The sequence below is a fragment of the Coffea arabica genome, chromosome 10e, assembly GCF_036785885.1.
Source record: "Coffea arabica cultivar ET-39 chromosome 10e, Coffea Arabica ET-39 HiFi, whole genome shotgun sequence".
In the NCBI taxonomy this organism is placed as follows: Eukaryota; Viridiplantae; Streptophyta; class Magnoliopsida; order Gentianales; family Rubiaceae; genus Coffea; species Coffea arabica.
Window position 1 is genome coordinate 9,210,709 of NC_092328.1, and position 71,392 is coordinate 9,282,100.

General features: G+C 34.2%; 6 protein-coding genes and 1 long non-coding RNA gene across 8 annotated transcripts in view; 3 read left to right on the forward strand and 4 right to left on the reverse strand.

The window, feature by feature from the left end:
* Positions 1-419: 419 nt before the first annotated feature.
* Positions 420-4,118, reverse strand: LOC113711787 (uncharacterized). Of its 2 annotated transcripts, none has more exons than XR_011822042.1 (3): positions 3,714-4,118; positions 1,093-3,528; positions 420-775 (listed from the first exon to the last, which is right to left on the reverse strand). XR_011822042.1 is itself a non-coding variant. In XM_027234990.2 (3 exons), exons 1-3 carry the CDS (start codon positions 3,784-3,786, stop codon positions 680-682), a joined length of 285 nt encoding a protein of 94 aa, XP_027090791.2. In that variant the 5' UTR covers positions 3,787-4,076; the 3' UTR covers positions 420-679. The 2 variants fall into 2 exon arrangements, 1 of the variants encoding a protein (XP_027090791.2); XM_027234990.2 differs by having other exon boundaries at positions 3,413-3,528; positions 3,714-4,076.
* A 5,973-nt stretch (positions 4,119-10,091) lies between these two features.
* On the forward strand, positions 10,092-12,635 carry LOC140015402 (uncharacterized). The gene is made up of 3 exons (XR_011822053.1): positions 10,092-10,285; positions 11,645-11,703; positions 12,444-12,635. It is a non-coding gene; the product is annotated as an uncharacterized lncRNA (long non-coding RNA).
* A 474-nt stretch (positions 12,636-13,109) lies between these two features.
* On the forward strand, positions 13,110-15,985 carry LOC113712169 (GDSL esterase/lipase At1g33811). Its single transcript, XM_027235458.2, has 5 exons — positions 13,110-13,381; positions 13,773-13,897; positions 14,167-14,415; positions 15,052-15,310; positions 15,695-15,985. Exons 1-5 carry the CDS (start codon positions 13,129-13,131, stop codon positions 15,916-15,918), a joined length of 1,110 nt encoding a protein of 369 aa, XP_027091259.1. The 5' UTR covers positions 13,110-13,128; the 3' UTR covers positions 15,919-15,985.
* A 2,033-nt stretch (positions 15,986-18,018) lies between these two features.
* Positions 18,019-20,690, reverse strand: LOC113712106 (GDSL esterase/lipase At1g71691). Its single transcript, XM_027235394.2, has 5 exons — positions 20,253-20,690; positions 19,243-19,364; positions 18,877-19,116; positions 18,540-18,789; positions 18,019-18,401 (listed from the first exon to the last, which is right to left on the reverse strand). The coding sequence occupies exons 1-5, from the start codon at positions 20,536-20,538 to the stop codon at positions 18,181-18,183; spliced, it is 1,119 nt and encodes a 372-aa protein (XP_027091195.1). The 5' UTR covers positions 20,539-20,690; the 3' UTR covers positions 18,019-18,180.
* A 3,587-nt stretch (positions 20,691-24,277) lies between these two features.
* On the reverse strand, positions 24,278-38,434 carry LOC113713076 (suppressor of mec-8 and unc-52 protein homolog 1). Its single transcript, XM_027236794.2, has 16 exons — positions 38,275-38,434; positions 35,766-35,976; positions 34,636-34,788; positions 33,345-33,393; positions 32,654-32,737; positions 31,829-31,932; positions 30,722-30,808; positions 30,596-30,649; positions 29,242-29,337; positions 28,241-28,368; positions 27,948-28,074; positions 27,796-27,855; positions 27,511-27,618; positions 26,670-26,770; positions 24,858-24,909; positions 24,278-24,672 (listed from the first exon to the last, which is right to left on the reverse strand). Exons 1-16 carry the CDS (start codon positions 38,304-38,306, stop codon positions 24,574-24,576), a joined length of 1,545 nt encoding a protein of 514 aa, XP_027092595.1. The 5' UTR covers positions 38,307-38,434; the 3' UTR covers positions 24,278-24,573.
* A 4,772-nt stretch (positions 38,435-43,206) lies between these two features.
* Positions 43,207-49,285, reverse strand: LOC113711994 (agamous-like MADS-box protein AGL12). The gene is made up of 7 exons (XM_027235261.2): positions 48,792-49,285; positions 48,251-48,335; positions 46,913-46,974; positions 45,937-46,036; positions 45,788-45,829; positions 43,629-43,670; positions 43,207-43,540 (listed from the first exon to the last, which is right to left on the reverse strand). The coding sequence occupies exons 1-7, from the start codon at positions 48,971-48,973 to the stop codon at positions 43,436-43,438; spliced, it is 618 nt and encodes a 205-aa protein (XP_027091062.1). The 5' UTR covers positions 48,974-49,285; the 3' UTR covers positions 43,207-43,435.
* A 17,712-nt stretch (positions 49,286-66,997) lies between these two features.
* Positions 66,998-71,392, forward strand: part of LOC113712989 (uncharacterized) — a 4,888-nt gene continuing 493 nt past the window's right edge. The window contains exons 1-3 of the mRNA XM_027236678.2: positions 66,998-67,610; positions 69,161-69,789; positions 70,073-70,588. Coding sequence (XP_027092479.1) covers positions 67,322-67,610; positions 69,161-69,789; positions 70,073-70,588 — 1,434 coding nt within the window. The 5' untranslated portion in view covers positions 66,998-67,321. The remainder of the gene's footprint in view (positions 67,611-69,160; positions 69,790-70,072; positions 70,589-71,392) is intronic.

Below are 71,392 nucleotides of genomic sequence, written 5' to 3' on the forward strand. Positions count from 1 at the left end.
CTCCTCACGGATTTGCTCCCTCTGCGACCTCTCCTCCCCAGTTTCCTCCTCCCTCGGATCTCTCAGATCTAGCCTTTTGAGCCAACTCAAGCAACTCTTTCTCCCTCATAGCTTTTCGTCTTTCATCTTCTTCTCGTTTTGAATCTTTGCCTTCATTATAAGTTCCTCTCTGCACTTATCTTCTGCAACACAGAAAGCCTCATGTAACTGGTTATGAACAGGATTGATGTGAAGATCCTCCAGCCGTGTACCCTCAGCTGCAGACGCTTATCGAGAGCAATTACATGACCGTATTTAGAATTTTTGCAGTTTGAAATACAAGATGGGGCTTTCCAATCTTGACAGTCAATAGACGAGGGGGAGACCTCAAAACTGGGACAGGTCGAAAACTGGATAGTTTCGGAATCCACACAGTTACATTGGCTTAATTATTCCTCTCAATATCATTATGGCTTTCAAATGATACATAGGGTAGAGATTGAAAAATGGCAAAATCCCACAAAAGCTTATTCAACAAAACATTTTCTGGTAAACTCTGCCAGAAAAAGCAGCTGCAATTACTTAACAATCGTTTTGTTTGCGGGATTGGTACAAACAATATGACACAGGCATTGGCTACTCGCTGGTCTGGCATCACTGCATGAACATTTTTGAGGCATTGCACTTGCTGGAAACCGTCTTATTGCTTCATCAAAACATCTGGGATTCCCTTCATATCCACATACAGCTTTAACTGGGAGACCGAAAGTTGTTGGGCAAAGCTTGGGTTGTTGGCCTGAAATGGAAGAATAAAACACAAATCCAAGATAGTTAAAATATTAGTTCATATACAAGAAATATTTGAGGATATATATGTTATTAATCTTCTTGTTGACACACCTCACTAACTGTTTGGTCTTCGAAAGAAATAAAAAAAAAAAAAATTGGTGAGGAATTCCACTGATTAATAAAGAAATGAGCATTATAACAACTTCGATCCCTCAGTGTAATATTTGAAAAAAAAAAAAAAGGTAATGAATGTAAGCCGATGAGAAATGGAAGATAACAAGGGTGGCTGATAAATAAAACACCACTTAGGTTTCTAGTTCTCACCTAGAGAAGGGGCCACAAAGAGACTCAAGAGAAGAGACACAAAAAGAAGGGGAAACACAATTGAGTTCTTCATGCTTCTTGTTTGGACTTTGCACTGAATTAGCTTTTCAATTGATCTGAACTAGTCAATGCTCACTAGTAGTTGTGTCACCTTTTTATAGTGCTAATTAAGTGCTAACACGGTGCATGAGAGATAGTTGAACTAGAGGTATGCGATTAGAGATTATTTATAAGCAATAATGCTCCTCAACATATTAGGAGTTAATTACTTACCATACCTATGAAATAAAAAAGATTTTTTCCCCCATTAGGGCCTTTTGGAATGCCTAATTTACGCTTATTTACTATTTAAACATTTTGTTGTGCTCCATTGCACTTAGATAACCTTTTTGGATTTAATTTCACATGGCAAGTGATATTGTGAGAGCAATTATCATCATTTTACTCAAATGCCAAGATTATTCTCAATCAATCAATCAATCCTATAAATGTTCACTCAAATGCCAAGATTATTCTCAATCAATCAATCAATCCTATACATGGTCAGTGATTTTTCTAGGGTCTATTATGCATTATTTACTTCTCTTTTCTCACTCTAAGTAAGTAATTTTTGTTAGGCTATTATTTTCACCTCTCTGTGTCTCTCTCTCGCACATACACATTAATTTATCTATTATTTTTATAATTAAATAGAGTAGTGTTCGTCTTAATCTTTTCTTGTATTTCTATGTACTCTTGCCTTTTTTTTTTATACAATTCTAATGCATTTATTTATTTGCAAATAGAACTTGATTTAACTCTAACAAATTTTAGTTTAAAATGATTACTATTATGATGTCATTGTATCTCAATACTTTAGCATGTATTTTTCTTTGAATTCTGCTTGTTTGTCATGCCTTTGAATAGCTAATACTATTAAACCCTTTATCATCATCTTCTTTTATACTAGTCATGTAAGTCTTGACTTTTATCAAATATTCATATTTATCATTTCAACATTGATCTCCATCAAGTATTCATATTTTCTAATAATTAGATGAAAATAAGTTTAAATTACATTACATTGTATATCTCGTGAATATTGAAGGAAATGTAAGGCTATTTTTTTGGGATTATTTTCATCCCAAACTATTATTTATTTTGTGTTAAATTATATTTTGTTCGAAAAAAAGATGCTTCTGAGTAAAATTACAAAAAAAAAATACAAGAACAATTAGAATTAGTATATGAGAAATTATTAAAGCCAAAATCAATTTAGTATATCATGAAAATACTTGATAAATTAATGTGTGCATGCATGTGTGTGTGTGTGTGAGAGAGAGAGAGAGAGAGATGGTGGGAAAAAACTTCAAGAGAAGAAGAGAAGTAACTAGTACATAATGGATCTAGGAAAATCAAGAAGAATATATGGAGATGACAGATTCAGGATAATCTTGACATTTGAGGAAAATAACCTTGACATATGAGAAAAATTCACTTTGATAGGAATATTATTGCCCTCAAAGTTCTATTTGCCTTTATGATTAAAATATTAATTTTCCTTTCATGTAGATAAAGAAATATTAATGTTAGCGTAAATAACTCCGTTAACTTGAATATGTTTCTTACAAAACCAGAAAAAATATATGCATTACATTAGCTCTATTTGCTAAAAAAAATAAATTAAATTTCGGGTAGCGTTCTCAATTCCTTTGGTTTATTCAAGTTTCGTGCCAAATAATCGTCGGTTGAGGAGAACGGAAAGCTTAACCATTCTAACAAATGCAGGATAGATCCATCGAATCGAATGCTGGAATATGATAAAAACGGAAAAAATTATATCCTAATTGTTGAACACTGGTTGTTGAAACTTGATTGGACTATATATGCTCCAGGGACTTCTAAAACGGCCCTAATCCAATCCTCTCCAGAAAGCCTTTTCATGTTTTAGAGCCATATATCACAGATAGTCAGCTTGCACCCCAAAAAAAAAAATCTCACCATATTCAAACTAAAAGTGTTTCAAGCATATGAGATTACACATCCACAGATTTAGGTTTCTTTTGTACTGTTGAGGTTATGATGAATCCACAATCATGCTGGTTTAATTATTCCTCTCAAAATATTATTATGGCACCCAAACGGTACACAGGGTAGAGATAGAAAAATTACAAAAATCCCACAAAATCTTATTCAGCAAAGAATTTTCTCGTAGAATCTGCCAGAAAAAGCAATTACATAAGTTAAAAAACGCTTAGTTTGTGGGATTGGTACAAATAATGGAACACTGGCACTGGCTACTTGCAGGTCTAGCATCACTGCATGAACATTTTTGAGGCACCTGACTTGCTGCAAACCGTTTTAGTGCTTCATCAATACACCTGAAATCCCCATCACTTCCACATGCACCTTTAACTGGTAAAGGGAAAGTAACAGGGCAGAGCTTGGGTTGTTGGCCTGAAATGGAAGAAGAAAACACAAAATCAAGATAATTGAAATTAACGTAGTACTTACAAGAACTTTCATAGTGTAACATTTGACCGGGAAAAAAAAGTAATGAATGTCATAATATGGGCAATGAGAATGAAAGATAGGGTGGCTGATAAATAGAACATCATTTTTTTTTTTTATCAAGTTCTCACCTAGAGAAGGGGTAAGGAGACTCAACAAAAGAGTCACAGAGAGAAGGGGAAGCACAATTGAGTGAATCTTCATGCTTCTTCTGGTTTGGATCTTGTACTGAATTAGTTTTTCACTCCATTTGAATCTCTCGATGCTCCCTTGAAGCTTTGGCACCTTTTTATAGCATGAGCACTGGAGTATGGAGACAATTGGACCACAGTAAAGCAATCATTACAGAATATTTAGGAGCAATACTGCTCCTTAGAATATAAATTAGAAGTAAATTACTTAGCCCAGTGCCTATGAACTAAAAAGATTTTTTCTCCAATAGCGCATATGAAAGTACTATTTGAGTGAAAATCCTCATACTTATCGTCCCTCCATTATATTTAGATGCTTCTTGGATTTAACTTGACATTTCCAAGAGTTACACTTGATGCCACTTTTAATATGGGCGCCCGTCAGGCAAACGGGAACATCTAGATTAGTTTTGAGCTAGAAATTATATTTAAAATTCACTATCTACCAAACCTTCTACGTTATAGTTGACAGGTGTCGGTCTGTGTAATAATAAATTTCTACTTACAAAAATATATGATCGAGTATAATGACAAGTAGGGTCGTTTCCATAGGAATTAGGGAAAAATTTGTTTCTTTCCGAATAAAAAAAACTAATTGGGGGGGGGGGGAGGGGGTTTTGGAAAAATAAAGCTAAAATAATCAATGCAAATAAAAATAATTAAATTGAAGAAAATTAAATTTAAATCAATAATAAACAAGCTGTAGCCAATGAAATAATTTCGAAAATGGTTCATGCAACTGCTCATCAATGCAATAATTATTTCATCTACTCGTTAATAAACAAGTTATAGTTGTTAAACACGCGATGACAACCAGATTTTCCTTACCGTCACGATAGTTAAGGTACGTCCGTTAACTACTTCTCTAACCAAGATACAATCCTAGGTACGTCTGTAAAATTTAATTTCTTAATTGCATTAGAAACTAGAAAAAGTTATGTTCTAATCAACAAACACACTACCAGGGTTTATTTAAATTAGAAGATATATTTTTTAAACATAAAATCAATCATGCTAGTCGCCACTAACACCAACCAATCAAACAATTACGCATTTGATTGATTAATATGACAGTAGATTATTAGTTTAATTCAAATATCGGACCCGTGATATTTAAATAACAAAATAATCATAAGAAGTTAAATCATAAAACGTACAAATATTAACAAATAAAAATAATTAAATCTCATAATTGTAGTTGAACCAAATCCTTCATTATCCCTTGATTGGAAAAGAATTTAGTTGCACATCATGACAAAAAGTTGCGTAAACATCTGACAAAGCTCTTCGCTCGGTTTTGCTTCGCGCTAAAAGCGGAAAATCACTAGTTTCTCTGGACCGAAACAAAAGTCTTTACAGTCACGACAACCAAGAATCCCTGCTACTCACGTTTTTCCTTTTCCTAATCTATTACTACTACTACTAATTCAAATTTCCCACGGAAGAAATATTTCCCTAATTGAACAAAAGGTAAGCTCTTTGCTTCCTAATACAAAACGGAAAGCCAATTATCTTGGAAAAAGGAACATGCTTCTAAGGTCTTCAATGTGAATTGAAAAACTGTCACGCGCTCGGATCGCGATCTCTTGGGACTTGAGGCTAGACTTAAAGCGCGGCCACACGGAATAAGCCAAGAATCATCGTTAATTTGCTTTTTAACTCTTTTTCTTGTCATATTCCTGAAATTAGTACCGATTGTCAAATATAAGTAGAATCCATCCAATTATGTAATATTTGGCAAATATTGAGGGAAAATATTCACAAATTAAATAGCAATTATGCATCCTATCAATAGTTTTAACAATGGTAGTTACCTTATTATGCATCCTATCAATATTTGGCAAATAACAATGGTAAATTTATGTTGCTATACAAGTTGCCTATGTTAGACTTCTAAGAATATAGTGTAAATCTACTTCTTACTAAATCAAAACAAATTGTGTATGTAGTTTCATTAAGACGTATGGGACAAATTGTCGTATACTATGTCAGTATTATAGACTTTGTTGAAAATATTCACAAACTAATCTAGTTGATTTCTCAGAACTATGTATTTCTTTTCTCATCTTTTATCATATTTTCTCAGTCATTCTTACAAAGAAAATGTTACGATATATTGTTCATTTACAACCAATATGCATGTGTTAGACACAATTTGAATACGAATCTAAAGTGGCATCACCTATCATATGGTCATCTGCGACATGAAATTTCTTCAGAATTTTTGGTTGAGCTTGTGTTACTCTCCTAGCAACTCTGCTAAACCCGTAGACTTGAAAAGAGCATTTATCTCATCTCATGCTTCCCGAGTAAATTTTTAGATTGTAGATATATATCCTGCGATTGTTCCTTCCAGAATTTTTTTTTTTGGAGAAATGTTCCTTCCAGAATTGAAATGAGCATCATAATAACTCTAGTTGTGACAGCATATAACCTGCGAAGTCTTTTACCAAAGTATCATATGAAAAGTAATTGCTTTCACACATGCAATACATGAGAACAGGATGATGTCAATTGTCCAACTAGGGAATGGGTGGCTGCGGCTGAGTTGTGTGCGGTTGTTTACTATTCTTGTAGTTCTCAAAAAATTTTGTTTTTGTATATCAAATGAAAAAGTATTACATATAATGTAACATGCATCCAATCTTGTGACTAACATAATAATGGAATCATCAGGTTCGTCCCAACGAGTAGGGAGGGGAGCTTTGGGAGTTTTTCATGCTATCAAGTTTAAGTTTTCATATGAGTTTTAGTCCTAAAAATTAAGAATCGAAAAAGTATGAAAAGGATTCGAATTTTGAGTTTGGTAGTAAGAATTGAGAGACTGTGGGAGGGATAAAATGATATATACAGAAGAAAATAAAATAATCACGTGACATTTGCACCGAACCATAACACGTCCTATCCGTTGATGCAATTAACATATAATTGGTGTAAGCAATTGAATACTTTTCCATTAGTTGCTGAAGTTAAGTAAAACATTGGTAGATGTACAAAGTGAAATGTATTCACAAAAATTAGGGCAGAGCTAATACAAGTTAGTTCAATTGGTAAAAACAGTGTATTAGCTGATATACAACAGTCATTATAAAAACAGTTTGTATTAGCTGTGCTTATAGATGATATATAAGAATCGCTATAAGCGACTTATGATTTACAGAGCATTTCTTGACCTATTGCATACACTTAAATTTTTCTTCTTACCCAAAAAAAAAAGAAGGGCAGGTAAAGTATACTGTCCCTACTTGGCACATAACATGTATGGTAATGTATAAAACCAAGAATGGAGGGGCTAAATCTACTCCCCATGTATTCATTGGACAACGTAGCTTCATCTATTAAATTTATTTGATTCCTCTTATATACAGTTCCAAATAACTTATATTGACAAAGCAACAAAAAAATGCAAAAAAATGTTTCCATTTAGAAGAGAATATTTTCAAACATTTTACAAGTACTTAAGAATGTTAATTTTTAATTTAAAGTTTAATTTGGCAATTGATTTTTAATTTAAAGTTTAATTTGGCAATTGAGATTTTCAATTACAAATGAGCACGTAAATAGCAATGTCTCTGCATTTCAAGTCTCTAAAATTAAAATCTCAATAGTTTCAAGATGGAACATACAATCATAATAACCTTTTCATATAAATATCTATCATTTGATTCCAGCAATTCCGATGTATGCCTGAGAAGCCAAAGCATAGCTACTACACGTTGGAAAAGACAATTTTACAACGTTAAAATCTTGACTTTGACAACACAAACTTCTTGTTGAACAAGACTCTTTTTTTTTTTTCTTAAGGATTAAATAAGACAGTTTGGAATTTTATCACGCATGTGGGCTTTAGATTGGCAGGTTGGCATTGTCTAGAAAGAATATTTCGATACTTCTTAAAAGTTTGGGCTGTTATAAGATTCTAGAATGGTTTAGTAAAAGTAGACTTTCTATCTCAATTTTTCAGAAAATGGAATTTTCTAACTGATTCACTGCTGTTAAGGCACCTAAATGAAATCGCATTTGAATTGCCAGATAAATACAAACATTCACATCTATTTAGAGGTGGCAATTTGTCCCAAGTCCCAATGGGTTACCCATGCCCATGGGGACTTTGGGCGGGTTGGGTATTGGAATTTGATATTGGGTTTAAAATGGGACAAATTCCAATTATATCCATTAATTGATGGGAAATTTTGGAAAATACTTGGGTACCCATTGGGCTCAAATAGCAAGGGTTCCGTTTGGATTAGCTGTTTTTGGGGATGTTTTTGAAATATTTTATTGTAACAGTGTCTATGAAAAAATTTTACTATAATTTTTTTAAAATATTTGATATACTAATGTGGATGGGATGTTTTTTGAGTTATTGTATATTACTGTAACATTGTATTTGAAAATTTTATTTTTTGAAAAAATAGCAAATCCAAACAGAGTCTTAGATTCAAAAATTATCTTTAACAATTTTTATAGTCATACTAGCGAATATAATCTAGCAGTCTTCCTAATTATTATCCACAAGAATTTCCAATATTTCAGTCAGTTTAGACCTGTCATTCTTGGACAATGATGAGAATAAATATTCAACACCCTAAGTGCCTTGGCCATCTTAATATATGTTGGAATATGGCTGTATATCTATCTTTTCCTTTATTTGTTAATCCAAATTTTGGTGGGAATCCTGAATATAAAGCACTTGTATGTTTATTTAATAAAACTAAAAGAAATTTAATAAATAAAAAATATTAAAGTTATATAAAAAATAAAAAATGAATTAAAGGAAAAAAATATGTAGAAAATAGATTTGGGTATTGGGCGGGATCAATCTAAACCCATCCCAAAGTGATCCCGCCCAAGTTAGTCCCAAAACACATATGGGTAAGGTTGGGCCTAAACCCATATGATTCGGTTCCATCTCAAATCCAAGCAAATCTCGCGCATCCCGCCCATTTTGCCACCTCTACATCTATTATACCCTTGAATTGAAACAATTTTTTCAAATTAACCACTCTATATATTCTAACAAATTAATACTTAAATCCCCTCCCATCGAGTGCTTAATGGATACCCATGAACAAAACAATTGGCCCGTCATGAGACTAATTTGATTAAGATATATAGCAATATCGCAAACCCTGTAATTAATCTACAAAATTACTCGTATTGTTGTACACTCTTTAATTATTAATTATATTTTATTAGCTACTTTTAGCGTTATTTAATCTCTTACCCTTGAATTAAGGCATATCCACCCCTATGTTATAGCTAGACACACATACACATACTGCTATAAATTAAGAATTTCATAGACAGTAATAATTTGGATCTGTCATCCGTGTAACAATTAAAGCAAACAATTAATTCACTATAAGAAAGTTGAAGAACGAAATTATTGCTCACTTTCTTTCTTTTTTATTTTTTGGTGAAATAATTAATTTTTGTAGGCCTCTAGACAACTTTGTATGTACAAGTTCAAGAACTTCACGAGATGATAAGGCAGATAAATGGATCAACTTTTTAAAGAGAAATGTAACATCCCGAATATTAGGAGGTTGTTTGTGAAGAAAATATTAAAGTGTATTTCTTTGGGTTGATTTAAAACCTTATTTTGGTTTAAAAGACTAGAAACCCTAATATTGTAGCCAAAAACCCTAGTTTACTTGTGACTAACCGGTTTTCCTAAATGTCTCATATTTTAATTGAAACCCTAATTTTAATTACTGGAATTGGAAAATTCCTCACGTTTTCTTAAAAATTTCTTTTTATTTGAAGATTATCATTTATTAAAGCCCTACTATCCAATTATTCCATGATAAGTGTAATTAAACCTAGAAAATAAGGTTTTACGCTTTGGTTTCAAGTTTGGAGTAAAATTAGGGTTTTCGCGATTTTTCGCCGGATGAATTTTCGGTACAGAGTAAGGATTAAATTTGGAGATTAAAAGTGACTTTTAAGTGAAAAATAATATGTGAGTAGTAGCAGTAATATAAGGTTAGTGAATGGGAAGTAAAAACCCTAGTACGTGAGTTTTTAAGAAAAACGGCGCGAACCGGCGGGTCCCGCGCACTACCGTTTGAACGCACCACTGGACCACCACTTTCTTGCACCACAAGCTTATTGATATTTGAGCCAAAATATCTTCTTATATTACAGCTAAGGGGACCGAAATTTGTGGCTTATAAGTAAGGGGAAGAAAGAGAAAAATTAGTGGCTAAGAATTGTCCAAGTGTTAGCCAAATTGTGGTCTTAATTAACTCTAACCTTCTTACTCCTTATAAGACAAAAATCAGCTTCATTTCTCTTCATTTTCTGCTGCCAAGAGCCGAGAGAGAGAGAGAGTAAGAATAAGAGAGGAAAAACAAAACTCTTCTCCATTTCTTCTTCAATCCACCAACAAAGTGAGAAATCAAACAAAAGAAACCGATTAATCTTGTCTTTGAGTGGTTAGTTAGTGTTTGGTGGTGAAAGTTTGGAAAAGGAAAGCTTGGGGCTGCTTTTAGAGACTTCTAACCAAGGTAAGAGAACTCATCTCTCTAAGTTTTGCTTTTGATTTTGTTAAATTAAGTTAGTAGTTTGATTATAGTGGTGGAATCATGGATGATTAGCATGATTTAGAGGTTTTCCCCAATTTATTTGATGAACTAGGGGTTCTGATTTTCTGCTCAATGTGATGTATGATGTGTAAATGTTGCAATTAAGGTTATATAAGGTTGTTTAGTGGTGATTAGAACCAGAAATTTGAGGAAATTACACTTAGAGCTAAACATTCCAGATTTCTGGAAAATTTCCCAAGCATTCTGTCCGAAATTGTATCTATATGTTAGAGGCTGATTTGGCCTTTGGTCAAAGAAGGAAAGTTGTATAGAATGGCATTTTATAGGTGCCTGTAAAATTTCAGCTCAATCGGAGCAACGGAGGTCGTGAAAAGTCCAAAATACCCCTACTGTTTTAAGAATTTCCCAGCAGTCCGTTTCTTCAGTTCAGTCCAGTTTATCACGATTTTTGACCAGGATCCATTCTGATTTAGCTCTGGGCCGAAACTTGAAAGTTGTAGTGTTCTGAAGTAGCTTTAAAATACCTCAAAGAACACCTGATTCGGACTTGTGTACACTGAGTTATGACCATTACAGTGTTCTGCGTTTAAGCTGCCGGTGAATTGGTTTCTGGTTTAGTAATTGGCGAATTTGACCAAGTTACATTAGAAACTGGACTTAGTGATATTCATGAACATTGTAGCCCTGAGTCTTAGCTTCGAAACGGCATAGGTTTCGCCTTAATCCGATTAGCGTAACTTCGGATAAGTTATTTCCGCTTTTATACGTCAAATCTGTCTTTCGGCTATATGGAATTTCTGTTCTTGCTATTGATGCGAATCTTATTATTATGATATTGTGAGCCTATGGAACGGCTCTTGACCTGAATTGCTTATATGTATGATGTTGGGTTGTGTTTGAGAAAAACAATGAAGCCTAAATGGCTGGAAAATTAGGTAAACACAAAGGGCATGCTGCCCAAATTTACGCTCGAGGACTATATAAATACACTTGCGACTTGGGTCGAGTTGATATGAATAGTACTTGAACCATCTAGGGTACTTGAGTCTTCTTGTTCGAGGTATATAAGTAAGGACTTGGCCGAACTTGTACCCTTGAGAAATGAAATAATGATTGCTCAAAATACGTTTTCCCTTGTACTTTCGACTCGCATGACCATTTCAAGTATAAATGTTACAAAGTTTTATCATTTAAAAAGTGAGCGAGTATCTCACGAGTATTCTCCAAGTGAATTTCAATTTCTTGATTCTTATTGAACGAAACGTCTAAGTTTCGAACTCTAGTCATGTTTCAAAGTTCTCAAATTGAGTTTTATCGCAGATTTGGACTCCGAACTCGGAGTATAACCTGAAAGTGACCAGTAGCACTATATCTTTTGGGTGAGTGCTTTCAAATACCGAATTGAACTTGATACTTGAACTTGATACGTGACCAATCTGATTACATGTTATATACGTGAATTGTAAAGGCAAGAGTGTACTTTATCGCACTTGCCCTTACGTGATATACTTGTTTATTGTTGCAATTGACTTGATATACTTGTTTATGATGCGCGCACTTCCTGGAATTCCAGAAACCCTGTGGCGAGTTACTCTAGTCGAGCCGGCAAGGGCTTGGTCGATTGGGTAACGAACCCTGGGTCTTTTGTATTGTCGAGTGGAGTGATATCTCCTCGACTAATCGGTATACTCGAGTATTACCACCCGTGTTTATTGAGGATTTTGGGCCCAGTAGGGGGTGTGAATGGTGGACGGAGAGTCGTGTAAGTGGTGTTCTACTGGATTAGTTACTCACTTGAAAGTTGACGGAGTGTCAACTACTACGTGATCAAGCTTCTGGTAATGCAAAGGGGAATTTGGCTCCTGAGAGCCATCCGTATCCTTATGCTTTGGAATACTTATTGTTTATTGGATTATTGTTTCTTTTGAAAAATCTTCTACATTTGCTCATTTTAAGATTGCTACTTGACGTGTTACTGTTCACATTTATGAACACTTTATGAACTTTATGCTCGTTACTTTGCTATATCGAAAACTCGTACTTATAAATAATTGTCAATTTGCTATTTGGAACCTCACTGGGCTTTTAGCTCATTCCACTCCATTTGTTTTCCTTTCAGGGGTACGAGCGAGGCGTGAGATATGTAAAGTCTAGCATAGACTAGCTATTTGATTTTGACTTGTACTCACGCTATTCCTCGGATGAAACATGTTGTACTTGGATTGTATACGTTCTGAACTAGTTTGGTGTATTGAGACTTTGTACTTCGATTTCTATTAATGTAAATTATAAGCTTGAATTGGGAATGTTATTTATGGTTCATGGATGTGTGTACGTGACTCGATTGAGATAGTGAGTGAGTCCTGGCGAGAGCTGGGCAGGCGGTCTGCCGAACCCTTTGGTACGCCTTAGGGAAAGGTGGGGTCGTCACAGAGAAAACTACCACAAACTTACACTCTAATAAGAGAAGGGAAAAAAAAAACTTCATAAATGTTTGAAACTTTGTTTAGGTAAGGGCTAAGGCTAGCCAACTAGGGAGAGTATATATCACGAGCAATCAGCCCTGATCACCGCTGCGTTATATTGGCATTAATTTGGCTGAATGTCTTGAGACATGCTCGCGAAATACAGCTAGAAAGGTACTTGGAGACCATTTCTCTCACGGGGAAGTGCCAATTTCATCTCATGATGAAGGAAAAAAGATTACATGATGAAAGGCAACAGATTTCACTATAAAGTATAGCTTCCCAAACCCATCATATATTCATCCCAAGCTGCTTCCCAAACCCATCATCACAAGATCGATGGATTTTGTTGGTTTTCTTTTGTGGGTTCTAACTTCTTTCTTGTTACTTACGGCAAAAGCTTGCTCACAACCACAGGAACAGCAGCCACAAGTGCCTTGTTTCTTCATATTTGGAGATTCATTAGTTGATAATGGGAACAATAATGGCCTCCTCACGCTGGCCAGGGCTAATTATATGCCTTATGGACTTGATTTTCCTCAGGGTGCCTCTGGTCGCTTCACTAATGGTCGTACATTTGTTGATATTTTGGGTGCGTACGTTTTTATACTTTTGCATGTTTGCAAAAGAAGCTTCAAGACATAATACTATTGTTTGATACTATAAATCTGCAATTTGTATGTTTATCAATACTATTGGTATAGTTCGTTAATGAATCAGACATAGGTGCTGATTTGAATTTGGAATGGTGTGGATTTAGTCCCTCTGTTGATATTACTAGATTACATTCATTTGTTTAGTAGGGATAGTAATTTGGCAAGGAATAAATACTAAAGGAAAAGGAGGATCGCGAAAAACAAGCCTGTCTTCTGAGACGAGAAACAAAGTCCCATAATGTGTTTGATTTTTTGAAAATGTAGTTAGATTAAAGTGAAGTTAAATACTTTGACAATGAAAATTAATGAAATAGTTTCATTTTGCAGCTCAACTTCTTGGCTTTCCCAACTATATCCCAGCCTATGCCAGGGTCCGTGGCAGGGCATTACTGCAGGGAGCAAACTATGCATCAGGAGCATCAGGCATCCGAGACGAGACAGGAAATAATTTGGTAATCCAGCTGTTGTTTTCGCATTGTAACAAGATGAAGTGTACATCAACTGGATAAAAATCGCAATATTGAATTGTTCCTAAAACGCTGCAAAAAAAAAAAAAAATGATACTGCATTATTGAGATTTTGTAGCGTACTTAAATTCTTTCAAAATGTACTTAGATAGATAGACTAGTTTTACGTACAATACGTGAAAGTTAAATGTTTGGTTTTCGATGTGGTTGATGGATAGAGTAACTAGCCTGGTGAATTACCTTCTTGACTGCAGGGGGATCACACATCAATGAATCAACAAGTAGCCAAATTTGCTACAACTGTAGAACAGTTGAGGAGGTACTTCAGGGGAGATAGCATGGCACTGGGAAATTACCTGAGCAAGTGCCTATTCTACTCAGGATTGGGAAGCAATGACTACCTTAACAATTATTTTATGACAGATTTTTATTCAACCAGAACAGCTTACACCCCAATAACTTATGCCGCTTCACTTCTTCAGGATTATACCAGGCAATTAACTGTGAGTAACTTCCACGGATAGTATACAATTAGCTTGGAAAAAAGATTATGGTAGTAAAAGACAAACCCAAGTTACAAATTTTTTCATGATTTCAGAAATATATCAAGATTTAATGAATGATAGAAATAAAAGTTCTGTTTCTATGGTAAAATCTTAATGACACAGGCAGTCTAAATTTATGTTACATGTTATAGTCTAAAAATACTTGTCAACATGTGTTACAAAATTTTAGACATTCTCCTTTAAATATGTAAAATTTCCATTGTTGCTTAGTAGGGAGTGTAGTGACATATAATCTAGAAACTCTGAAACTTGAATTGTGGAAATTATACTAATAACCCATAAATGACTAAAAATTAGACATGTTTGAACTCTAGATACCATCCAATTTTGTTAGATAGGATTCGTCTTTACGTTCATTCATATCCGGAATAAATTGAGACTGTCTATCAGTATTCTAATTGGAAATATACGATGTATCTCAGGTCATGCTAGACAGAAACAAAAGTGTAGGCAGTACATTTTAGCGTTCTTGATTGAAATTAGGCAGTTTGAGCCAAAATTAATCTCAGACATTAAAATAATTCCTTGTCAAATATTCGTGTTTATGTGTTTTGCACATCATCAATTTCAAAGGGATTGTACAATTTGGGAGCTCGTAAGGTGATTGTATCAGCAGTCGGACAAATAGGCTGCATACCATATGAGCTAGCACGGTACGATGGCAATGGTAGCAGATGTAATGAAGAGATCAACAATGCCATCATCCTCTTTAACACTGGACTGCGAAAATTGGTTGATCGTTTCAACAACGGTGAACTTCAGGGAGCAAAATTTGTCTACTTGGATTCATTTCAGAGCAGCCAAGATCTGGTACTCAATGCCAAAACATACGGTAATAATGCCCTCTAATTCGACAGGCTAACTTTGAAAGTTTAGTGAATGGACAATTTGTGAAGCCAATTTGAGTTCAAAAGTTGGATAAATTACAAAACGCGCACTTTTGAAACTCAGATAAGCTTATTTATAACTATGAAGTTCATGGTTTTTTGATTAGAAAAATATGTTGCTTGCCATGTGCTAATTACAATTTATGCAAATTACAATTACAAACTAAAATTAGAACAGAAATAAAGGCAAACATTGACATAATTTATAAAGGGACAAATGTTGAATGCACATGGATTAGAATTTCATTTTCTTGGAGAAAATTTTATCGTCCTGTCTCTTTGCAATAATTGACCAAATCATGTATTCCTTGCATGATGATGGTGAACAGGGTTTGAAGTTGTTGACAAAGGGTGCTGTGGAGTTGGAAAGAACAATGGCCAAATAACATGTCTCCCTCTTCAGCTGCCATGTGATGACCGAAGAAAGTACTTGTTCTGGGATGCCTTCCATCCAACTGAAGTTGCAAACATATTGCTTGCTAAGAAAGCATACAGTTCCAAGTCTAAATCATATGCTTACCCAATCAATATACAACAATTAACAATGCTTTAGGACTTTGCAGAATTTGCTGTATTTAATTGGAAAACAAGATGTATTCTTCATAAACTGCTTGGCTATGTTAAATTGCAATCCTTTGAGTCTTTTTTTTTTTTTTTTTCCCGTCTCAATCTCTGAAGTGGAGGGGTGGGAGTGCAGAAGCCAATAGGAGAGGATAATGAAATACTGGATATAAAGCCTCATTCTCATATGAGGAATAAAGACTCCCAAGAAAATAAGTTGACTAGTGACGGGTTTTTTTTATTTAATAAATAACAGCAACATTTGTTTATTTAGGGTGCTTCTTTTCCATCGACACGTTGCATACCTAGACTGGCACAAAGAAATGAAATAAAGATAAGGGATAATTTCAGAAAACTCCCTTGAGGTTTCCACCAATTTCACCCATTACCCCTCAAGGTACGATAGCGGATTGTCTTTCTCGATGATGGCCTTTGCCTCTTCTCCTTTCATCCCAAGCACCTTGGGCCACACAGTCTTGTATTCTGCATTAAGAGAAAAAAAAAAAAGAAAAAAAAAACAATGGAACTAAGTTCATTATATTTTCACACACACACACGCATATGTTCCTAAGTATGTACAGTAAGAATACAAAGACAAACGAAGAAAGCTAAACAAATTAAGAGTAAACGTACTTAGGTAGACTCAATTCACTATAGACCATGAGTAAAATACTTGTATGACTTCGTATATGGAGAGAGCTCTTGGATAAGGATTGCACAGACAATGAACTGACATTTTTCTTCCAAATTGATATTCTTCTCAAATCAATAATGTGTTCAATGAACCAAATCACTAGTATATATATTTCTCCTTCAAGTGTGAACGCTATCCTTGATTAAAAGAAATTGAATGAATCTTGGCGAGTAATGTTCTGTGTGAACCGGCGGCTGGTAGACTTTTTCATATCATACTGTGATTTAATGGATATTCCAAATGATCTAGGTGGACTACTTTTCAAAATTTGTTTCTTTCTTAAAAGAATTTTGCCCTTTATGTACCTGTTTAAAGTGCGAAATACCAACGGATACTTTGTTATGGTCTTCGACGGATTTCTTTTTTATTGATATTCTATGGAATCTATTAGATTATAATTAAGTTTTGGGTTTGTCTAATAGGTGTGCATTAGACACCAGTATAAGAGAATTCCTAAGTATTAGTTAGAAAAAGTTGAAGTTTAAACAATAAATAATTAACTAGATAAACCTTCAAAAGAAAGTCTAAATGAACGTTAAAAAGAAAATAAATTGTCTAAATGCAAAAAGAAACGATGTATATGAGTGTGTATATTTTAATAAATAGTAGTAAAATAAGACTGTAATAGCCCAATTCCATTAGGCACTACTAAAACACCACTTCACGAAGAAGAAAAAAACTAATAAACAACGGATTTTTTTTTTTTTTTAATGAAATCTACATTTATTCAATTACTCGTGAACGCAACTTCAAGGTTTCCATGAACCCAAGACTTTTGACACTTGATTTCCTTTTATTTTTTGTTCTAAGGCCAATTCAACTTTTGCCCTGCTACTTTTCCAACATTATTCAGTTGTATCCATAGAAGTGATGGGAAATGCGAACATTCAGTTTTGGTGCTACACTCTATTATTGATTGTTTCAAAGGCTCCATGACTTGCAATAAAGTTCCAGTAGCGAGGAATAATGTGTAGTATATATGTTCTCAACCGACTCTTACGATCGATCTTTCATTTCTCAAATCCATTTTGATTAGCACATCAATCACTTCTGATCTTAGAAGATCTTATTACAAAGAGTTTCTCAACGCTCCTTAATGACTTCCTTATTGCTATTTCGCTTTAATCTTTTTCCTTATTGCTTTCTCATGAACATGATGGGATTGACTGCTGCTGCTGGCAGAAGAATTAGTAGCATATATAGTTCACTTGCATTCCGATACATGACCACAAAATTCTAAAATAGCTACCTTTCACCTTATCTTGTTACACTGATCAGTGGTAGAATTATCTTTGGCTGGAGAATGTATACCATCTGACCTGTTTTATTTTATTTCATTTTTAATGTAATTTAACTTCTGTTGACAGAATTGAAGACTAGGCATTAGAGCACACTAACTAGAAAGAAAAGTGTTTACATCATCATGCATTGCCAAAATTCCTTACAATTTCTAATCTCAAAAAGATCAAATACCCTTAAAACCATGAAAAAAGTGTAGCAAACAGCAGCAGTAAATCACAAAGTATATATTAGAATTGCAGAGGTCGTCAATCAAAGACGTCAAAGACGAGCAAGCTGCTCTATGTTTATGGGGTAAACAAGTTGAGGACCTCCACTGAAAGCACTCTTTCCAAACAAAATGTTTACTGCTGCTGTTGGGTGAAATGCATCCCAAAATATGTAGCGATCCCTCTCTGGACATGGCACCTGGAATGGAAGACAAGTTATCTGCCCTCTATTACGTCCAATTCCACAGCACCCTCGATTTACTATGTCAAATCCTGTAAAACCAAAAAAAAAATAAATAAATCAAGAAACACATAAAATGGATAAGTAAACGGTAAATTCTACAAATATATACATTTCTTGATTGTTTGAATTGCTTCAATTCTATAATTCTGCGTGGTGTCTAGTAGTACCATAAGAGTCATGGTTGGTAAGGAGATCTTGGAACATGTTGCGAATATCGATGTAAGCAAATCTGGATCCTGGGAGATTGGTGCTGAGTTTGTTGATCATAGCCTTGCTGTTGGTACTGAAGGGAACTACCAACTGGTTCACCGGCTCTGAGCATAGACCAGCTCCACTTTGAGCTAGGATGCTTGGTATACATCCCATTAGTCCAAGCCCAGCAATTACAAATTTCCTGGCTCCCAGATTATACAGCCTCTGCAGTAAGAAACAGTGCACAAAAAAAGTTAATTTTCTAATCAAGATTAATTAAAAAAAAAAAAATCAAATCTAGTACTATCTTACAGTGAGTTGTTGAGTGTACTGGGATGTCAAAAGATCAGCAAATTGTTGAGCATTATACTGGTTTTTGGTGTTGTAATTTGGCATGAGATAATTGTTGAGATAGTCATTGCTTCCCATTCCCACAAAGAATATGCATCGAGAAAGTGCCTGTGCTACATCTGGGGCACCAAGGCTGTTTGTGATTTGATCAAGCGTATTCTCAAAGTTCCGGATTTGTTGATTGAATGGAATGCGGCCAACCTGAAAATTGGACGTGGTTAATTTTCCAATTTATAGGAAATGTTGTTTTACAATCCCATTTTCCCATCTATAATCACTCAACCAATATAGTATTATCCTTGGAGAGAAAATTCAGCATGCACTTACAAAGTTTCGGCCTGTTTCATCAAGGATGCCAGCTGCTGCGGAGGCGTAGTTGACCCCATAACGCACTTGATCACCGGAAGCCTCTGAGAAGGGCGGAATAAGAGGTAGTCCTAGCAATTCAGCTGCAAAAAAGTACATGTTCAAAACTCAAAACAATTATACCCGGACTCTTCTCCTAGTAACATGCAATTTTAGGATGAAATTTGCCGTGAAATTCAGAGGGTTTAATTTCAAATGGACGCCCACATCTATCAATGACCTGTTTAATTTTCTGTCATGAGCAAGGACCTAAGTAGAACTAGCACCTTTATCGCCTATTGGCAATGGAGTTTAAGGAAGGCGGGATTTTGATCTGGCGTTGAAGCACACGCCTTTAGGGGCAGAAGGCAGGGGATGGGCCAGTCAGAAGCCAAGTAATAAATCAAAGAGGCCTTAAAAGGGTGTTTGGCATGTAGGTTTACAAAATAAAGCTTTTAAACTGGGGTGGTTTGAAAAAAAAAAACTGGGGTGGTTGGTAATATAAGGCATATACGTAATTTCTTGTTAGATAACTTCATGTTCCACGCTCTCAACCGTACTTAATTTGAGTTATATCAAGTATTCCACGCCTTCAAGCGGCTAGATATACAAAACCTGAGTAAAAGAGTGGTGCAACATTTATAGGTTTACCTAACCCGTCAACTGCTTTTTTCCTTACAGCACAAAAGACACTATGGTCATTCATTTACCATTACTAGTCTGTCATACATGCACGTACATGCACTATTATGCTTGTAGGTTTAGGCATCAAGTCCTACGTACTAGTTCATAGAAGTTAACTCTCAAATTATCAGCAATAGCTTTTGTCATTTTTTTTCACTTTTTAGGTGAATCTGCTGGTGAATAAACATTTATGTATGCTATGCAAATAAACAATAAAAAAATGCAGATTGAAGATTAAGAAAGCAAGACAAAACTTAGATTTAATTAAATATGAGAATCCCAAAAAAAAAAAATTTAAAAATCCGTACCTATTTCATCAACCATGGTGTAACCATTAGAGAAGCGTCCAGTTGGACCACCATTGAAATCAATGCCATAAGGAAAATAGTTGGCTTTTGCAAAAGAAGGGAGGTTGTTGTTATTCCCATTATCAATCAGAGAATCTCCAAAAATGAACATGGCAGGCACAAGTGCTCTCCTGGCTTCACTAACTCCTGGAATTGAGCCATCATCATTTTGTCCGTGTCCTGGAATTGCAATATTGCTCAACACCAACCAAGAAACAAAAATCCAGGAAAACATCAGCTCAGCCATAGTATTTTGAGTGTGTGTCTGTGTGTGAAAAGTGACAAAGATTCTTTAAGAGCTGAGGTGAACAGAGGCGAGGAAGTGATGGATGAAATGATGATGATAATGAACTAGTAGTGGACTGAGTAGTTTCCCATCTCTATGAGAATTGAAGGGGTTCATGAAGGTGGCGGAAGGATTTAATAGAGGGAAGAAGTGTGGTAGTTTAGGGGTAGTAAATGGATTCACCTGTATGTTGTCTGTTGGAGTAAATATAGTAATTATTGATGTCAGTGTTGTGAAAACTTTTCTTTAGCAAATTTAGATCTTAGACAAATTGTTTTTATCCTACAAACAATTTTGTACAAACAATTTTGTACGTATTCTATGTCCTTTTGGGTAATTTTCGTATGCCTTTTAGCCTTTGATGAGCTCCTAAGCCTCGAGGAGTACTTCTCTCTAATATCCAAAAATCCAGGATTGAAATATTGAGTATTTAGGCAGCTTCAGTTCTCAGTTCAACAGATTTTTTCTTTTTCGTTCATTGTTTTAATTTGGAAGCTACAACCTGTTTGGATAATTCTAAATATGTGCCATACGAACATGATTGTTCGAATATTTTCCTGATTAGGTATTCTTCTCGTTGCTCTTAAAACTTCAACCTATAACCATGGTAATTAGGCAAAGGCAGCTGCAACCAACCTCATCTGGCAGTCATGTTGGATTTAGAGGATCACAGAGCGAAATGTATTTAATGAATGACCTTTCTAGTAGCTACTGAGGTTAAAAGAAAAAGGGAAATGACAATCAAGTCCTAAGTATATATATGTATGTATCCTTGTATAAACCCTATATGTATACATATAAGTAAAATACTTTAATTGAGAGTCTTATGGTCTTAAAACATATAAACAAACAGGGGACAAAACTTTAACAGAGCTAGTCATCTTCTTTTTCTTTAGCATGTTATATTTCTTCCTTTTTTGTACTTTTGTTTTAGCTTGACACTGAAAGCATACTTGAACCTGGAAGATTCTGCAAGACAAACATATAAATTCAAGCAAAACTTTCTTCATTTCAGCAAAACTAACTTTTCATTTGGATTGCCATTTTTAAGAGTTTTGTAAAAAATATATATATACTATAGTAATTTGATATATAAGAAATAAAAAAATAATTAAAAAATATGTTCATAAAATACGTAAAAAATTTTCTGTAGAAAATCACAATCCAAACAAAGGTACAATACTACATGTAAGTTCTCCTTGCAACAGTAATTCTATTCTTTTAGAGGACAGTTCTAAATCATTGTTCGTGGGATTAGCAGATAACAGTTACTTCTACTGAGGTCACTTAGTTTCTTTAGAATTTGTGTCAAGCCCCTGTGTTCCATTGGCGAGGCTATTCTTGCATTTAAGTCCCATACAGTTCTCGTGTTTGGATCATGAAAGTATGGTCATGATGTTGACTCCTGTTGACAATTTCTTCTTGTACATTATTGCTATTCATAACATTTATTATGCTAATTAAATTCCTCATTCTCTACTCAAAATACATTTTAATCACATTCAATCTCAAGCTCTATAGGAAATAGTTTCTCATTTCTTGCGGTAAACGAAGCCATGCATTCTTGCATGCGATTAATTTCTGGATCTAATAAAAAAATATATCCAATTGCCTTCCAATTAATCCCAGTTCTTGATTTTATTTTTTTAAAAAAAAACTACTATAAATAAAATAAAAAAGTCAACTCCACATCAATTTTTGATGGTTCCACTGACGGCATAATAAAGGAACAGTTGCAAGCCAGACCGCCATGATCTCAATTCTAAAGCACTCACAGGTCAAAAAAGGAGGTAGCATTTCGCCACAACTGCATTAATCCACGAGCTGTCATTCCCGAAAAGGGTTGGGAATTGATTGGCTTTCCCGGGCGGTTCTGTTCCTATTGCCTGCCCCATGCGTCTACCTCTACCGTTTTCTTTGTCCAAATAAGCACCTGGACGGCTCATTGACTACGGTACTAGCGGTCCTAATTGATCACATCTTACGAGATTTCTTGGCTCTGTATTGTGTTGGTGATTTTTTTTTTTTTTTGAATAAAGTTTGGGTGAATCCTCCGATCATTGTCATTATAGGTCCGAGTATACCTTTGAAAGCAGGTCTTTTATAAAAATTCTTACAAATTACCATAAATATAGACTTTTACATCGACAGCAGAATTTGAAATGATTCATTCTTAGCAATTGAATCAACTTGTATTACAAAAGAGTAAAAAAAAAAAAAAAATTGGTTGCAATTCATCTATTAACTGCATCACTCGTATATGGCAGCTTAGCATGAAGAACTAAAACAATTGATATTCTTTTGTGAACGGGTGGGACAGTTGAGAGGCCTGCTAGCATTTAATTACTATTACTACCACCGTCCATGGCCTGGCTTTTTTGAGGGTTTACTACTAAGTTATTCAAGACTCTAAAGGAAATTCGGGTATGGTGGGATGTAGCATTTATTTCTGATATGGTTGCCTGGCTGACTAGTCACACAAATAACTACCAAGGGAAGGTTTGCCAGCACTGGCAACCTAGGTACCCTTATCTGTTTCAACTTTTAAACTTTATCTTGTACCTCTAGTCCATCCTATGGAGGAACAATTTGGCCTCTAATAATGTTAGACTGGTGTGAAGAATAACAATTTGCCCACCAATGTTCCTTTCAATTGGCATGGTTTGATGGTATCAATTAGCCTGACAAAGCTACATGATTTAGGATCCTCTTGTGCTTTAAACTACAAAAGGCACAAATTGTTGTTTACCTATTAATTGTCTTTTCAAAAGGGTTACCTGCGAATCTTCTTGTTAGATCTCGTGTATTTATGCCGTTGTGTACATAGCAAATGAAGAAAATTGTGTTAATTCCTTCTTCCAATATTATTAGCTCCATTATAAATAGGAGTTAAATAATATACCTGACAATATGTAAGAGTGTCTCGTGTAACTCTACTTCTAACATTACGAGTAATGATAAACTCATGACCTAGTTTACGGGTTACAATTTTTGGCTATTATGTAGAATGTAATAACACGAAACTAATAGACATTTACGTTACTTGTATCTTTAGATCACAAATCAAATTGAATTATTAAAATTATTCTACTTACCTAAGTTTGGGAATGTTGAATAGTTTCTTCTTAAAGCATTCTTATGTAGCTAGAAATAGTTTCAATACTCTTGTGAAAGGTAATCATTATAAAATTCTTAATTGCTTAGGGGGAAAAGAAGGGAAATTTCAGCAACTTTAGGAAGAAAAATATGATTCCTGTGAAAGAATCTTCAAATTTACCAAGCCTGTTTTACAATTTTGTTTATGACTATCGTCCACTCTCAACCGTATGCGGTTTTGCCACTAAATTTACTGCTGGGAATTTGCATGGAGTCACGTAAAGAAACCAGTTTTTGAATTAGATTTACATTCTAGAATTATAATTACCAGAAATGTGTTAACTAGGTCATGATTAATCACGAGGAGTTCTATACATGAGCTTCCAAATATTCTAAATGATTGAAGCAACTAAATAATTGCATTTTCAAAGTTTGAACAGTTAAACCCAAAAACCACACAAAACCACACAAAACCAAAAAACACAGCCAAAGGGGGCATCTGTGATAGCCTGTTGAAATGTTATTTAACTTAGTATATTCAATAAGAGACCCCCAAATGGATTAAAATTATATACAATACTATAACGGATTAAAATTCGACTGCTTCGAACAAATCATATACAAAACTATGATAAAGGATTAAAATTCGACTGATATCTAATAGTCCAATTCCTCTTAGAGGTCAATCTACAGAAACAAGTGTAATCAATCAATAATAAGCTGTTAACAAAGCTAGCTAATGATGGAACTATACCTGACTGAATATATATAGGTGCAGAGATACAGACACAAACTTAGAAAAGGAATACAAGTACAACACAGTAAATATTCTAAGAACAAAAAGCATTGGATGCTTGAAATAATTTCATGTTGGATCATCATCAACATGACAAAGACCTCTCAGGGTTTCCACAATTTCATGGTGCAATCTTCACTATATGTGGCAACGAGATTCCTGTGCGGGTGGTGTGTTATACCAATCACATCCTTCTCATGAACCTACAAGTAAGGATGAAAAAATACACTCAAATTCAATAGTGTATTCCTCAGCGATTTTACAGAAAGAAACACGTGATTCAGAAGAAAAACACCACTGCCATTTGCGTTATGAAAGTTAGCCCAAAGAAATTAATGTTCTTTAATTCAAATGTTTATTGTAAAAACCTCAAAAAGTAAAAGCTCACCTTCATCAAGTGCTCTAGATTGCCAGATTGATAGCTGAAGCAATACAAATTTCTGCACATAATACAGGTTATGGCATTAATAAGACGTACATCAATACTAGTGAAGTTTGCGGCAAAATCATGCTTGTGTAACCGCGGCAAAATCAGTTTGAACACTATTCAGATGGTCGATATTTTATAACTCCAAATCAAAAGTGCTTCAAAATTCTAATGTATTCAATGAGAAAAACCTTTCTCTGTTGCTTGAATGATTAATATATTGAAACAGAGGTTAGTTCACAAGAGCATATACTTTAGCACTCGAACTACCGTTGTCCTATTTGAGTTTCAATCAAGCTTTATCAGTCTCGGTCATATTTATGGCAACAAGTTCAAGAAGATAAAAAAGAAAAGCATTGTTCCTATTCATTTATTTCATCTGCTAAGCCATATGCATAATCTGACTTGTCATCTTCAGTCAAATAATCAAAGCTGCATCAATTCTGGCAAAGCTTCAAACATGAAAATATTTTATATTACCATTGCATAAGATTAAAGAGCCATCAGATTAAATGTGGAAAAAGAGAAACAAAAAGTAAGACATGTTATCTGATCTGCACCCTACTATACTGGGGCTTATATTCTTGTCTTTATTGTCTTTTCACATCTCCCGTATTTGAATACTCAGTCTTCAAATTGTGTAATCTGCTCATAAGGAAGAGAAGAAAAGATAAGAGCACATTTGTCTGGTGATTCTCTTGGGAGTTGAGTGGCAAGCTCAACCCATGAGATGACTCGATTTGTTTCTGTGTGTGGGTTTGTATATGGTGGCTGGAAAGCAAGGATTGAAACCATCAGAGTTTGATGGGATAAAGGCAGTGGCAGCTAGGAGGTGACGAGGTGGAATAAGGTTTTCTCAAAGTAGTAGAATAGGTAGTCTCACACTAGCTAAGAGGCAAACAAACAAAGCTCATGTATCTATGGAGGAATAAATAAGGCTCGCCTAGGCTTCCATCTGAGTAATTATGTAATTGGATTCAACTCTCAAACTAGACCCAAGGTAGAACTATATAATTGGATTAAACTCATCTTGATTGGCTAAAACTAGACACAAGGTAGAAAATGTACAAGTTTAGTCTAAGTTTTGAACCAATCCCTCCAAGCAGCTCGCAAACCACTCATTTGGAGCCTTAACTTAACAGATCCAAGTTAAGAACTAAAACAAGTATTTCAGACAAGTGATTCAAACATTTAAAGTAGCAGTATTTCAGACAAATAGTACTCAGAAAACAAGGACGAAAAAGTCTCTTACGAGATGGAAACTTATAGTCATTCAAAAACCCTCAAAAAGAATGAACCATACAACAAATAGTAAGCAGCTCAAAACCACACATAACAGCAGTGACTTTACAAATATCGGAGGTGAAACCATGTTAGTAGCAGATTAACATAACATCTATCTTCCCTTTCATACCTATTAGTTTGCTCATACTGTATTTTAATTATAAAAATAATACATCCGAAAATCCCGCACATTGTCATCTCAGAGAGAACTTACTGTTTTTTTAGATTGTTAATGAATATATAAATCAAAGAACAAATTACCTAGCCATCAGCCAAAGACTACAAAATATAACATCTCAATTTGAAAATAACAGTAGAAAGCAAGAAACACATTTGAACTAAACCAAGAGTAGATTGAGTACATAAGCTCAACTTTTAAATGGCACCAGAGGATGTAGAATCCAGCAGTAGTTAATTTTCAATAACTTAAACATGAAAGAGATTCTCCTCATGATGAAAGAAAGCAAGCAGCATTGCTTTGAGACTTACTTGTCTTCACCGACACAGTAAATCCATTCCCCTTTTGGGGATACACAAGCTGCCACGAAGTCTCCACCTTCTCTTTTACCAGAGGAGAAGCTTTTTACAACCTGTATGAAGACAAATCAATGTCAAAGAAGTTAATTTGGGTCTGCTTGACCCAAGAGCAATCTCTAACCCTCCTTTTGCACACAGGAGAGTTAAATATGCCCATTATCTACTATCTGAAAACACTAAGGAATTGACTATTTTCAATTGATAACAAGTTTATAACTATTTTCAAGCATGCTCCAATAACAGGATGCAGCATTATATAAAAGCATTGAGTCTGAGGCAATGATTACTGTACCTTGTGGCCACGGTTTTAGTGTGCAAATCTTTGAGTCCCTATTTGTGTTTGCAAGATGTTGTACAGGTAATTTTCATTTTATTAGGGATTAGGGGCGGAATGGCAGCAGAGAGAATCCCCAAATAAAGAAACCAAGGCCTTAAACTCATCAAATCTTACATACAATTTCAAATAGGACTTCCGGTCCACATATAGGCATTTTCTTTTCCCAAAATTTGCTGTATACTAAATATAAAACATAAACATGGTGGGTTATTTGGTGAGGATTAAGCATAGCTTTTAAATCCACCAAGAACCTATTGTAGGCTATTGTTATTCTTTTCTCTCTGTGGAGAGTATTCATGGAGCACAAAATCCTGAAAAACTAGTTGCAGTTCTGTCAGTGAGACTCAAGATCTTATCTGTGACCTAAGAGGAAATTAGAGCATTAAGTGATTACCCTATTCCCAATTCCTGATTTATTGCAAATTATTGAAAAAATTAACAAACAAAATCACATACCTGCCCTTGCAGCGTCATGATATATATCGATGAGGTTTTATTACAAACAACAATATGATCTGCATTCTTTGGGAAAAGATGAACAGAGTTAATGGATGCATCACCGCCCTGTACCAAAGAGAAATGTCAAGTTCAGGCCATAGTTAAGTTAAACAGTAAATCATATTGATCAAAAACAAGTGCACAAGGCTCCACTAAAGGATATTAGGGAAGCAAATGAATGTAGGGCACAAAAAAGCAATGATGCATTTTAGGAGATCCAACTCTATGACAAGAAAAACATACCCTTAAAGGAGGTGGTGGCTTAAACGTCTGTAGACAGTCTGCAGTCTTAACATCCCACACCTGTTTAAACCATTTACAAATATTACAACAGGGGGAAAAAAATATGCAGGCCTGTAGAAGTGCGTGCTTATTTCTGAAGATTACAAATTTACCTTGACTGTGCAGTCACTAGATGCAGTAATGATGCGAGATCCATCATTAGTAAAGATGGCGTCATTCACATAGGATGTATGACCACGGAATTCCTTTAACATTTTCCCTGATTTTAAGCCGTGAATTCTGTCCCAATCATGACACATGGTCCAAATATCAGAAACAGAAGATTTGAGATTTTACCCCATGATAAGCAGTTTCTCACAAGATGTTGCGCAATTGGACGTAACTGTCATCCCTCTTGCCTTTTTTTTTTTTTGGTTAAAAAATTTTGAGTTGCATTAAGTCAAACCTTGCTGTGCTGTCAAATGATGTGCTTAATAGCTGAGTTCCATCTCGGGAGAAGACAATGCTTGTGACACCCTGAGAATGTGCACGTTCAAGACGGCGCAAGCATTGACCAGTTCTTATACGCCAAACCTGGACCACATATACAAAAAAGAATTACAGCAATGGATATGTTAAACCTACCCCAAGAGAGCAGCTACAACCATGGAACCAATTGAACAAATTATGAGATCTTTACTGCAGGAAGAAAAGAATTAATGCCTTGCACAGTCACAAAATGTAACAGTCAAAAACAAACCATATGTTTCAGCTACAGCTACAGCAAAGCTGTCTTAAAGAAAGAAAGGAAAATAAAAAAATAAAAGGCAACAATTTTTGTTAGGAAACTTTCCCTTTACTACCAGCTGGTTATAACCTTGCAACTATGTTAACCACTTATCTTTAGCAGCTTATAAGCAAAAGCGGGAACAACAATCATAACAGTCTTGGTGCCAACTCATTGCTTCTACCAGAAAGCATGTGGTGGAAAAAGTGTTCTTTCAAATTTAAAGTTCATAAAAAGGATTAGTTGGAATATCAACACCATTGCTGAAGCAGAAGTATTCTATTTTAAGAAAATGCACGTGATTCCCTCATGCACCCAACAAGTGAGAAAGACATTGGATTTGGACAAGACAAAGTACTTTTATGCATGATACAAGAATTACAAATTAACAAAAGGTGTAGTTCAAAACCTGCACGAAAATGCCGTATACTGGTAGTTAAGAACACCTCCAGATTTTACAAGGTACAAGATGGCTAACAAGGCAATGTATGTGCACCAGAATAGAATGACAAGGTTCTACTTTGGTTTACTAGCGAACATCAGAAAGAAATGAAGGAAACATATTCTACCTGATCATAGAAAGTATCCTCTCAAAATTTTTATCCCTTTTATTTGGGCGCAATGAGGAATCAAACAGTAATCAATGATGCTGGGAGCTAAAATAGAAGGCAAAACTTTACCTTAATTTTCCCATCCTGTGACCCAGATGCAAGCATCTCAGAGTCTCTACTAAAATCAAGGCATAACACAGCATCATCGTGCATCATAAAAGTTTCCTGGAAAGTTCAAAAAATTGGTTAGCAAGACCAAAGACAGATTTTGCTCGCATGCATGTGACAACTGCAGGCTTGATTGGTTTAAATATAAACATATAGCAATCACGAATGTGACAACTGTAGGGTAGATGAACCTAAATATAACCATGTTTTGCTTAAGTATTCAAGAAAGGAAGATTACTGCAATGCATAGAGTTTGCCCGAGTCAAGAAGGCACAATGACCAGCAGTTATTTCATGTTACAGAAACTACCATAAGCACAAGATAATGCATTCCAGCAGCGTCAGCTTATAAAATGACCAACAATAACTGATGGCTTTTGAAATGACAATGCCCATTTAATACATATCTATGCTACAATTACTAGGGTAGGGATGTCAGTATGGGTACACTATCATGCCATTAAATTCTCAAATTAGGATATTTTTACATCCTCAACTACTCTGACACTGGTGCAGGGTGTCTTATGTGCCCATTCCAGAGTACAATATATAGCAAATTTGATGACATAAAACTAACTTACCCATATAGCTCAAATTAAATGTCTAAATGTGTGAGTGTGGCTAAAAATAATCTATTAGCAGTATACAGAACAAAACAGTATAAAGGATAAGGAAAGGAAAGGAAAGTAAAGAGATGCTGTGGTGTCACCACAACCAGATTAATATTGAACTCTTTCAAACACAGTATTTTGACCACAACAGAGACTACTCTCCATTTCTTTCCCCTCCTTTTTCTCCCCTTGAGTTCATTATCGTTGACACATCCAAGACTTACAGATGAAGTGCCAACACAAACCATTACCATTATTAAATAATGTCTGATATGGATGCTGAGTAAAATTCAGATTGCACCACTTTGGTGCCTGTAATAAAACTTTACCCTCTAGAAGAATACACAGCCACAAATAACATTTAAGAAATGAATTCAATGACAAGCATCTATGGTCAACCAAATCAAGAAACAAGATTGCATGCAGCTGTCATATATTTCACATGAATTATGATCAGAGGAAAAATTTGCTCTCAACAATTTGGCTATGCAATTGTAACTGAATAGACAAAGCTTTAATGATTATGTTATATAACTGAGTATACTTTATATTTTATATTATATGCTATGAAAAGAAAGTAGCGACAAAAGGTGTTATCCTGTCCAATTGTAGGCCCAATCATGAAAAGTGCAAAGAGATATAGTTCAAATAATAACAGAATTTACAAAGCAAACCACACTTTGAAACTGAAAAAGAACAACTCACATCAGCCTGGTACTGGAGATCCTTCTTCAGTTTGCCGCTTATGTGGTCCCACACCTAGAATTGACCAAATTCTCATCCATTCTAAGCCATGAAATCAAAACTCTTATGTATTTTGTGCTAAACTACCTCAATAAACCCATCAACTGAGCAAGAAACAAGGAACTGTCCATCTCGTGAGAACCGAGCACACTCAGGGTGACTTTTCTTCCCAAACTGAGCATAAGACCACCACAAACATGAGTATCAGATCTAAGTGGTCAATACTACAGAAGACTTCATTTCAAAGAAAAAACAATGACAAAGGAAAGATGGCAGAAACTAAACAACGAAAGACAGATTGATAAAGAACAAAGCAACACTAATAACAACAAAAACTTCAGGTAAACAAAATACAAAGTGCAAAGTTTTGTTGCCCTATACAAAACATCAAACAGAAGATACTTGGCAATTTTCAGTGGTCTGAACTTCCTGTAGCATATGTCCTTTCCCAATTCTATAAAAACGTCTTTTGAGGGACTAAGAAAGGGTGCAGAAACTTGTTTCAGGATAACCAAAAGCGTACACAGAAAGTAAACGATGTATCACCAGCTCAGAAATCACCCTAAGTAGACTTAGTATCACATGTAGCAGTAAAAGTCTTCTTCAAGAAAACATCTAGCATTTAATACCATGGAACAGGTAAACTAACATGTAAGTGACTAAAAGTAGAACACTCTAGGAGCAACTCCAGTACATTATCAGTATTGCTACTAATCTGAAAGACTTTGTAACACTTTACTTTGAAGTATGAGACCAGGTCCCCAAAACTTTACCATCAACCAATACAAGTTGACTGGTTTAGATGGTCAGCAAGCACCAGATAACACTTAATTGTAGTCCATCAATAAAAGAGGAAAGGAAAAACATAATTGGGAGCGGGTGTGTGACAATGTACCAGACTTTTTTTTTTGGTAAGAAAAAGAGCTCATAGTCACAAATTGCATGTCACATAGAAGCGCCCTACAATTTCGCACGATACTTTTTAGCTATTCATTGTTTGAGACTTTTGGAATCACATTTCCTCTAGCCTTAACTTTTACCTTAACAGGTAAGTAGTTAACATCTTGTCTTCTTCAAAAGTGTCAAATCATTACTTCTAATATTGAAATACAAAGAGCATATCCATCCTAATACTAAAATTAGAACAGAAAACTCACATCTGACAAGCAAATGAGTAGCTAATTGCACAATTACCTTGATGGTATGTCCTACTGTTGTAGGATACATATCATCTACATCTTGCTTCATAGCAGCTGTTCCTCGGAATAAATCGAATTGTGTTCCAGGCGGAAGCAATCCTAAACAATAAAGGCCAGTTATACAGACTATTATGGTACTTATCTACCATCCTAATCATTTCCTTAAAAGAGTAAAATAAGCATCAGCATCATATTGTATTGCCACCCAAAAAACAAAATGCCTTTCCAATCCTAAGCAATAAAAGACAGTTACACAGACTATTATGGTATTAAATCTTTATCTACCATCCTAATCATTTCCCTAAACAGTAAAAATAAGCATCAGCATGATATTGTATGACCACCCAGGAAACAAAATGCCTTTCATCCATTTGTTTCTTTTTCTTTTATGGGATAAGCCAAAAAATATTGATCAGGAGACATTACAATTACATCTATCTTTGTACGGGATGGGGAAAGGAGGAAAAAATAATAGCAATGCCTAATACATGACAAGCTCAAAAAACCAGCAAAATTAGAAAATGAAGCCGATACAATAAAGATATAGAGACAATGAGAGTAAGATCTAAGCAACCGCATCCAGATAAAAGATTTTTAGTACTAGCAATCCTAGAGCAAATCTTCCAACAAAGTGGAGAACCATCAGTCAATTATTATTATTCTCCACACATGCTACTTTCAATTGTGCAAAAAAGGCAGAAAGAACAGTCTTATAAATTTTCAAAGATTAACAAAACAATAAACAAATACAGCATACGGTTGATGTAACACAATGGCACAACTGCAGCACATCAAATATCTTATTAATTTTCCATCTAACCTTGATGCTGTTGCCACTTCAAAGCCTGACCAATTAGGGCCATTAATCTTGAAGGCGGAACCACAGATACTTCCGCAGAAAGAGCTGAAGATACAGAAGAAGCTTTATAAGAACCAAAGCAGATAATTCAGATCTTTACCAGTCAAAAGTTTATTTTCATACCAGACTTATTCATTCAACATCCAAAGAGTAGCACGAATTATCAAGGGTCCACCAGGCTGAAAATTGTTTGTTTATGAACATCTTACTCTGTTTGTATTAGTTGTTTTTATCCATGTCACAGATTTGAATGATTAACTAATGTTCAATGGCCACAAGTTATCAATTAACAGTAGCATGTCAGTAACACTGATGTTCAATTTATAGTTATTTTATTCTTTGATTTAGGAGGAAAGAAATGATGCTAATTTGAATATGTCAAATTTAGTTTAGAACATTAACATAATCATAGTTTTTGACTTTAATAGCCTGTAAGGTGATAATTCTGCTTACTAGCAGACATTCTTAAGTCCTCCAGGTATCCAGACCAATTTGCTTTTGCAGTCTATTCCTCAACAACATTTATTTCTATGTTAAAAATGGATGCCAACAACATGACAGCAAATAACCATATTCAGCATCTTTGATCGATTTGCAGTATCAATTCCTCAATCTTATACACTCTTAAACATATCAGTGATGGCAGAAAAACCTTGGGCAATTTGGGCACGCCTTTTCTCCTTCGTTGAATCTTGATAAGCCTAAAAATTCAATAAAGACCACCAATTCAGTATAAAGTTTCAAAACACAACAACAAAATGAATATGCATATTAAAAAGCATTATCCTTGTGCAACCAAAAAAATCAAACAGTAAAAGAGAGAAAGCATTGCACTAAACCCACTATGCAATCAGGAGAAGGCAATAATCATCCAGACTACTGGTATAAACATGGAAAGGCAGTCCTGAGTCAATAATCATAACAATTACAAAAGTGTAAAACATTAATAAAGGAATATAAAGCAACCAAAATATGGGACAGTCCTGAACCTAAAAGCAATATCTACTGAGATGACTAACATTTAACAAGAAAGCTCAGTACTTTCATCTCAAGGGGAATAGAAAAGCGAGGTAGCACATCTGATAAGCGCCTGCTGGTCTGTACCAAACTTCCCAAAAACTACTCCAGAATCCTTTTCTCTATTTACAATTGTTACATCAAAGTATAATTCCTAAGATTGACCTCAACCTCAGCCCCAGCCAGATCCAACCTCTCATCCACCTTCCTCTCCTTTGTCTTCATTCGGCCACAAATTCATTATGTGATGCCAATATCCTAATTTTTTTTCTTGTTCTCATCCACATCAAATTTCTTCACCTTCTCATTTTCTTGCATTTCGTCCTTTCTTATCAGGCTGCAGTGATAGGTTTCTCTTACTTAACCACGAATTTGTTGAATGAAGCAGTGCAAAGGCAGAAGCTTAGATATATCCCAATTCCAAAAAAAATCATCCATATTGCCATGATATGTTTGAATTTGAGGTAAAATTTCATTTAGAATGAATTATTGGACACAAAAATCAATACTAGCCCACCACTTTGGTTCTCTTCTAAACAATTGACCTCCTAAATTAATTTAACCTACAGTCTACAGTTACAAAGTCACATGCAAGTTTGCAAAAAGTACTCTTTCCCATAAAAGCAGCATGATCCATATTTCAAACACGTATTGGGTAACAAATTAGCTACAGGAAATGCATAACCAGAAAAGAACTTCAAGAGTAGTGGTGAATGCAAGTTAATAACCTAAGCAGAAGCATCATGGGGTAGAGCTAGTAATATAATGACTTTATGGGAAAAATCAAAATGTCAGAATAGAGAAAAGGAAAATATAGAGAAATCGACACTGCAGATTACATCCGGATAATAGGAAGACACTCGCTTGTTCAAAAATTAGATTGAGAGAGTGGTCGTGGTAAAATTTCACAAAAGTACAAAACTTACCTCATGAGGGTCAAAATAAGTCCGAACCAATAGATGCTCAAGTCTTAAGTATCTTTCTGGCTGCTCTTGTTTCATGACACCCATGACCTGGGTTTGCCTTAGAATAGCACGTGCGGTATCCATCTCCCGAAGTTCAATCATTTCTAAAACAATCTACGCGTCAAGAAGAATCCATAAGCACCTAAATATCACTATCATAGCAACGGCAGAAAAAAAATTACAACATGCATCTAAGAGAACAAGGTATGATTGACCACAAATTCCGCAACTTAGAGCTTCTTTTAGTCTCCTCACAAGTTATAGCACACAAATTTAAATGTTGGCAAAACAGGCATGGAGCCCTGGCTTTTGTTGACTACCTCAAACAGTGGGTTAAATGGCTATAAATTCATTTAAGGTTTTCTTCCACAATGTTAGCTTATGCTGCCAATATAGAAGATATAAATATAGGTGAACAGAGCTTCACTCTACGAAAGTGTGGATCTCACAGCACATTTCAAAAGAATTAGATACAGCATGTTACAAAATCTGACAAATCTGCCAAATTAATAAATCCCATTTTACCACGTATTACTAGCTATTACCAAATATTTCCAGCCTGTAAAAAAGGTTCTCCTTGGCATAAAAACTGATAGTTTTCCCACCAATTCCCATTTTAATTTTAAGTTCCAACTAAAATCTCCAGCCTCAAAAGTGTTCCCACTTCTCTGTAGTACCCAGTTAAATTACATTTTCAGTTGTAATTTTCCTTTGAATTCCTACCAGATCCACCGTACTTAGGAATCAGATCCACCCTAAAACTCCTTGACCGGTACTTCCTAGCATCAGTCAAGGAATTTACCGTTTCTGCAAAAAAAGAAGAAAGGTGTACCAAGAGAAAAGCAGCAACAATGCCTAAAAAGTTTCATTATCAGTAAATCTAGAATAAGTCATTACATTAATTTCTAGCAAATTTCTCAAGTCTCAATCATTTTATTCCATTCCTGGGTGCAAGTCCATTGCTAAAGAATTTAAATCAATCCAGAAAACAGAGAACTGATGTAGAGGCTATAATAAAAGTCCAAAATATATGCAGAACTGATGTAAAAAATGGGCAACACAGAAATTCTTATAATTTAGAAGTAACAAACCTGCTCATACAAGTCTTCCAGTATTTTTCTAGGAAGCTTAAGTTGTGAGACTTGAGGTAAGACTGCATCCCACCTTCCGCCATTAATATCGGCAACAAAAGTTTCAAGGCTGTCAACGGTATTAAGAGAAACCTGGCACTCATTCTGTAGGGTTTGAAAAGTTTGATGCAAGGAATTTTCTTTGCAAAATTGAAGAACTATCTTGATTACACTGCACAATGAAGAGAAAAGACACCATTAGATTCTTAACTTCTTTTACTGCATAAGTCATTTGATGTGCAAACAATTCGTCCTGCATGCTTTTGTCGAAAGAAATACTAATAGTCAAGATTAGAAGAGTGTAGACAGAGAGAATATTAGCTGCAAAATTTATAAATTGTTCCAATAGCAAGGTACCTTCATAAATAGAAGATCATTAGAATGCACATTATCAGAATATGACATGATAGCCATAGTAGTGCTAAACTGAGTTTTTTGGTATGCGTCAATTCCAGCATCCTCCTAAGTTTCTTGTTTGCGGCCCATATTTTATTTTATTTTTTAGGGTAAAAAACAAAAAAAAACCCCTGTGGTAACCTAATATACAGAAAAGCCCCCCATGGTTTCAAAATATACAACACGACACCCCGTACTTTAAACGAAATTGTAAAGGTGACGGAATCTGTTAAACTTAATGGAAATGACTTATTGGAACCTAAAAAAAAATTTTTATACCTAATTTTTAACAAATATACCTGTTTTACCCCTTAACCCTCAATTCTCTCTATCTAAAGAATAAAATAAATGATTTTTTTGAACTGTCTTTTGCTTAATTATATCAGGGCATTTTGGTCATTTCCTCCATTTCCGTTAAGTTTAACAGATTCCGTCACCTTCACAATTTGGTTCAAAAGTATTGTATATTTTGAAACCATGGGGGGCTTTTCTATATATTAGGTTTACCACAGGGGGTTTTTTTGTTTTTTACCCTATTTTTTATCAGCCTCCTCATATTCTGCTGTTCACTAGAAAACTACAAAAAAACTACTGTTTCTGCGTGGAACCTTATTCTTGAAGTACCCACTAAACAACAAATGATAAGCTTTTGGATCCTCCAATATTGCATTTTTGCATTGTTTTCTTCCCAAGATTATTTGAGAACTACTTAAGAATATTCATTCCAATAACAGCAATGATTACCACAATCTGTTCATTAAGATATATGGAAGGGGAAAAAATAAGAACCAAATGATTGACAAAAATGATTAAACAAATGCTCATGTTTTTTACTGATGAAGTTAAAAAATGATCATCAAAAAAGTTAAGAAACTAACCTATCTTTCTGCCATGCTCAACATTTTTTAAGAAGGCAAAAATATGTACCTTCAATTCTTCTTCTTATTTTTCTTTTCTGGGCCAGGATGGGGCGCGGAGGGAGAAAAAAACTTGCAAGTGGACTACAGGCTAGAAAATTATCCTCAACATACAGCCCATCTAACAAAAAACTAAGCAATTCCACTTTCATTTGCAGCATGTTTTGTTGTCTACAAATTATAAACAAAGCTCAAATCAAGCCAGATATTTCCTCTTAGGACCCCTAACAGGTAAACCTCATCACACAAAGACTATTGGGATCACTCCAAAGCAAACAATCTTCACCAAGATTTATTTATGTAATTATCATCAACATGTTAAGGAACTCTTTCTTAGCATCATTATACTTAAGAAACTATAAGCAAATAAATAAACAAGCAAATCCATGATACATGCATTTCCAGGACTTCATCAAATTTCCTGTCAATCTTTACATACCTTAAAAATTTCTTAAACATATTACCACAACATAAAGTATTAGTAACAAAAAAGCTTTTAATCCTGAATGTCTAATTGTCTAACCTAATAAATCTCAATAGCTATCAGAGTAAAAGTCCACAAATTTTGACAACCTGAACAACACCATTATGCTGCTTCATTATCAACAGCAATAGTAAAGAGCTACAACTAATTCCTTTTTTTCCCCTAACTGAAGCCCGAATATTACTCGACTTTTTAGGTAATTATGAAAATGCAAGAGTGTTCAAATGCTCCAGAATGCAGACAGCTAGTAACTAATCTCATTTTTCCAGGACCAAAGAGGGAAAGAACCCCCAAAATGCTACCCTGCAGCTATCCAACATGCCCATGCCAAATTAAACTTTTGTGCTTCTTTGACTAAAAATTGTACAAATGAGTCTTAAAAAAAGATTCCCCTCAAAACTCAAGCTAAAAACCTAAGCTTTAACTTAGAAGGAAAAAAAAAAACCTTATACATGAAAAAGGCTAAAATTCCCAATTGTGTAGGTCACATTACAGAATCACTCAGGAAGGGTTTTGAATTCAATTACTCAGTAATAATAACAAAAATATATACCAATTTCCATAAGCCATTCATACAATCAATTACACATCTTAACCTAAATAAATAAACAGCTTTGTAAAAAAGAAATTATTCATTGAAACAGATAGAGGAAAGACAGAGAGAGAAGCTTACTCCCGAGCTTCGATTTCAAGGGTGGAAGCCATTGGTGACGTATCCAATTAAACCCTGCCTAAATCTCGGTGTTTTATATGATGCTTTTTTTTTTTAATTATTGGGTAATTGAAAGGGAAAAGAAAAGGAAAATTTTGGAAGATGTTGCGGTGATCGTTAACAGGCTGATAAGGCGACGGGCTCAAACTATAAAGTAAAGCACCTAAGCGAACTCGATGTGTTCTGTGTTAACAAGGTATTCAGCCCAATAGGCCCACTAGTGGTGAGCTGCCTGGCTGGACTTCACATGAAAGCAATTTCATGTATGAAAGGGATACTAAAGTTGAGGCTTCTCATGCTTCCAAAAAAAAAAAAGGGTTAATCACATTTTATCCTCTTAAAGAATACCCCATTTGTCAGTTTACCCCCTAACATTTAATTTTGCTCACTTAACCCCCTTTAGGACAAAATTGCCCTTGCATTATTTTGACTTTTCATTTACCTTGTTTTCCTTTCTTTTATTTCTTTTTCTCTTTCTTCTTTATTTAATTCTTCCTCTTTCCCACAAAAATCTTCACCTTAATGATTGAAATTAAAAAAAAGGAATTGCAAAGATCTATCTTCTCCTTAAATCATTAAAAAAATATTCAAATCACTTTCCTAAAATACAATTTCATCTTAAGATATTTTCTTGGGAATAAAATGAGAAACTAGAAAGGAAAGAGGAAAACCCAAAATTAAAAGAATTGAAAGGTTAAAAAAATTGTATTTTAGGAAAGTGATTTGAATATTTTTTTAATCATTAAGGAGAAGATAGATCTCTGCAATTTCTCTTTTTTAATTTCAATCATTAAGGTGAAGATTTTTGTGGGAAAGATGAAGAATTAAATAAAGAAGAAAGAGAAAAAAAAATAAAAGAAAGGAAAACAAGGTAAATGAAAAGTCAAAATAATGCAAGGGCAATTTTATCCTAAAGGGGGTTAAGTGAGCAAAATTAAAGGTTAAGGGGTAAACTGAGAAATGAGGTATTCTTTAAGGGGATAAAATGTGATTAACCCAAAAAAAAAAGGCCTTGAGGTTTCTTGAATTCTAGCTTAACTAGTGGACACATTAGACATAAACAACCATCGGATATTATTTAACCTTGTACGGTTGAGTAAAAAAAGGAAATGGTATTAGCACTCTTCAAAAAAAAACATCAGGCAGTCCTTCTCTTCTTTTAGAGCGAGTAGATGAAGTTTTAAGGAGTGCTTGAAATGTTTTGAGGAATTATTTTCTAAAAACAAAAAAGGAAAAAAAAAATAAGGTTAGCATGGTAGCTATTGGCAAATCTTTAGTGCTCTATTTGTTCAAATAGGACACCCTCATCATTCTGTATTTCCCTTGCCTTCAAGTTTGGTTCTTATGCGGAAGAAAGAATTATTTGAAAAAAAAATTTGGAATAACACTGTAGTTCTATTTATAATATGATGTATGTGAGATAAAAAGAAATAGTTAGAAGGAAAAAATATAATAAAAAGCTTATTTTTTATGCAAGTAAAAAATATTTCTGAAAAAATTACTTGTCCAAACAATTGAATGAGAAGAACTCGAGCCAGGTAAAGAATGCTTTGAAAATGTATTAAGATTCTAACTTTTAATGCAATCTCGTGTTGAGCGGATACAGAGATTTGAATCCTTAACCTGTAATCAAATCTATACTTTATGCTTCACTTGATGGCCAACTCGCTTAAAGAGAGTGGAGAGTCGGTTGCCAATTTGTTTTAAAGTATAAGGTACAATGGCTCATTGATTGCACGTATCATTAGAGGTGACAAAAAGAAAAACATTATTATCAAAATAAAAGAACCGGTGATCCGGAAACCCGCAACATTTATCTTGATTCAATTAGAATAAGAGGGTATTTGATATGCAATTGCTCGCTCGGTCAAATGAGGACAAATATTTCCAATCCATGACTAGTTGATTACTCGTAATTATTAACTCGACCCAATCTAGTGATTTAATAGATCAGCCCAATGAACCGACCACTTAATCGAACTAGTTTATATGGTTGGATTAAATAAGAAAGAAATCTGTTCAGAAGTCAACCACCTAACCGTTCGATTGGTGAAAAAACCAAATACCTGCCCAATTCAACCACCAGTTCAGTAATTATCTTATTATATAATTTACCCATTGGTTCAACCATGTGATTTGCGGCTGCGCAACGCTCCCCTTGCCAGATCGATGACCTGTAAGCTTTTGCCCTTATTGCCTTAAGCTTAATTGGGGAAATGTTCTCCCATGAAAAATTTGTCTTCTTTTATGTTTGGGATAATTTCAAAAACCTCCCCTAAGGTTTCTAACAATTTTATTAAGCTCCTCTAAGGTTTGAAAAATTATACTTACCTCCCTTGATTTGATAATTTTAGTAGCAAAACCTTAAAATAATATTGACTTGGGCAATTTTTTAAATGAATACCCAAAAATGCCGTTGTGAAATGAGTTTAATTTATTTTTCTATACAATTATAAGATTATTTAGTATAATAATATGAAAAATGTGCCAAAGTTTTCATGTCCATATCTACTATTTGATAAACAACTATAATAATAATTTTATTACTATGATATGATATTTTTATGGTATTTTATTATGGGTTTAGATTTATAAGATAGAAAAGAAAATGTTGAAATAATTCATTTAGAATTTATAAATTTTTGAAGTAGTGGGATTATCACAATTTAGTAGTGCTTTTGGACAATTTCTTTTTTATTTATTATTAATTTTAATACCAAATAAAAGAAAACAAAGATCAGCAAAAACATTGGATTAATATAAAATTAACTCGTAAAAAAAATCACTAGTTCGACATTTGGTTATAATAGTCACCTAGAGGCAATAGTGGTAGTTCTACAGTTTTATTGACAAAAAAATTTAAAAAAGGAATAAGAAGGAAAAAGAATGAAAAAATAATTCAAAACTCAATCTAAGTATAAGCATACCAAATAAGAGAATTTCATTAAAATATTTAAGGGTAAAATTGTTATTTTAAATGAGGCATGTATAATTTTTCAAACCTTAGGGGAGCTCAGTTAAATTGTTAGAAACCTCAGGGGAGGTTTTTGAAATTATCCCTTTATGTTTTTTTTAAAGTGAATAAGTTATACATGTCCTTAATGAAAATGCTCCAATACTTTTAGTACCAATTTAAGAGTTTGTGTATTTGACCCTAATCTATCTACTACATTGGCTCAAATTGTTCATCCAATTATTTTTACCTTCAAATTACTAGAAGAAGTCTGCATTTTCTGTAGCAGAATTACAGCTTGCTTTGGATTTTCTTTTCCTCTTAAAATTTTTAATTTGGCTCTAATATATATATATATATATATTTTTTATTGCGGTCATGCAATTGAATCCACAATAATTCGTTCTATAATATTGGAAGATGTTGGTGAATTGTATGACTTTCCTATTAAACTTGGACATGGTATCCAATTCTCAATTTTGTACTTTCAAGACCTTCTTATCAATGTTTCTATTTCACTACTAGTTCCATAATATGCAGTTCCAATCATCTAAATAACCATTTCTATTGCAACAATAATGTGCTAAATAGTTGAACTTGCTATATTATGTTGCATTAAACTAACAATCCCTACAAAATTTTTTCTTGGCTTTTAAACCTTTTATTCATCCTGATACAGATTGTGATAACAAGATTGTGTAACAAGTGAGAAAACAAAAAGGGCAAATGTGGAATCAAAATATATTCTCTCAACTCAAGTGAATTTTCTAATCTTTCTTTTTCCCATAGGGCATGTTACAGAAATAAAAATTAGGAAAGATTAGTGAGAATTTTAGAGGTCCATTGAGAGAAACCTTAGACAAGAAGTATATGATATTAGAGAAATGATATGTGTCACTACTATTTTGGTTCACCAACATATCATCTCCTACATGTAATGCATTTGTGGACTAATGATGTGTCCTACTTCCATTTTTATCACTTTAATAATCTGCTGTTTTGAATCTCTTCCTTTTCTGCCTCCAGTCCACAATTTGAGTATTACAGTGTCAAGAATCCACATAAAACTCTCAATCTCCAACATTTTCTTTATCTCTTTCCTGTTCCTTGCTCCCCAAAAATTTTCGAACGAACAAAGACAAAACATTTAAAGAGAACCATCCTCGCATGTTTAAGTCAAGATAGTATATGCTCATTGATTGGTAGCCAAATTGATAAATATTGGTGATCTTAAAGTTTGGCCGTTCGTGAGAATTGAAGTTGGACACACACACACACACATATGATAAAATAAAAACATTAACGATTGGCCTTCAAAACTGTTTTGTAGATTTGGTGTTGTTTATGGGAGAAGAGATTTAGAGGAAGAAGTGCACCTGGATTCTTATCTTGGAGCTAGAAGGGTTGAGTTGTGGAGGAGGGGATGTGAAAAAAGTGCTGCAAAGAGTTGGGGTGGATTTGGTGGCTGGCATGGGTGATGGTGCTGGAGGCAGAAGAAACAAAAAAAAGGCAGGGAAATGAAAAATTCACTAGGATATAGTAAGCCCTTTTTTTAAAGAAACATTTTGAGATGGCACTCCATACAGGAAGTGATGTTTTGATGATACATTTGGTGGTGATATATATATATATATATATACTGCTCATGATATTATGCCTTCTATACAGCAGTTTTCCTTGTTGAATTGAATTGTCTTGTTCCTTGCTCATAGTACTATTGTTTTATATATTATTTTCTTTTTGTCAAATGATTGTCTTATAAAAATAACCAGAAATTATGAGTTCTTTTTTAATTTTTGCATTTTGATGTTGCAATTTGAACTCTTTATTATAGTGTTCGTTGTCTTATATGGAGAATGAATCATGTAGTATAGGATTTCTCTGTAAAAGAAAATAAGATTATCATCTAATCAAGTGGTACTGAAAATTAGAACCTGAACTATCAAAAGACTAAAAAGGGCACACCACACATGCTCATTTTTATTATACTACTACAAACCAACATCAACTCTTTAAAGTTTGATGTAAAAGAAGTATATAAAGTTGGATTTATACATGCAACAAGAAGGTTCAATAAAAGACCCAAACTTATTCTCTGAAATCACCAAGTCTCAAGAGGCGAAACACTAGTCTGCAGTTAAATACTCATTACACAAAAAGCACTCAAAATTAGAACTGATATATCTCACTGTGTATAGTTAGTGGATATTGAATGTTAGTAGCAGTAGTCATCAGCGGCACCATGTCAGTAACAACACTATGCTGTTCATCCATCTGCAAAATCACGAAAGGAAATTTTATCAGGCAGATATAGTTAAAGAGCACCACTGCTGCATATTTGTCTAGGTATCCATTTCATTACCTTTTCTTGTAAGTACTTGTTAGCTGCCTTCAGTATTCCCTCCTGCAATTGAGAAAGCAGAACTTCCATTACTTCTACCTGAGTTTTGATCGTGGTATGCTAATCCTTCATGGAACTAACTATTCAGAAAAAATTCGTCTCTGTCTTGGTTCCACTTTTACGATATTTTTACAAGCAAGGACTAAAATCTCTTGAATCCATCATTTTCATGTGAATAACTAATTAGTACAATAATTCAGATTGTATGACTAAAACTCATGATAAGTAGATATACAAAGAAAAATGGATACTAGTGGGAAATGAGACCCAAAAAAAAAACTTAGGATGCTTGTGGAATATGAGAAGAAAAAAAGAAAAGAATGAAACCGAGGAGATATGGAGTTAGCCCTCAAAGTTTTCTTTATGTTTCTCTCCCTCGTCTTAAAGATCAACCTTTCATCCTAGCTACTTCAGGTCTAATTGGGCAAAGATGGAATTTAGTTCAGTAATTATTGTCTACTGTTATTCCTTTCCCCTTTCCAATCTCGTTTCTTCTTTAACTTTTTTCATTCAGTTCCCAGTAGTTGCAAGGCTTAAGCTTAATTACGGGATTTTATGTGCTATTAGCATTTTTTTTAGTGTAAATGAAAGATTTCGAAATCGAAAACTTCCATCTATACTGAAAAAAATACACCTGAAAAAAATACACATAAAACCTGTAATTAAGCTTAAGCCCCAAAACCACATCATGCATTCATAATTTTAACCTCTCGGGCTCTAAATCATACCGAAAGTTGGAAACCAGCACAATTTGACCATTTCACTTACCCTTGCAATTACTGTTGTGGGCCATGACAAACTCTCTCAGGGTTTAGAAGGTGTATAAAGACAAAGAAAATCAAATAAAGAAGAATGAGAAGGAAAGATAAAGATAAAAGGAAGGAATTCGGATGATTACCCATAATCTAGAGCTGAATCTAGTGGTTCTGTAGGCGTAAAGTGGTGCGTGCATACACAGTGGATTGAAGGCCGAAAGGCAGAATATTAAACTTTGCGGACAATGTTGAGATGCCTTATATATATATATATATATATATGTGGATAATCTTTTATATACTAACATTCTTTTATATACAAAATTTGATGTTTAAATTTAAATTCAGATGATGTGATATTTATCCAACCTTGTCAATATAAACACTAATAGTGTAGGAAAAATTAATCCTATATATATATGTATGTATGTATATGTATATGTGTATGTGTATGTAAATGGATGCTTGATGTTTTGAAGAAGTGCTACAAATAGATCACTTACTAGAATTTGGTACTTGGCCCCAAAAATTTCTGCAACTCATACAAGTTCACAAGACAAATTCTAGGAAACATATTCTTTTCCAAATCTTTTCTTTTAATGTTTGCTAATTGGTTCAATTAAATGATGTCCAAACCACTGATCCCCCTCAACTAAAGCAAGAGAAGCAAAAACCACAAATAAATAAAGGGTTAATCACACTTTAGCCCCCTGAACATTTGGGGTAGTCATACTTTAATACCGCCAAATTTGACTATAAAAAGAGTACATCTTTTCTATGTTCAAATTTGAATACTATTAAAAGCACATTAGAGTTTTAGGTAATTAATTTCTGTTGTAAGGTAAAAAACGTATGCTACCTAAGTTTGCATTTTGGACAATAATAGAAGGTAAAAAATGTCATTAATTATAATCAGTGTTTGGAAGGCTTTTTTTTCCTAACGTTTGACCAGTTTTCATCTAGGTAAAGTGTATATTTTCAAGGTTGAAGGTGATAAAGTGTGGCTACTCCCAAAACTCAGAAAGGCAAAGTGTAATTAACTCTAGAAAAAGCAAATTAATAAAGTTGGTTATATTAATGTTTTTCCTGGCATTCAATTTCAGACAACACGAGAACATATTTTGAATTTGAAAAGATAAAAGAGAAAATCGTTTTTTGTAACCCCACATTTAAAGCAATCAAAATATGTTTTAGGCAATTCTGGTGTTAGTTGTTTAATATTACTTCTTATAGTAAATCAAACGGTTTTATTTTCTTTTGTAACCAAGAAATGGTTATGTAAAGATTTCATAATACACAAATTCTTCATAAGAATCACAATTAATTATCGATCAAAATTTGGAATGAGAGATAAATTCTAGGTACCTTATTCTTCAGTAACTGGATCTCTTGAAACATGATATCCATCTGAACATGACATAAAAAAAAAAGTAATCAATTATTAAGTTCAGTTCTGCTATTCATGATGCATGCTGTTCAAATTCTATTTGCCTATGGAAATGTATGACATTTACCTTTGCCGAACGTATATGATATATCCAAGTTTCGAGGTGTTTCTCGAGTACATCCAGTTCATCTAAGGTCATTGTCCCAGCTCCTCCTCCAGACATGTACCTAGAGAAATGGTTCCACAATTGTTCATCGAACCCAATGTAGATAAGTTATGCATGCCTGTGCATATTTAAAAGCACATTGTTCACTTATCTTAACCTAGATTAATATATGTCCATTATCCTATCAAGCATACAAGTCAAAATCATGAAATCTGCATAAGAAAAATTGATGAGACACCTAGATAGAACCTTTCTACAGAAGAATAATACATTTTAGTAGACTCGTATTAGAAAGGAAAGGATTAGTACACAGTTAATTGAGTCTGTTTCTCTACCTGTGTCTACAATAGTATACATTTCAGGTGAAGTTTCAAAACTAGTCCCTAAGCATTGCATGAAACTTTATTTCTATGCGTTGTCTTTAAAATGAACTTAATTTGGTTCTTGAACCCTTGAAGGGTTTCAGCTTGGCCTTCCGGAGGATTTCCATTGATTGTTTAGCAGTCTACCATGATCTAACAATGGCAAGCTGACTTTTGCGTGTGAACAAGTGAATTTAGAGGGGTTTCTTTTCCCTTTAAAGCAAACTTTTGTGTTCAACTAATGTGTGCATACTAGGTACTAACTAGCTCAAAGGGGTCATATATGTTACATTTTTTTAAAAAGATAAAGTTAAATATGGAAAGCGTATAAATATAATAAGAGGAAATAAATATACGTGAATATGTATGTGCATTTAAATAGTAAATTAAGTCTAACTTAGATGTTTTAACCAGCAGCTAATAATAAGTTTCTGGTTGGTTATAAATACGGCATCAGGATAGCTTAAGCTGTGCATAAAATAAAAAGAAACCATTACATAGGTTTTTTGACCAAAAGACAGCTACTTATAAATTGTAAATTCAACTACATATGAAGAGAGAAGAATTTACTTTACCTTAGACTTTTCTGGAGGACTTCAATCTCTTGCTTTAGCTTGCTTATCTCGTCTTTTGGGTCCTACAGCATATATTTATGCTTATTCCACAAATCTAAGAGATACTTCAACTTTTTCCAACTTCAATATATATATCTTCCAAAGGGAAGCATATTTTTACAAAAATATGTTATAAATGCCCTATCTAGGATATGCTTTGGCTCAGATAAACAGAAGTGATGAACAGCCAATAATCTGTTACTTATTTATAGAACATAAAATTGAATTCATGCGAGTTTCTTAATTATAATTTCAACATAAAAAATGAAACTAATTATTGACAAGAAAACGAAACTAAAATCAAGAAGTTAGGCAGTTAATTTGGCTAGTGAATTACCAAAAATGAAAGTAATATTGACAACTAGGGCAATGAATTTGCCTAGTGAAATTGTCATTCTCCACATACCTCATAGCCCTAATGCCCTACAGTAAGTAATTCAACAATATATTCCAACAACTTTATTTTTTTGGGTACACCATCATTTGTAGTACGTTGAGGGAAGAAACCAGGATATATATATGTAGTTGTCACTATATTCTTCTCACTCTTACTTGGTTGGTTAGATAAAAAAAATATACCACCACAACCTCAGCAAGATATTGACTCCTATTTAATTTGAATATATAGGAGCAAGAAGAAAGCATATAGGAGTAATGTGGTGGCATTTTTTTTTTACTATCTTAAGCTCTTTTATTTTGAGAATCGTGATTAATTTTTTTTAAATTTAAATCTGTTTTCATACACGTAGCTCTCACCGACTAGCAAGCCAAGTTGTCAATAATTTCTTCCACAGTTATATGAAGCTTCCTAATTATGATCTTTATCTCTCTATGTATTAAATAATTCGAATAACTGGTTTTCCAGTCAAAAAGACAGGAAGCAGGATGATTAATTGGATCAACATTGGATGTTAGCATTGATAAACAGCACATAAGCTAAGAATGGTTTACATTTTTTCACGTAATTAAGGGAGACATAAAGCAGACCATAAAGTTCTGTCTCTAAAAAGTTGCCTAAAGAGTGTGACAATTCTGCTACCTGTCTTGGCTGTATTGATGTAAATAAAATTTACTGTTACCATGAAAACGAAAGCTAGAAGCAGCATCAGATTCTTAACACACAAATTCAAACCAAAATAAAATAATTTTAGACAGAATCGAGATGATGAGCATTCAGTTACAACTCACAGAAAGTTGCATATTCTTGCGACCACCAAAACGTTATGGAATAGGCAGAGGGGATATATGCACGCAAAGAGAAAAAATAACTCAGCCAACACGTGGAAGGAATATGCATACCAGAGGTTCCTTTTCTTTGGCTTGCTCAGCCGGAGCTCTTCCCCGGCAAGTCTTGCCGTACTTGTCAATCAAGCCTTGCATGGTTCTTTAGCAACAAAACAAAGAAGAAAGGTGGGAAAAAAAGAAAAAGAAAACAATTAACTATTAAGGAATATTCTACCCAAAAACAGGTCAATATACACATGCATGCATGCAAGCATCTGCATTTCTAGCCTAAGTTGTTTGCACAAATCAACAGCCTCTAGTCTTGTATCCTACTTTTGGTGTCAATTCAATGTCTATATTTTCTGATTTATTGATACGTGTGAATATGCTATATTGTCTATTCATGATAGTATTTCATATAAAAGTGAAAAATGATGAGAAAATAAAGAGTGGAATAGAAATTGGTACAGAATAAAACTCCAAAGTCAAGAAAATGTCTACTATTTAAGAATCAAGGCAATACGTCTAAGCTATATTTTGTGCAATCAACCTAATCTAGGATCGATTCAGAGGCTAGAAAATTTGCACGAGAGAGATAAGGGGAAGAGAGAGAGACCCTTTGGTGGCTAGTTCATAAAGCTTTCCATGAGCGGAGAAAATGACGACGCCAATTTCAGCATCGCACAGCACAGAGAGCTCCTTAGCCTTCTTAAGAAGCCCTGCACGACGCTTGCAGAAGGTAACTTGCCTGTGAACAGGGTTCTCGATTTTCTTCATCTGAATCTTTCCACGAGCCATATTTTTTTATGTATCAACTGATTTTCAACCCCTCTTTCTACCGTTTTCCTTGTGAAATTTTTGTTCTTGTCTGCTGTTTTTGGTTGCAGTTTCTGCAAACAACCTCCCACTAGTTTGAACTAGCTTCGAGATTGCCGCGCTCTCTCCCTCTCGTCCTCAGCTGCGACTAAAACAACTCTCAAATCTTCCTCTAGATGGCTTCCAACTTTATAAACATCCTCTCTGGATTCTTGTTTCTCTCTCCATAATAATAAAATCAAAAAGGCAAGGAAATGTCACTGGCAGGCAACTTTATTTTTTATTAGCAAAGCTAGTTTTATGCTTTAGAACCTCTTATTTTATATACTCTAGTCAGTACTCAGTATACTATTTACTTGCGGACATCTGAATACTTATGTAATGGCAAATTAGCTCTTGCCACTTGGTGCATCCATTGGATACTAAAGGTGATTTGATCGTGTCTTTAGACTTGAAAAGACATATCACAAAGCACTCTTATTGAGTATTCTACTCCTGTACGATGTTATGCAACTATGTGATTGGGCATTTGAGGCGAGGTTTAGTGTTGCAAAAGCATACAAATACACGAGTCCACCTATTAAAAGCAATTGAAAATCATGATATCTTTAATCGATAAACATAACTATAAAATCTTTAAAATGAAAGAGTTGGATTATCTTTTAATTTATTTCTATAGTTAAGCCATATGACTGCTAAGTATAAACTTTTCGTGTATGTATATATAGTTTATCAACTCATTAAGATTAAACTGACTTAATTGTTAAGACTTTTAAATATTAAATGGTTGCACGCATATTTGATCAACTTCTTCATACTGGTTTACGCGTCTGAAATATCATATGTACATTTCAAAAAAGGTATATATATTTAACTAAATTTTAACGATATGTGATATCAAGAACCTTTAAATTTCGGAGAGAAAGAATATAATTGAGAGATTTTATATTCGAAACCTACCACTTATACTATAAAAAAAAAATAGCATTTAGAATTCTATCACGGTTCAACAAATAAACCAAAACGGATAAGAGTAAAGATTCAATAATCATAGCACAAACTAATTATAGGGTTACACTGATATGTATAGCACAAACTTCTATAAATTATTTAGCAGCACTACATTTGAAACTTTCTCATCACTGCCCTCAAGGGATAAGATTACAATTGAACCATAAGTAACGTTTTGGGTTCGGCATTTGAGACTTCTTATAGCGGGATGTGATGTAATATTGTAATTATATTAATTGTTTAAGTACATGATTAGCATATTATGTATCTATGATTGGCTAATTCTCTTCAATTCCAACTCGAAACTCTATATTTTCATATAGTGATGAACCAAATCTCGATGACGGACCTTAAAAAACCTATACCATACGGGCTTAACATATGATCCAGCAGAAGACTAATTATTGTTCATTGCTCAATCCTCAAAGCCTGGAGACTTAAAATGTGCATAGATCTGTGGTATCATGTGTGACCATCCAGTCCACAGCTGAGCAAATGGCTTCATGTAGGCCATGTCATAGTCTACTCAGCAAGCGATTGCTTTTTCATGTGCATCCCCACTCTTGTCTCTAGATGAACCAATTAGCTGCCCACCTTAGTGTGCTTTTGTATTCTGCTTTTGCTATAAAGTTTTCATGTTCCGAAACAGTGCCCTTTTTGGTTATAAACAAATCAGTGAACGGTCAGCTCAGCTTCCTCCACTCCCCATCTTATATTTGAAGCAAGAATCTTGTCAAATCAAACTCCAATCAACTAGAAAACCTTAACGAGGTCTCCTGTTGACATCTAGAGATCATTTACTGAATGGAAAGAGGTTTCCATGTAGCCACGTGGATATTCCCTAGAGATGATGACACGTGGAGGCTTACCTTGGTTTTGTTATGTAGAAAGCTTAGATTCCAAATATATTGCTAAAACACAAGTGGGATACTGGGGGTTTAAAGTAACATGATTACTAGACACAAAGAACAACTCCAACTAATTTTTATGCTTTTGAGTGGCTAATGGGAGGGTTCATGTTGATCATCAGAAGATCTCACCAATATGGTGGCAATGGACAAATAGCAGAAGGCCATATGATTGTTTAAAGAATCAACATGCAAGTTGTGTGACTATTAAACCGGCATGCAAGTAGATTTTGAACACGCGGTTAAAGAATTTAATATAACACTGTTTCAAAAGGGACTAGCTAGCATGTTTATTTCATAAATGCACTTTTTCGCAGCACGAATTTGCTACAAATGATGGAGGCAATTCTTGCAGGCTATGTGTTTTAAGTTTTCTTTTTCCATGTTATTTCTCAGTTTAGTTGTCACAGATGGTGAAGGCAAATTATTTTACGCTGTTCATTTTCCCACGTTTACAGGTAATTCAAACTAATTCACATTCCTTCTTGATTAACGAATTCCTGCAAGTGCGCAGGATCGATCGTAGTAATAAAATTATCTAAAGTAGTTTAGGGGTCGAACCCATAAGAACGAATTAATTTCCATTACTTTAATTATTATAGAAAAATAATAAAATTCAAAGGATTTATTTTTAACTAATTAAAGAAGAAAATAGATAATCAAATCTAATAAATAAAGGTAAGAAAACAATTGGCAAAAACTAGGATTTCAGATTTTGATCTAGAATTTGAATTGATTATCTAGTTAATTTCCTAACATGCCAAGAACGGATCACACGTAAGTATCTTAGATTATCTCTCGATATATCTAAGTTGTGCTTAATTAAATCTCACGTCTCTTTTAAGATCATAAGTATTTAATTAAACCCCTTAAAATCTTAGGTGATATAATTACGTCAGACAAACCCTAATTTAGTCTCATGATTAGACTAAATATGTTTATTTATCTAATGCACGATTATATATTCCTTCTCAGTTCAATTCAAACCCTAAGAGCACGTCTATAGTGGCCAAAAACATGTAATTAAATCAAGGCAAAAGTTAAGAATTTAACTAAGATAAATAATCAAATCTCCTTCACAAAACCCTAACCCTGAAAACAATTTAGTTCAATATATGCATAATTAAAAGCAAGAATTCAAGAAACAACAACAATAATATTGGAGAATAAAGTAAAGAAAACTTCTCAGTTGTCCTGCTTCAATCCCCATGTTGGTTGCTTCTTGGTTCTTCCACCTCTTCTTCTTGATCTCTCAAGAAAATATGTAGGAAGAATGAACTAAAGTTTAACCATGTGTTTTCTCCTCTAAAAACAATCTAGAGAACCCCTATTTATAATTTCTTGAAGATATATCCCAAATGAAGTAGGAATAGACTTTATTGGAGTTGAAAAATCACGTTTTTGCACAATTTTCCAATAATGTCCGGCCAATGTCCAAACTCAAACCACAAAAGAATCTAAAGATGTCTGATGTGAAGTCCAATTTGATGATAGGTGCCGGTCATGGATCTGCGCATGAATCATTTTTGAAGCCAAATTACACAATGAAGGAGGCCTAATCAACTCTTGTTCGAAACATGAAAGTTGTAGACATTTGAATTAGCTTTCCAATGCCACAAGAATCATATCATATGGAGGTATGGACACTGATATACACCTAAAATACTGAGAATTAGTCGTAAGAATATTGCAATGCAACTATATTTCAATAATTTGGACTTTTGACATTGAAAACGTGAGAAACAAACTTTAATGTTTCATAAGAATTGTAGAGCATTATCTTAGGTTCAAACTGAATCAAGAATCATCTTAATTTGATTTTGATAGCTCAAGTTATCGCCAAAATATGAAAATATGTCAATTCTACCAAATCCCTTTCTCTTAACTTTTTCCTTTTCCATTGCTTCTTCGCGTCATGCTTTTAGTTCATTTTCTCTCTAATTGAACTTTTCACCTATTAAAATAATATAAGAACAAAATCAAGTAGTTTTCATTCATAATAAAGCTCAGGCAACATAGTTAATTAGCAACTTATGCATATAAATGCACTATATTTTACACCATATCACTTCTTGAACACGTATGAACTTTTTAGTTTCTCTTCAAGTCATTAGGACTGCAGTTTCTCGTATTATTGATGGAGTGGCTCAATTTGCAATTTGGTTTTATGCTCGCATATAGCCTAGGGGTGTAATCGAGCCGAATCGAGCTCGAGTATTGCTATACTCGAGCTCGACTCGACTCATATACACCAAAGCTCGAGCTCGACTCAAGCTCGAGCGAGCCCAAAAAATCGATACTCGAGACTCAACTCGAAAAATTTCCTTTAGGCTCGAGGCTCGAAAATTTTTTCCATTTTAGGTCTTTTTACAATTATGTTATTACTTTTTTGCCATTATAGGATTTTATTATAAAGAAGGATATATTGTAAATTTCATATAACTTATACCCATAATGGTCATTTTATAATTATAATACATATATATTATTTAAATTATAAATATATTATTTAAATAACTCCGGCTCGTCGAGCTACTCGACTCGACTCGAGCTGGGCTATTTCGACTCGAAACTCGACTCGATTTTCATTTGAGTTACTCGAAACTCGGCTCGAACTCGGTCAACCCGAGTTCGAGCCGAGTCGTTGACCGAGCTACTCGCGAGTAGCTCGGCTCGCGTACATCCCTAATATAGCCTAGTCAATTAGCTACACTCGGCTCATCCCATTCCACAATGTTTTTCTCATAATGAGAATAGAGTATATGTGTTCTAACTTCTAATTGCATTTTGCTCCATAATCTATACGTCTCAAACTTTGGATACCTTTTATCTATCTATATAACTTCTTTATTAAAATTATTAACTAGAGTTTGACCCCTTTTCTGTTTTAACATTTATATATATATAGTTATTCAGTAGATAGAAAGTGTGTAGCAGCTATTAGCCGTTGTTAAGAAGGATGGCAACAGTGGAGGTTTGGAGAGGAAACCTTCTCTCATCTTTTACCTCGTCTTTCAAAAGTTTCACCTATCCTCTGTCCCATACCCTGTTAACTCCACCCCACTCCACTCTACTGCTCCCATGGATGCCCCAGTCCTCTAGGCTACCATTTTTAATTTTTTATTTGACTTTATTTTTATGTACGCACAATATTAATAATGAATTTATCAACCATTCTTTCAAATTTTAAACCAAAATTTCATGGTTAAATAAGTTTAAAATTATTTTGATCTTTGATTTTACACAATCTAGATCGATTTTTTTTATAACCAACATGCCATATAGAAAAAGAAAAAGAAGTAAAATAACATAACAAAATTATCATTTTACCACAATTAATTAACAAGAAAGACTATATTAGTTTATTACAAGAAAATATGATACTAATCATTTCACATCAGATGTTCTTCCAAAAGTTTCCAACCCCTAACCCTTGTCCCATACCCCACTAACCCCACCCCACTCCCCGGTGGGTGACCCCACCCTCTAGGCCACTATTTTTATTTTTTACTTGACTTTTTTTTATGTACGCACAATACTAGTAATGAATTTATCAATCGCTCTTTCAAATATTAAACCAAAAATTCATTGTTAAATAAAATTTAAAAATTATTTTGATCTTGTGAATTCATTTCTCTATATTTGATTTTACACAATCTAAATTGATTATCATTTTTTGTAACCAACATGCCATATGGAAAAAGAAAAAGAAGTAAAACAATATAACAAAATTATCATTTTACCACAATTAATTAACAAGAAAGACTATATTAGTTTATTACAAGAAAATATGATACTAATCATTTCATATCACATATTTATAATTATATTAGATTATCTATTTTATATTTAATATATATATATATATATATACATATCAAATCATGGGCAGGGATGGGGATAGGATGGTCCCTGCATCCCCACCTCCCACTCTACATTTTCCCTCGCTCTTGACCATCTAAGTATATGGGCATCCGTCCCTATTATCATCCCTATCATTAATATCTAAATCTAAATTATCTATGAAGGTAGCAAACCAAAATTAGAGGTTCACCAAGTGATTTGATCTGCATAATAGGACGTTTTATTTTTTAGTTCCACCTCTAATCTCTATTTTTACCTACAGCAAATGCAATTTTCATTACTGATTTTCAAGTTTTCAAGCACTGTATTTCTCTGTCCTCTGCTTCCAAGAAGCAAGCCATACTTGTGTCTCATCCAAAAGAAAAAACCAATCGTCAATTTGTCATGTCGAACATCCAATCAATTTGTCATGTCCAACATCCAATCGGCTCTCTTCTAACGCAACAATATATGAAAGAGAATGGATTTTCCAATTCCAATATTCCCATCATATCTTTGTTGATTCACTTTTGTAAATCTTGATGAATGAATGCTAAATGCGGTCCAAGTGGTCAACCAAGGCTGGAGGAATATCAAAGTGGAACTAGATAACAGGGAGCCGGTGGAGAGCATAAAGGATACTAGGCACAGCAATCAACTGATGGCTACTCTAATAGAAGACATGCAGTCCATAAGTAATTTGTTTCATAAAGTGTTCTTTCTCTTTTGTTAATTTAGAAAAAGTAGGCAGTATTAAGTTGAGCTTACATGCTCTAAATATCTTTTTAGATGAAGAATGGGTGAATCCTAAACTTAGGTGCTAGGCACCAATGATTTTTGTAGGACAGTTGTCCTTTTAATTGGACCTTTGTCTAAAACTGTAAAGTTCACGATGATATATAAAGTTAACGTTTCGACAAAAAAAAAAAAAAAGAATGCTGAAATTCCTTTTATGATAGCAGTTGTTCATAATCTTTCTGGTTGCTCATTAATATAAGAAATTCGTTAATCACTTAATAGGGGAATTTTCGTGCTTATCTTTGCCTATATGGAATCGCAGGATGACTAGGATATGATTTTTTAAGTGGGACTCTCTTTTTTCTCGTGGCCTATGGTATATTCAAATTGCCAAAGTTTTTGTCTTATCGTTCCTACAAACTCTCTTTCGCAATTTCACAATTTAGCTGTCCATTTTCACTGATTAGATATTTGGTAAATCCCAGACACCAAATCTAGAAATCAGATTTACTTTTACTGATTCAATATTATCACCAGACTTATTATCTTTTAGATCTCTTGTATCAATCGATTTTCATATCTATGTATTTGTGTCATATTTGATGTACTTGCTACTATTAGTGCAGATATTAGAATAAAATTATTCTTTTTTATCAAAAAACAGATGCTATCCATTTTGACCTTTCAAAAGAAATCAAATATAGAGGAGACAATCAATAACAAGACTCGCTTGAAAGTGGCAATTCAATGTTACATAGCATGACTTACTTGAGAGTCGTGCTCAAAAAAATTTCCTTCTCAAATGTCGTTTGTTGATATCTATTGAATTGAATTTTTTTTTTATTGAAATTCCAATTTGTGTATACTAGTTAAACTAGTTGGAATTGTTAAAACCAATATGTGCATAACATGCACTAGACAGCGGAAAATTAAAGTAAGATTACATCCAACCATTGTTGCCAAGTTGCAACTGAATCCCGTACACAGAATAATACTAGAAAATGTTACTTTTAACTAAGAGAGCTTCTAACATGTGCCTAATCAGCAAGAGATCATAGAATAGATAGACTATTACAGACTATTTATAAATTAGGTTAGAGACTTTTGTTAATATCAAATTCTTAGTATTTTCTTCCATCAAAGAAATCTTACCATAAATCACAATAAGAATAATATTTTCTGACTTAATTAATTGATTTGATTGATGAAAATATCAATTAACAGAAATACTAATAAATCATCAATTAATGAAAGATACCAAATAATCATTGACAAAATGTCAATAAATTAATTAGTTTATCAATCAACTTAGAACCAACAATGTGGGTCACGTATGTTTCTAATGTCTTACATGAATTTCTTTTTTTTTTAGTAGGTGAGAAGTCTTGAACCTAGACTTTTTACTTACGATCTCTTCCACCTTACCAGCTAATCTAACCCTCCTCCCAATTTCTTATGGTTGCAGAACATGGAAAATTTTACTATTTCTTGTTTTTGTTTGTAAAATTTCAGTATTCTTTTGAGTGTTTTATCCCTAATTGAATGATATCGACATCTAAGTTTCATTTACGAAAGACCATAAAGAAACTCTCATATTCGAACCTTGAGGCTTGGTTTTTACGTAGAGAAATCAGAAGAAAAGTATAGCTTTAGAGGAAAAGCGTCTTGACATCCTTTCTTTGGAGGATTTGCATCGAGAGATGTCAGGGTCTGTTCAATTACATGAAAATCTAAAACCTTATGCGTTAAAAAATAAAATTGTGCCTAAATTTCACTTTGGACTCTTAAACTATAGATGCACTTACACTTTAGTGCTTAAACTTCATTTTTGAATACTTTACCCGCTAAAGTATGAAAGCATTCCCATTTTAGTCCTTAAACTTTAATGTTGGATACTTTACCCCTTAAAGTATGAAATTCATCCCATTTTAGTTTTAAACTTTGAGCATCACTGCCTATTCTTGTGTGAGTTTTGACAATTACATGAGACTAATTTCATAATTTGGGAGATAAAGTTTTTAAAGTAGAAATTCAAGGACTAAAGTGGATGAATTTCCTACTTTGGGGGACGGGCGGATAAAGTATCCAAAACTAAAATGGGAATGTGTCCATGTTTTTAAGAGTCCAAAGTGAAATTCAACCAAAAATCTATAATAAGTATCTACTTGAAAAAAGAAGTAAGAATGTCTAAGCAATACTTCTAAAGAAGAAAATGCAACAAGACCACCAGATTTTGACTCAAGGAAACTATTCAGCACCAACATTTAGTAATGAAGATAACACTCACAAATCAAAGATATTTAGAAAAATTAACATGACAAACAATAACTAATACGAATCTCGTTGATGACGAGAATCGTAATGACGAACCCTGAACCGATGGTGATACTAACAAGCTTGAAGTTGGCAGATGTTCCTACTCCGGACCCTTCTAATTCCCGTGATTGCGAACTTAATTGACCCACAATCAAACGAACTAGCAATCCTAGGAATTTGTTAGAACACGCCACAATCAAAGATGTTATTCTTGATTGATAAGCCGAAATTTGAACACTAGACGACTGTAGATGTTCAATGAAAGCTTGTAGAGCCAAAGAGAGGAATTCTCTCAAGAACGATGTTCACAAAAATCGTATTCTGATTATTCAAGAGAGAAACGATGTTTTTGATGTCTTGACACAATGTACCCGAACACAGGCTTAACTAAACTTGGACCTAACAACTTAGGCTTAAAAACTAAGCAGACCTTAACATGTGGTCCAAAACCCTAGTAACTAAAAACGGATCCAAGTTTAAGACTAGACCGTTTTATTTATCTATTAAGTAAGCCGAAATAACAACTAACTAACAACTAACATTCGGCCCATCAAAAATCATCTTCAACCGTGGCTTGGAGCAAAGTAATGAGACTTGACTCCATATTTGATGCTCCAACTGATTCTTGGACAACTCAAACCAGGGTTTGAAGTGACTCATTGAGGCGCTTGACTCCAGCTTGCATCATCGGACCCACCGGAACAACCACTGACTCAACCTAAGTACTCGGATCGACTTGGACAGCCTTGGATACTCCATCAGTAAGAAATTGTTAGAAGGCACCATAATCAACTTTATTGATAAGCCGAACGAACACTAGATGATTCTAGATATTCAAAAAAAGGCTCGTTGAGCCAAACGAGCAACTCTCAAGAACTAAGTGCTATAAAATTATTCATAATCTCACTAAGAAATAACGTTGGGACTTAAGGCTAATTAATAGCCTTTACAAACTCAAAATCCTAAATGAACTAGGATACCTAATTCGGCTCTTAACTATTCTCTAGGCTGGCCAAATATACGATATTAGAATTGTGTTAGTTTTATAAATGATGATTAAGCATGTTATTAAATACTACTAAAATTTGCCCAGGTCATCTTTTTTTAAAAAAATTTTTTTGATGTTAATGTTAATTTAAATAATGATAAATAATACAACATTCAACGATAAATGGATATAATAATTAGCATATGAACTTGAATGATAATAAAACGGGAGGTTTGAGAAGAAAAATTCTAAAAATCTGAATATCACTAATCAACGTGCCTCTTGCTTTTATCGCGCGGAATAATAGAGCAGCCACATTTCCAATGGATCCTTCTGTATGGTAGATTTCATCCTAATTAAAGCCGTTCGGACCTCCGATGTAATGCATGCATTTGTTCAAACGTTTGGTCCTCGTCACCATCAACGGTGGGGTCCAACATAGGAGTTTGACCGCATCTGGGACAAGAACTATGTATAGACGTCTGAGAAGGACTAATGGGAACATTGTTGTTGTCAATATGGAAAATAGGTGAGAAGTCAGTCGAGGTCCCTAGGAAGTAGTACATATGGTCAAGATCATCCTAAAACTTAATTTTTGGATGAACTAATGTATCAGACATAATAGAAAACGGTACAGCAGCTGATGTGTAGCCAAATACGGGTATGGAACTAGGTGTGTCACTGAAATTACCTTCTAAAACTAGCACAATGGGAGATGTGAAGAAAGTTTCAGTATGAAAAAAGTGTGTGCCAATAGATAGATCGTGCCTGGACAATGGTGAAGTCTGTGTTATATTTTTGTCCAGCATATCAACAACATGTGCGGAGGTGCTCCATCTGCAACATTTAAATGCTTATTTTCTACCACGGACCTTCCTAGATAGATGCTCGACAAGCATCTAAAATGGGATAACAAGAGAGACAGATGGGCCAACATCTTGACGGTCGAATGGACCAACTACTATTTTTATATCCTAGATTCAAGTACTGTAATGTCTCAAATGCCTCCTCACAAATCGTTGTTAGTTCCGAATAAGCACATTGTGCTGAATTTGCAAGATCAAGATACATTCCACAGATCAAGACGATCCAAGACATAGAATCAACCTAAAAAAAGAGAATTTTATGCATTGTAGTGATTTTATATGTTAATAAACAAACATATAGTAGCATATAATTAGATAAAAAGGTAAGTATTTAATAATCTATCAAGTACTCGAAGTGTCCCCCATCTGTCTGATGAGCATCATCTTGGGCTTACTGTGAAACAGGATGTGTTATATAGCGAACAGTAATATTTCAGAACCATATAATGTACTCATCCGGAAGCATCATTGGATTGCTGCGATATCCACTAACAACCAATTGAGCACGACGTTCCCAGTGTTGCACCCAATGACTATGGTATTGGGTTTAATTCTTCCCGAAACGATATGATCGACCTAAAAAATGTAATTTCTTATCTGTGTCTATATCAATAAAGACAGGTATCAGTTAAAATATCCCAAACTGTCATAGTACTGTTGTAGAAGGTGAAATTTCACAATTTTTCAATATATCAACAAAATTATTGACCGCCATATGTGTTGTCTAGCTGAGCAATAGACGAAAAGTAGTGCAATAAGGTCAACACAATAAGGCTCCGAAATAAATTATGACAATGATAATGTGGATTTAAGTGTGATAGTATATACATATTGATAGTACGATAGCAAAACTGTATATCAGTTTAGAACCTCGTCGGGGTCCATCTTGATAAGTGCATCATGAAATAATGACACGACATGCAATGGTATATATTTAGTCGTGTGTTCTCCTATCCAGTGACCACCTTTAGGAAAATATTTCCCTGCATAATAGGAAATAACATGGTCGAACGAATCTTAAGCATCCTCTCCCAAGTACATAACTATTAAAAATACGAATTGTTCATATCAAATCAATAATGCATTCAAATAAAATATAGACATGCAGCCAGTACCTGTAAAAGCATGTATGGGCCAGCCGTGCAGCTTCTGGTCTCACAAGACGCTTTACAAAGTCGAGAATACAAAAAAGCAATTGTGCCGTTTTCTCAGCTAATATTACTTAAAACCTCTATATCTTGTAATTAATCTAACCAGTGGCAACTTACAATATTTTCACAAGTGTCAGCAAACAGCTGTCCAACAAATAAGATCAAAATGTAGCATCTAACATGTTATCGAACTAATTTCTCTGGTGCATCATCAGGAAGAGACTCGTACAAAAAAATCAAATATTAGTACAAGTTTCAACCTCCCATCCTTGAAGTGATGAGTCTCAGACCTAAAGTCTAAAAGCTCCTCGATCAATTATTTTTTATGTGCAGGATTCCTATTTCGATCGATCAGCGTCACTTGTAATCCATCAATACGCAGATCCCATAATACCTTCACGTCCTGTAAAGTAACAGTCGCTTCATCCATCAGCATCTAGCACTCAATAAGCGTTGTAATCAATCTATGATCAAGTTCAAAATAGCCTACCTGTACGATCCCCCAAAAGCTTATGACAAGAAAATAGTTTGCTACTCGAAAATTCAGCTGATTCCTAACCAAGTTCTAGAAAAATTTATCGGCTCGTTTTATATCGAGCTGACTCTTCTGCTCTAAGAACACTGCCTTTGATCTATGTATATCCTACAAATATAATATGCTTTTTTTGTGTGGACCCTATATAGGATCAAGGGTCTGTCTAGACCAATGTGACATGTTTAGGATAATCTGCACAAATAAAAATTTATTAATAGTTGATATATAGTCAAAATTTTATTAAATTGCATGTTAACAACAACCATGTAGTCAAAAAATGGCTAACAACTAACATAAAATATAGTCGATGACCACAGAACTTCTAACTAACTTTTTTTGCTTTCATTTTTTTACATGTGAAAATGACTAGAATAAGGATAATTCAAAGCATTGTGTCCTATCTGTGAACAATGGTTACAGCGATGAGATGCATTGAGATATCGACAATCCATTTGATTATGTATTCTAGCGATGGCCTTAGAATCAGGTCTCTTTTGTTTACTTTTTCTTACATCGTAGTTAAGTCGCAACTCCGAAGGGACTCAATAAGTCGAGTCCGACAGTGGTTGAAACTGTTCTTGAAACGAAAATTGTCAGACTGAAAATGTGTGCACGTGACCAAACAGATAATAAGGATTTGTGCCCGACCGATAACAAGCTGCAAATATATGCGAGTATGAAAATCTGAATTCAGCCTACTTGCCACATGTACATGTGCCATTTTTAAATTTGACAATCTGTGCATTACCACACTTTCCATTATCGCGTTGATCAGTGATAATATAGTAAATTCCGTCTCTGTGATCATACACTTATATTGAGTGCGTCCTTGCCTTCAGTTCATTTTTCAAGAATAACTTTCATATTTCTTTGGAAAAAGAGTATGTCGTGTTGAAGGCCAATTTTTGTTTCGAAGTAAAAAATTCAACTGTTTGATTAAAAATGAACTGTATGCATGCGGTTATTGATAATAACCGAGCATTGAGTAATACATTATTGAAACACTCGCCTATGTTTGTCGACATGTAGTTCCACCGGTATCCTTCATCCTTGCATAACGCCCATTGCTCTGGTTTGATAGAATCATCATTCAACTATTTATATGCGTCTTCATTTAACAGTCATGTCTGTTCTATAAATGTCTCATATTTCTTGGTCTGATTTGCTGCTCCAACAGCTCATATAAGATTTTTCAATCTAAACAAAGATAAATGGATGCCGTTTAAACTCATATTTAGTGCATTAATGCTACGTATTAGTGTATATTCAAAAATATAAAACGTACCTTTGATTTCAAAATTTTTGCATAAAATTGCTCTGTACGTGTACTAAACAGTATTGATGCACAGCCATCGGTTCCTTCTACTCTGACAAAGTATTCATGGCATGTATTATGCCCTTGTGCCTATCCGAAATAATGCATATATTTCACCTTATGACACAGATGACGTCGCAAATATGACATGAACCATACCCAACTCCGATTTATCTCCTCGTTTACAATGTCGATTGTATGTGCCCAAAATTATTGCACTTCGATTGATTTGATTGGAGGTATCAAAACCAATAACAACTAATAATTTTGTATTGTATGTGTCCTTCATAAATATGGCATCAATACCAATAACTGGTTTAAGGTGTCGAAATGACTCGATCACCGGATCAAATGTCCAAAACACGTAATGAAAGATTGTGTATCCAACATTATTTTGCCGATGGTGCTCCCACTTGGCAACTATTTTCGGATTAATTTTCACCAATTCCTGCATGTATATAGACAGGTTGCTATAAAAGTTGGCCAATCTCCATACATAGTATCAATCGCACACCACCTAACATACTATAATTTTTTGTACGAAACATCCGTATCAAAAACACGTTTAATGGTCGTCTGTATTTTTTTTGATGGCATAAAGTGGACCGTTCTCGACGTGGTGTATTATGTACTCCATTATGAGTTTCGAACTCAACTGTCGATGGTCATTGAAATTCGAAACTCACACACGTGTGCTCTTTCACAAATGGTACAATCTTTCACATGTTATGTGTATTTCTCAGAGTGGCTCTTAGCTGCCAATTACATGGTGGGGAGGCACTGTGGGACTTGCAGCGAACATAGCAGGTGATTGGTTTACTTTTCCGCACTTTGTACTCTCTATTGTGTTTGATCGACTTGAGTTTGGCGACTCGCTGAACGTTATTCTTTGTTTCAAAGACCATTCCCAATCTAAACTCCTTTGCCCGCTCATCCCACATATTATACTTCTCCGAACCTACCTTGTTAAAAGGATCAAAATTTAGTGAGGCTTCCACTTCTTCAAGGTCGTGTAGATAAACTGGTATATGATACGAAATCGATGGATCGGCACCTCATTGCATCCACGGATTGTTGGCTTTTTATCGGTTTGATCCTGCTCATCGTGATAACCATCGTCCGAATCATCACCGTCAGGTTTCGGTTTCATACTTTGATCAACATGAACGCCCTCACTTTTAGGTATGTTCGATAGAATTGCCGAAGCGAAAATTTTCATTCAAGATAATCACCAAGGAAACTATTATTACGGAATATATATTTACTTTTACCATTCTCGCCGCTTCGATTTATATGCCCTTCTTTATGACTTGGCTTATTATTCCACATTCATTCATACTCCGATTGTGCTGCCATTTTTTTACTTTCACCTATGGGAGTACGAAACATGTTGCTTGATTCCGTTTCAAAATCAAATTGAACTAATGATGTTTGTCCGACATCGTGATCACTATGGATATGAAGGGCTTGTGGCTCCACTTCCACATATATCTTACATGCTGTGTGTGGTGATATCAATTTCATATGATATAGTATATCAATGTCATCTTCGCACCCCAATTGCATTCCAGCAAATATATTTTGATCAACACAATCCCTAAACCATGGATTCAACTTGAAAATATTCCGATCTAGTTGCATGCAAGTATACGCTCTATTCATCAACTCATTATAATTTATTCGATATTTCACTAATATGACTTTTTTACACCTTGGAGGGTCATATGCAAATGATCCTTCGGTTTCATTTATTTTGCATCCCCAATAAAATTGAATCACCAATGCAAGAAGGTCTATCAACATTTTTTTCCTAATCTTACGAATATTTTTATGTCATCTCATATTTTTTGACAATTTCTCGTAATTGTTAATATTAACGCAACAAATGTTTTTCATTAGTAATAACACCACTAATAAAACAATCATTAATTTCAAATGAATAAGTAAAGATAAAATTATCAAACAAATAGTATTATTCAAACTATTAGAGTAATGGTTCTTCTTTATTATTAATCATAAATTATTATTATCTACTTTTAAATATTATTTACGATTTACTTGTAACCACCAACTCTTTCTTATAATTAACTATTATTTATTACTCACTAATCATAATTACTATTAAACTATGATTATATAATGTAAATTAGTGCAACTTATTTTTTTAAAATATTAGTATTATTTACTATTTATTATTCATATTAATATTATTTACCAATTAATTGTACAAATACTATTAATTAACAGTTATTATCTCAATTTACATTATATTATTGTTATTATTACTATTTAATTTTAACCACTTACTTTTTACTTTTACTTTTACTATTTAATATTTACTATTTACTATTCACTATTCACCGTTCACCGTTCACCGTTCATCTTGTACTTACTCTTTACCATTCACCATTTACAGTTTACCATTTACCATTTACCATTTACTATTTACTATTTATATTTTCTTATTCGTTATTTACTATTAATATTCACTAGTTTTAAAAAATTAATCATCTACTGACTACTAACTTACAACTATTGCCTATCAAATTGATCTACAAAATTGAATCTAAAATCCAAACAATAAATAATCTTCCAAAATGTAAATTATCAGGAAACGAACACTTACCACATTTTCTAAAAATCAAACAAATTAAATAATCTTTCAAATTACAAATTACACATTTAATCTTAAAAACAAACCATCAATAATCATCTATTAAGTACTACTGACTATTAAATTGAATAAATAAAAAGCAGTATAATATCTATAACTTAAAATAATTGCAAATATTATAAAATAATTACTAATAAAACTATTAAGGAAACTAACCTTATATGGCGGACAAGAAATACTTCTTTAAAAAATGTTTTTTCAATCCACCACTTTTTTCATCAATCCAATGACAATGCCCTTTTTTTCAATCCAAGCCATCTCAATCCACCACCTATTTCCAATCCAGAGGATAATGATAGATAATCTTTCTGGGAAACAATGGCCAAAGATAAAGAAGAAGATGAGGGGGATTCTGGGGTTGTGCGAGAGAGAAAGAGAAAAGTTAGTACTTGAAGTTGGGTTCTCTCAAGTGTGAGTGTTATCAACAAAAGAAAAATTGTAGGCAACATAAATAATTGAGTAGATTGCTACTTTGATTGAAATTTTTTTTGACTAAATAGGTACCATTGATCTCTTTTATCAACGGTATAGAACTCCTGTATTTTTTTTAAAAAAATTTATTATTCTCTCGCCGTAAATTGAATTTGCGGCAAATAAAAAACCCTACCAATTGAAAACTAACGCTGCAAATCTCATTTGATGAGCAGCGAACGCTTTACAAAAAAAAAATAACTTAAGCCAGCTCCTGTAGGAAAAAAATAAATTAAAACGATTTTTTAACAAAGCCTCTATTCTCATTATCAAATCACACCACTTTTGTGATAATTTCTAATTTTAACAATATTTCAAGAAATTCGCCAAATACACTCTATAGTTTCCCTTGAGGAAAAGAAAAAAGAGAAAAGAAAAAGATTTGGATTTGGATTTGGATTTGTTTGTGGCTAAACCGGACGACGAAAAAGATTGCTACACTTTCCCAAAATTTCTCCTACACAATTTGCATAATAGTATTTAGAATAAAGTTATTTATTTAGGATTCTCCTCTTCCCACTAATTTTTTTAATGTATTATCCATGTCTTGTTATTCGATTGTAATAATTTAATAAAAAGATGATCTTTAGGCTTAAGGGCGGTGTTGTTATTTGATGAAGTATTTTTATTTCGATTTGAGAACATTTTTGTGATGTATTTAATTTCATTTCATTTCAAAATTATAAACATAATTATTTGAAATATAAGTGACCATATTAATCAACATTTCAAACATTAGGGAAAAAATCTAAAGTCAAAATGTTTGACTAACTCTAATTTAATTTTGATTGTTAGATTTTGTAATTCTCCTTTTTGTTGTTTTGAAGCTGCCCAAAATAAAAAACTTTAAGGACCACATTTGCTTTAGTCAAAATATTAGAGATCATTTTAACATATAGCCAAATATTAGAGACCAAAATTGCATTTCTCCTATTTGTCTTTGCATGAAGAAACGGATTTTTCTTCTTGCGTGTAGTGTGACGGAAGAGAGGAGGTATTTGGCTCAAATTCTAAAACCAAAATTAATATTGAAATCATAAATTCTGCTAAATTTGGATTCGGTCATTGACATTAGTTTGGGGTTCAAATAGGTTTCATTCCATTAGGTTTCGGTATTACTAAATTTGATATCCCTTCCGTTCCCTTGCACCCATTTACGAAATACCCTCTGGACTTTGCCTTGAAGTGGAAAAAAACAAAAAAAGGATTTTGAATTGTTTGTGGCTAACCAGATGACGAAAAAGATTGTCGCACTTTCCCGAAATTTCTCTTACACAATTATCATTTGCCGGAGTCTTATGAGTAAGAAAAAAGTAAAAAAGAATGCAAAACAAGAAAACAAAATCCTTCCTTGCAAGTTAATCTCTCACTTCCTTTTCTTCAACAATTCAACCACTTCAACAGCGACTCCCCCGTATTCACGGGCTCAATAGGACCAAAAAAAGACAAAAACCAGACAAATTCCTGACCAAGTAACACTTCTGCTCTCGGTATTCTGCTGCTGAGAAGTAATAATGGGTTTCATCGTCTCCTTAGCCTGCATAATAATTTCCATAGAGCTTGTTCTTGCTAGTTTTTGCGATGTGGGCTGCAGAGTTTCAATGGCTGCGGCCACAGAGCAAGACTTTGTTTCATCCTACATTTCAGCACTGGGGGACCCAGGAATGAAGAACCCAAATGCCAGATTTGCGTTTGAAGCTTGGAATTTCTGTAACGAAGTAGGTAGTGAAGCACCGAATATGGGCAGCCCCAGGTTGGCCGACTGTGCTGACCTTCAGTGCACCCAATTTCCTGTCCCTGCAGGTTTCACTGTACTTTCTTTTCCAATCTTGAACTATGTACGACCTTAAACTTTACTCTCTTAGAATTAGTCACACTCATACTAGTACTGAATATTGCTATGCTTTCTTTTCATCATGCCCCACATTATTTATGATATTTATGCTAAAGTTAGTCTTACCCTGTTTAGTGTGACCAAAAGTTGCCTCAAGTAATGTTTCAGTTAATGACTCTAGTTAATGTCATTTGCAACCATTAGAGTTCGACTCTCGTTACTGTCATCTCAACTTGTTATTTGCAAGAATTAGTGTGTGAAGTGGAACTAATATTTAGGTGTAAATAAGATCAAACCTAAGGTAGTGTAAATGTAAAGACTAGATTTAGGGGAGCAAGTGTACAATTGATCAACGCCTTTTTTTAAAACTATTCTTGTACAAGAACACCTCCAATTGTATGTGTCAGATTGTTTCAGACTTACATAGTGGGGCCCAAATTGTTTTGGATTCCTTGTTAAAAGATACCATACTCATGTATGAGGCTAATCTCAATAGAATCATGGGTGTTACTTATTAGCATTATCAAATTTGGAATCAAAGAGATTGCAAAGTTTTCTTGATTATTATAAGTTATCATCAACTTACAGAATATTATTAGTTGTTCGAGAATCGACCACATCAAGATTGCATAGTTGAACAATTAGGAAAAGCCGTTGCTTTAGTTGTTTATGATTAAATAGTACCTTCTTTTTGCACTTTTTCAAATCGAATTTATCATCTTCATTATTATGTTAACTAGCTAGGGAGCTACTGATTGACACCTAGAGCAGATCCCTGAATCTGGTCCATTGTCCAGCTTTATCACACCTAAGCAAGATAAAATGCCAATTAACTGCTCAGCTTTATATATATATATATATATATATATATATATATATATGTCTGTATGTATGTATGTATGTATTTTTGCACTGGGAGCTTTTTTTATTTTTTGGGCCAGCTAAGGTTGGTCTAATAAGTTCAGTGTTTGACATCTAGGCTTTAATTTGTTAGATTATGTTGATTGAGTAGATCTAAAATGTCCCAACTTTGCAGATCAAAAGTGTTATTTACCTCGTCAATATGCCAAAAATGTTTATGGTTATGGTACTTAACCGGCATTAGTAATGATATTTTAAGTTTTTATAGTCATATGTAATCTGTTATATGGTTTCTCCTCCAAAGGGAATATTTAGTCCGAAATCTGGCCATTATGTTGAGTTGCAGTTCTTGAACTATTTGTTTGTTCTTCTCCTTTTGCTTCTGGCAGATAGTGAAGGAGCAAGTTCAAAAACACTTTGGGATATATATGCTTAGCCAGACTAGTCAGCTTTTCAGTATTGTACTTTGCCTCAAGTCTCCATTGTATCAATCTTCTGCTTTTGAAACATAATTTAACTAGAATTGATATTTGGGAAGATGCATTATGTCATAAAACATTTTGTTAAAAGTACAATCTCAAAAGAATCCGCTCTCTCTTGGATGCAAAAAGTCATATATTGTTCTGATCATTTTTTTTTTGGTGGTAAAATGGCTAAGATATGCCCAGTAGTCTACTTCTTGATAAGATGAGCAAGTGTCAAGTGATACAAAAGGTGAATGAATCAGACAACAAATTAGGGACTGGCGATCAATTTCCTGATACTGAGTTCAAGGCATACAGCGATCCTGATCTTTATGCAGTGGAAAAGGAATTGTATCTCGGTTCTCTCTGTGAGGTGCATGATACTGCTGAGCCATGGTACTTTTGGATGATTATGCTGAAGAATGGCAATTTTGATAAGAATACAACACTTTGTCCTGAAAATGGAAGAAAAGTTAGTAAAATAGTGACTGGAAGAACTTTTCCTTGTTTTGGTAAAGGATGTATGAATCAACCACTTGTTTACCATAATAGTTCGAGAGTAGATTTTTCAGGGGACCAAGCATCTTTAATAGGTGGTTTTTATGGAACTTACGACCTTGATACCCACTTGAGTTCAGAAGTAGGATCAAAATCTTTTTTCGCAGTTTCATGGCAGAAGAATTTAATCAGTGGGAGTTGGATTGTGTCAAACAAGTTGACGACATCTACCAAGTATCCTTGGCTTATGTTGTATCTTAGAGCTGATGCCACAGAAGGGTTTAACGGAGGATATCACTACAATGGCCGTGGCATAATGAGAAAGGTCTGTCAGTTCTTTAGTGGTTTATTTTTGCTTATATCTCTTGGCTACTTATCACTAGTAGGAGACAGAATGGCCTGAGGTTTCTTACACTTCACTCAATCTGAATCTCAAAGTCTTGTTGATACGACTATTTCAATCATATTGGACACAAATAGTTTGATGAACCATCCTGTGGAGAAGTTATTTGATTGAACATCATGTCATACACAATTGCCTGACTGCAATTTTGAGAAAGGCACTGATTAAAAATTGAATTTTTTTTTTTTTTGCACTTTCGCTGCAGCTGCCAGAATCACCCCATTTTAAGGTGAAATTGACACTTGAAGTTAAACAAGGAGGCGGACCTAACAGCCAGTTTTACCTCCTGGATATTGGAAGCTGTTGGAAGAATAGTGGAGCTCCTTGCAATGGAGATGTCATAACTGATGTGACTAGATACAGTGAGATGATCATAAATCCAGCCACTACAAGTTGGTGCCGTCCAAATAATCTTGTTTCCTGCCCGCCTTACCACATTAGTCCAACAGGGGAAAAAGTTTATAGAAATGATACCTCTCGGTTTCCATATTCAGCTTATCATCTATATTGTGCTCCAGGAAATGCTGAGCATCTGGAGGAACCATATGATATCTGTGACCCATATAGCAATCCACAAGCACAAGAATTAGTTCAAATTCTACCACATCCTGAGTGGGCTGTGCATGGATATCCTGCAAAGCAAGGAGAGGGATGGATTGGGGATCCAAGGACCTGGGAGCTCGATGTCGGCTCCTTGTCTAGTCGGCTATACTTCTATCAGGTAAACTTCATTTTCTTCATCAGCTTCTTCTGGTCAATTTCAATAGAAAAAATCATAGAAGGCCACAGAGAGCAATTTGACCTCTAATTTCTGCCTCCAAAATATCATCTGGTTAAAACAGAAAATCCATAGGTGCCGTATGAAAATCAATGGTAAAGTTTTATATCAAGATATTGCTGTTCTTTGGAAATGTGAAAAATATTGTTGATTTCGTTGACTTCCAAATGTACAGAAGATGACTTCACTCTCCAAAGATTTTTTCCTTCTCTTTGCTCCTTCTTCCCCTCACTTACGCTTCCCTTACTAAAAACAGTGTATACTCAGTGATTTCAGTGATTAGGCTTTTCTGCAAAGAACAATTCTCCTTTTACTGCAAAGAAAACTTGGGTTTTTGTGGCTCCATATTGATTAGGCCTTTCTGCAAAGAACAATTCTCCTTTTACTACAAAGAAAGCTTGGGGGTTTTTGCGGCTCCATGTGCTTCAACCCTTGTTGCTGTGAATTCTTCCAGCTCTTCAACATGACTAAGAGAACCAAGAGGGCAAGTATTTCTTTGTTAGGAAATTATATACCTATTATGGTACTAGTCTTCAAAAGCAGATTAAGAAGATGGTGGCTTCAAATTCTATGGGAAATCTGCAGTATAAAAAGAGGCTGTTGGAATTTGCAGATGCAAAAACTGGTCAAACACTTCTACTAACTGAAGTTCCTTCAAACACTTCGTTTTCATAACAGAATAACCTGTGCTGACAATCTCTTTAAAGAATTTCCTGATTAGGACAATCCTATGAAGATTACATTCAG

Excerpts from the sequence above, each read along its gene's own strand:
- LOC113713076 (XM_027236794.2), bottom strand. The coding sequence starts at position 38,306 with ATGGCTTCCACCCTTGAAATCGAAGCTCGGGA. Across the intron at positions 32,738-33,344 it reads GCGTGCCCAAATTGCCCAAG|CTCTTTCTGCGGAAGTATCT; the intron begins GTTTTTCTGCCA and ends CTGTATCTTCAG. Across the intron at positions 26,771-27,510 it reads TCATGACGCTGCAAGGGCAG|GTTGTAAAAAGCTTCTCCTC; the intron begins GTATGTGATTTT and ends GTCTTCATACAG.
- LOC113712106 (XM_027235394.2), bottom strand. The coding sequence starts at position 20,538 with ATGGCTGAGCTGATGTTTTCCTGGATTTTTGTTTCTTGGTTGGTGTTG. Across the intron at positions 18,790-18,876 it reads AGTACACTCAACAACTCACT|AGGCTGTATAATCTGGGAGC; the intron begins GTAAGATAGTAC and ends TTCTTACTGCAG. Across the intron at positions 18,402-18,539 it reads TACCAACCATGACTCTTATG|GATTTGACATAGTAAATCGA; the intron begins GTACTACTAGAC and ends TTGGTTTTACAG.
- LOC113711994 (XM_027235261.2), bottom strand. The coding sequence starts at position 48,973 with ATGGCTCGTGGAAAGATTCAGATGAAGAAAATCGAGAACCCTGTTCAC. Across the intron at positions 43,671-45,787 it reads TCCAGTTACTGAAGAATAAG|GAGGGAATACTGAAGGCAGC; the intron begins GTACCTAGAATT and ends TCTCAATTGCAG. Across the intron at positions 43,541-43,628 it reads ACAAGTACTTACAAGAAAAG|ATGGATGAACAGCATAGTGT; the intron begins GTAATGAAATGG and ends GTGATTTTGCAG.
- LOC113712169 (XM_027235458.2), top strand. The coding sequence starts at position 13,129 with ATGGATTTTGTTGGTTTTCTTTTGTGGGTTCTAACTTCTTTCTTGTTA. Across the intron at positions 13,898-14,166 it reads ACGAGACAGGAAATAATTTG|GGGGATCACACATCAATGAA; the intron begins GTAATCCAGCTG and ends TCTTGACTGCAG. Across the intron at positions 14,416-15,051 it reads ATTATACCAGGCAATTAACT|GGATTGTACAATTTGGGAGC; the intron begins GTGAGTAACTTC and ends TCAATTTCAAAG.
- LOC113711787 (XM_027234990.2), bottom strand. The coding sequence starts at position 3,786 with ATGAAGATTCACTCAATTGTGCTTCCCCTTCTCTCTGTGACTCTTTTG. Across the intron at positions 3,529-3,713 it reads TCTCCTTACCCCTTCTCTAG|GCCAACAACCCAAGCTCTGC; the intron begins GTGAGAACTTGA and ends CTTCCATTTCAG. Across the intron at positions 776-3,412 it reads AACGGTTTGCAGCAAGTCAG|GCCAACAACCCAAGCTTTGC; the intron begins GTGCCTCAAAAA and ends CTTCCATTTCAG.